The sequence below is a fragment of the Macrobrachium nipponense genome, chromosome 6 (assembly GCF_015104395.2).
Source record: "Macrobrachium nipponense isolate FS-2020 chromosome 6, ASM1510439v2, whole genome shotgun sequence".
Classification (NCBI taxonomy): Eukaryota; Metazoa; Arthropoda; class Malacostraca; order Decapoda; family Palaemonidae; genus Macrobrachium; species Macrobrachium nipponense.
Genome location: NC_061108.1, coordinates 67735137 through 67796813, shown reverse-complemented (window position 1 = coordinate 67796813; position 61677 = coordinate 67735137). Strand labels below are relative to the sequence as shown.

The following is a 61677-nucleotide window of genomic DNA, read 5'->3' as shown; positions in this document are numbered from 1 at the left end:
CATAAGTATGTTAAGAAAGAAATTTATATTTCTTATGCTATTAAATTGTTATGCTGAAGTACAGTAGACCCTTGACTCACGAACAACAATCCGTTCCTAGACTTGTCGTGTTCCAAATTGTTCGTGACTCGGAGCTAATCTTCATAAGGTTTAATGGGAAATAATATTAATTGGTTCTCGACCCTACGAACCAACTATATATTATGTATATTTTGCCTTATTTTACACAGATAATGTAAAAGTCAGTGTAAAAAACCTTAATATATCTAATAATATAATTTAAAATGGTAAACTAACACTATAAAAACGTTTGTAAAGTGAACACTTACTATGACTGGCGAGAACTTCTGGCTTGACGGACAAGAGAGAGGGAGGGTGGTGGGTGGGGAGGAGGTTATTGTGCGGAAGGAGACCCTCCCCCATCCAGGTCGGGGAGATCTCATTCCGGAGATTCAAACTCTTCTAGGTTTTTTTGGTGAACGTTTAATCACAAACTTATCCAAAGTCTGTTGCCTTTCCTTTTCCTTCCTTGCATAAACTTTTCTGACAATGGCTCATTAAATTTTCATTGAGCATATTCACGATCCTGTTCGTAACAATTTTGTCGGATGATACAATTCAAGGAAGCAACTGGACATCATTCACTTTTCCAATGCGGCTTTTATCACATCACTGCTGACATCTGTAACTTCCTCCCCAGCCTCCTCTTCGTCAGTTGATGCTCCCGAGCAAGTTGCTCCTGCTGCTTTAATGGCATCCTTGTTTTTCAAAATTGTCGAAATTGTCGACATTGGCCATCTTGTACTCACTTGCGATATCGGTCACGCGAACACCACGTTCAAACTTTTCTATCATTTCTTTCTTTATTTCAATGGTTATCTTCCTCTGCACCCTCTTCTCACCATCACTCTTCACTTTCTTACTTTCACCACCACTCTTCACTTTCTTAGGGCCCATTATGAAGAAAATCACAAGTTTTAGCGCAAAAAATGCTAAGCGAATTGACGAACGTCTTGTACACAATGAGATGAGGGACAAGAGCGATGCGTGGGTGACGCCGTGCGTGGGCGGCTGGAGGATGGCTGTTCCCATGGCAACTCAAACGCTCTCACGTGTGCTGGGCGATTTCGCGCATTTTTCAAATGTTTGTGTCTAAAAATTAGTTTGTGAAACAAAGTGAATTGTTATTTTCCAGAAAATTTTCAGCATTTTTCAAATGTTCATGTCTCAAAATTAGTTCATGACCCACAACGAATTTTTATTTTCCGCATTTTTTTTTGTTCGTATCTCAAAGTTAGTTCGTAGGTCAAGGGTGAAATTTTACCTATAATTTTGGTCGGGGATCGAGTTGTACGTGGGTCAATGCGTTCGTGAGTCAAGGGTCTCTACTGTACTTGAAGGTGGCAAATGTTAAAATGCTTTGTTTATGAGTTAGTACTTTTGGACATTCACACAGAATGTCAATGATAATTAGTTTTATAATTTCTGTAAAATTCAGGTTAAGTAAATGTAACTCTCCTATAAAATTCTGCTTCGAATATTCGCTTATTTCATCAATGTGATTCTCAGGACAAGATTTTCATTGTTAGAAAAACTGTACAATTTTCATATTGTCTGTTAAAAACAAACCTCACTCTATGCTTCACCTTTCATTACATGCACAGCTGAGGCATAATTCCAGCTTCTGAGTAATGTCTCTTACTATTATAAAATCCTCCCCTTATAGATTATTTTAGAATTAAAGTTTTGTGCATGCATGCATCTTGTTTTTCTTTTTCTTTTTTTTTCCATCTGATATTTTGTTAGGCAGCATGGAGATTTCAGCTATTTCTTTTAGGGAGCCAGGTTGTCATATTGGATCATTGGAGTGATTATTTTATTTTTGCACCCAGATAGTTATACAATAAATGAATTTTTCTCTTTGGAATTGGGTGATTGTTTTATTGATTGTATATTGAAGAACATGATATTTCGTATTGTTTAATGCCAATTTTATTCTAGTCAGAATTGGGGTTGAGTCATCAAGGTCAACCCCTGCAAGGTCTAAGTGCCTTCAACACTGAGAAATACAATATTGTCTTTGTTTTTATTACAGAAGTCAAGGACTAGGAGAATAGTTTCTCACCATCCATGTGGATTTACAATGCTCCAGAAAATTACAAGTTTTGAATTGAAACATTTTTAATAAAAAAAATGACATCTAAAATAAACAAAGCCCATGATAAAAGGGAAGTGGCAGAAAACAACAAAGTAAAAACATGACTTTTAAAATTTTAGTAGAACAATAAAGTAAAATAGGACCTTAAAATTTGAGTATGATTATCAAGAATGATGATAAAATATCTGCATGGTACATAAAATCCAATTGAGTACATGGTATATATAAGTTAAAGTTTTCCCTTTCTTACATGGGAGTGATATCTATAAAAGTTCTCATAATTCTTGTAGAGATGCTTGAGCAATGTTGCACTTGTGGAGGGAAGGGTCACACTGAGATGGTTAAAACTGTGACGACTGCATATATCCAGTAAATGGTAGATAATATTCTCAAGTATAACCTGTAAAATGAAAACTTGGTAAATAACACATATTAGCTATAATATTAATAGCAAAAGTACAGAAACTTCTTTGTCAAAATAATAAAACATTTAGTAAATCGTCAACCTGAAAACCTTTGTGTTGCCAATAATTCTTAGCATTAAAAAAACTAATGATAGTATTCCAGCTATACATATTTGCAGTAACTCCTGGGTATTTATGACACTGAAGTGAACACATTTCTACATAGTTACTCCTCTACACAGAGGGATTAGGTTCCTGAACTCCTTGTATAAGTTCGAAATTTAAGTAAGTCAGAAAAACCCTTCAGAGCCTCTTAAAAAACACCTTAACCCCTTTCACGGTTATAAAAAAAACACACCATAGAGGAAATGCAATAGCAGATACGCACGTATGTTATTATTATTATAAAGGATTAGTTTATCCAGACCTCTGAACCTAACAACGGCTCTTCTCGGGCTGGTTAGATACTATTGTGTAACTTCCATAATTGTTTACATGCATGGTATATAAATAATAAACAATGCTCACTAAATGTATTTTAGCGAGACCTAGATTTTTCTGAATAGTATAGTTAACAGGTAATAATTAGCTTGACTTAACAATTGCATTATCCACACTTATACCACAACAATCAATCCTTCCTTGCATCTCATATGGGTATGTGTTTTCTATACCTATTAGTAACATATAATTGCACATTAAACATCCATGTATAACAAACATTAGGGCAGCAACAATAATGTTAAACAAAAGTGTCCGAAACCTTCAAAGCATGTGCATATTTTTTTGTTTTTTTAGATTCCTAAACCAGCGTTTTCTCTATTATAAAACTAAAAGGCTTTATATACAGAGGGATAACAAAAAGCTTATGCAAATATTTTGGGGGAATGAAATGAAAAAGTAATTTTGTGCAGAAAATGTTCCATAAACATATGGAAATTTAAAGTTTCATTTGTCAGTGAGGGGAATTTTAAAATAACCGTCATTAGTGCTGCTTTCACATGATGGAGGTCGCAGTGGCCAGGGATGTGAGGGAAGGGGGTGCTGTTTAGGAAGAGGATGAAGCGATTAGGCTGACGTGAATAAAGTACCTCCCAACCAAATGTATTATTTATGTTTTAAAAAAAATGCATATGCATCACTTTAATCCTTTTCCCTCCCCATCAGTGCTATTCATTGGATACCGATAAGGAAAAAGAAAATTAAACCTAACTAAATCTTTGCTCCATCAAAGGTAGACTTGCTTATTCATTGCATCTATCCAAGATTTCAAATGTATTTTTAAAAATTTCTCCCTCTAGATCATCTAAAGTATTTATCAGAGCCAGTCATAGACGTAGACCTAGTCATGATTGCTGGTTCTAGAATTCTGAGAAGAGGTGGCAGGACCGACTGCACAATAACTCATCGTTCACAAATGAATGTTGCTCAGCAACGTTTATACTACTTACTTGATATGTAAAGCCATATGTTGCCACTGTTAGCTAATCGTTTATATTAGAATAATTGCAAGAAAAAGAATCATAATTAATGACTATCAATTAATTTTCCTCATTCACTTTAACCCCCTTCCTCCGCACATCCAAGGCTACTGTGGACCTGCCAACTACCGACTCCATCGCATAAAAGCAGCCTTCATGATGACAGTTATTTTAAAATTTCCTTCACCGACAATTGAAGCCTTAAAATACACATGTTTATAGAATGACTTCTGCTCAAAATTACTTTTTCTTTTTTTCCCAAAATATTTGCATAAACTCATGTTACACCCTGCATAATATTACAGTAACGAAACAGTGCAGTATACCTGAAGGTGGGAAAAGGGCCTTACAAAAGTCAATTATTACAGTTCGATCAAATATGGAACAAAATTTAAAAAGAAAGGGATGTTTCTGTGAATGCACTGCACTATGAAATGACTTGTTCTAATTATTTGATTTTTCCAATGAAAATATCTGATTTCACTGTATTGACATGTAAAAATCTATCGCAAACTGATACATAAAAACTACACCCAAAATATAAATCAATGGCTGGCCAAACTATACTGTACACTTTCTCATCTTAAATTACTGGATAGATTCATGTAGTAGCTACTCAACCTGTTAATTTGGAAAAAACTAAAAAATAAAATTTGGATTGTTTACTGTAAAGTTCAGATTCTCAGTACTACACGGTCAGATTAAATGGCATTAAGCATCAGAACTGGTTACATTTTGCACATGAAAGTTTGTTAAAAAATAAAATGTTAAATTAACATACACTGCTAATTATGACATTTAGGGGACATGCATCAAAAACATGGGCTATGATTACCCACATTAACAAAGTGATAGTTAATGTAAGGTTTTAACTTACATATCAAGCTAGGATCTAAGGTATAAACATAGCATATATGTACACACTTTAAAATTGAAGAACAAATAAGAAATAAAGGACTGTAATGATAAACTATAAACAAGAAAGAACACTGCCCGTTTTTCTTCATAAATCTTCCTAGCTTATATATAGTGCCTGTTTTTTAATGTAGTTCTAGTTGTAATAATGGTTTGCGTTTTGGCTCATGTCAACTGGTGTTATTTTTAGCAATTTTAACTTTACTGGTTTATTTCACTATTTTTCAAAACTTTGCTACAGCCTTGCTCAATCTCTGAACTTAAGTCAAGCTTTTATATATGGAGAGGAGTCTACCTTATAGAAAATCCTTAGTGAACAGGAATCTTCCAAGCTAATGAATTTGAGTTGAAATGACAAATTTTTTATTAATTTGTATTTTTCATAGCTAACAAGCCTTAGGTCTTAACATTAGGACGAGTCCTAAAAGAAAACTCATAATCACGAGAGTCAATATAATGGAAAGTAAATCCACAATAGTATAGTATGTCTGCTTGGACTTTATTTAAAATATGAAGCAGAAAAGATTTCGATGACCATGCATGGTCCTCCTTGTCAATCTGACTATAATTACAAATAGTGACACTACAAAAACTTTTTTTGACATTAGAGAATGAGGGGATAACATGAAGAGCCAACTACCCATCTTCAAAATGATATTGTTAAACTACAATAAAGTTTTGTACATACTTACCTGGCAGATATATCTTAGCTATAGTCTCCGACGTTCCCGACAGAATTTCAAATCTCGCGGCACACGCGACAGGTAGGTCAGGTGGTCTACCTTACCCGCCGCTGGGTGGCGGGTGTATGAACCAATCTATCTCTCCAGCCAGATTTTCTCTTCCACCTGTCTCCTGAGGGGAGGCTGGGTGGGCCATTAGACGTATATATCTGCCAGGTAAGTATGTACAAAACTTTATTGTAGTTTAACAATATCATTTTTGTACATGAACTTCCCTGCCAGTATATACTACTTAGCTGACTGGCACCCTTGGTGGAGGGTAAGAGACAGCTAAGTATAAGAGAGATAGGAAACAACTGATGTTGTAAGATATAAAAAATAACCTTGGTTCTTACCTGTTCAGGCAGAAGACTTCATTGATACTGTCTCTGAGTCTGCATTGCCTGGAGAGCTACAGCTAGGACGTGACCTGATGCTGAAAGACTCTTGGATCTACCACTGGGATATCTGATCCCTTTGTGTGGTAGAATCCAAGTCGGATCCTGTTTAAAGGTAACTCGCCGTTAGTTTAACAGGTCCTAACCACTACCATTGCAAGGAGCCACACTCACAGACCACCTAACCAGACAACTAAAAGGTTAGTATTATGACCCTAAAGAGATGCCTTCTGCATCCTCTCTAAGGCAACACCCAAAAACAAACACAAGACATAAGGTAAAAAATATATACTACTAAAAAGGATGAGTTCCAGCTCCCTGCCCAGCACCGAATCCACGATACGTATGGGCCCAAGGCACAGCATTTTTCGTAAGTGATTCTCACATCACCTAGTAGTGGTTCGCGAAAACTGACTGACATCTCCAGAAAGTTGTCTCCATCAGGTTCCGACGGACATATTCTTGTTGAAAGCAAGAGAAGTTGCTATGGCTCTTACTTCGTGGGCTTTCACTTTAAGAAGCCTAAGATGTTCTTCCCTGCAAGATCCGTGTGCTTCTTTGATGAGACTTCTTAAGAAGAAGGACAATGCGTTCTTCGACAAGGGACGAGTAGTTAGGGTCTTTTACTGAACACCACAGGACCTCTCGATTGGCTTTCAGTTGCTCTTTTCTTCTAAGGTAGTATTTTACCATTATCAGTGGGCAAAGAGGTTCTCTCGGGTTCTTCTCCTACCAAAGAAGATAAACCCACGAATCTCGAAGTTCTTGGGCCATGGATTTGATGGGTTTTCATTCTTCGCAAGAAACCCAGGAAGGAAAGAGCAAATGAGAGAGTCCTCCTTAAACCCACATTACCATCAATCGCCTGAAGCTCACTCACCCTTTTGGCGGAAGCTAGAGCCATCAAAACAGAGTCTTCCTAGTAAGGTCTCTGAATGAGGCTGAATTAGAGGGTTCAAATCTAGAGGACCCAAGGAATTGAAGGACCACATCCAAAATTCCAGCTAGGCGTCTTAGAAGACTGTATTTTCACTGTATCAAAAGACCTAATAAGGTCATGCAGGTCCTTATCCTCGCCATAAATTGAGGCCTCTGTGTCTAAAGACATTCGCCAACATGCTGCGATAACCTTTAATCGTTGAAACGACTAGACCACATTCTTGTCTTAGGAATAAAAAGAAGTCTGCAATCTGGTTCACAGAGGTACTGGAAGAGGAAACGTTATTTCTCTTGCACCATCTTCTGAAGACAATCCCACTTCGACTGGTACACTCGTAAGGTGGAAGACCTCCTAGCTCTAGCGATTGCCTTAGCAGCTGATGACGAAAAGCCTTTCGTTCTGACCAGTTTCTGGACAGTCTGAAGCCAGTCAGACTGAGAGCGGGAGGTTTTGTTTTTTGGTACCTGTCGAAGTGGGGCTGTCTGAGTAGATCGCTCCTTAGAGGAAGCGATCTTGGAAGATCCACCAGCCATTCCAGCACCTCTGTGAACCATTCTTGTGCTGGCCAAAAGGGAGCTATCAATGTCATCCTCGTGGAATCTGACTCTGCGAACTTTTTTAAAGTTCAACCCCAGAATCTTGAAGGGGGAAACGCATATAACGTCGAGTCCTTCCAATCGAGTAGGAGAGCGGTCTATCCCTATTGCCCCTGGATCCGAGATGGGTCGAGCAATAAAGATCCAGTCTTTTTGTTCTTTGAAGTTGCAAACAGGTCTAAGTGAGGCCTGCACCACAACTTCAAAGGCTCTGGCAAACATCTTGGTGCAGAGTCCACTCTGTGGGAAGGACCTGATCTTTCCTGCTGAGGAGATCTGCCCTACATTCCTCTCTCCCTGTACGAATCTGGTGTAGAAGTTTGATCCCCCTTTCTTCTGCCCACAGAAGAAGATCTCTTGCTGTTTCGTCATGAGAGAAGGAATGCGTCCCCGTTTCCTGATGTATGCCAGAGCCGTGGTGTTGTCTGAGTTTATCTGCACAATGCTCCTGTCACATCGGACTCTAACTCTTTCAGAGCAAGCACAGCTATTAGTTCCTTCCTGTTGATGTGCCAGGAAAACTGGTCCCTCATCCAGGTTCCTGACACCTCCTTGGTTCCCAGAGTCGCCCCCCAACCTGTTTCCGACGCATCGGAGAACAACACCAGGTTGGGGTTCTGGGATTGAAGAGACAGTCCCTGCGAGAACTTGTTGGGATTCGCCCACCATGTTAAATCCTTCTTGATTTGATGAGAAATGGACATGGAGAACGTCAAATCCTGAGAAGGACGACTCCAATTCCGATGAAGAAAGAATTGGAGCGGTCTCAGGTGCAACCTTCCTAGGGAAACAAATTGCTCCAGTGAGGAGAGCATCCCCAGCAGACTCATCCACTCCTCACTGTGCATACTCTTTCCCTAAGAAGGTTGTAGAAGGTTGTTACTTTCTCGAGTCCCCGGGCTATCCTCTCCTGTGATGGAAAAGCCCGAAAACTCAGAGAGTTCATCTGGATCCCCAGATAAACACACTCTTGAGCGGGAATCAAACTTGACTTCTGTAGATTGACCAGGAGTCCTAAGGAATATGTCAAATCCAGGGTTTTCTTCAAGTCCTTCAGACAACGATCTCTGGAATTGGCCCTTATAAGCCAATCGTCGAGGTAGAGCGATACCCTCACCCTTCTAGATGAAGCCATTGTGCTACATTTCTCATGATGGCCGTAAAAACTTGGGGGCCATCGGAGAGGCCAAAGCACAGGGCCCTGAATTGGAAAATTCTCCCCCCCATCATGAATCTGAGAAACTTCCTCGAGGAAGGATGGATTGGTACGTGGAAGTAAGAGTCCTGTAAGTCCAAGGACACCATCCAGTACCCTGAACGGAGTGCTGCTAACACCGAAGCAGTGGTCTCCATCATGAACTTCTTCTTTTCGACGAAGAAGTTCAGGGCGCTTACGTCCAACACCGTCTCCATCCCCCTGAGGATTTCGGAACTAGGAAATGGCGGTTGTAAAAGCCTGCCGAATGATGATCTGCCACTAGTTCGATCGCCCTCCTTTTCCAGCATCTGATCTACTGCTAGTTGGAGGGGGCCTGATTCATGATGGGGTCCCTGTATCTGGCCGTCAACTCCCTCGGGGTAGTCGTCAAGGGATGGCCTCGAAGAGAACGGGATGAGGTAGCCCTTCCTCAATATTGAAAGGGTCCACAGGCATCTGCGCCTTTCTGGGCCCAGACTTCTGCAAACTGTAAAACGCCTGGCGCCTACAGTTGTCTGAAGGAACTTGAGTCTTACTTGGGAGGTTTGACTGACTTCGCAAAAGTCCTCCCTCTTCTATTTGGTTTACGACCTCTGAACGAAGAGGATCTAGAGGTAGAAAGCCCCTCGAAAGGGTTCCTGAGAGGTCGACTTCGCTTTTCTTCGTCTTAGTCAGGGAAGGAAGGACGAGGCTTCCTTGCAGACTGTGCTAGAAGGGAAGAACGTCTGTAAGGCTCGAGCGCTAACAAAGGAAGGGCGCTTGAGGCGTTCTTGACTTCTAGCAAGAGGAGACCGGTCAGGAGTAGGGAGCCTCGAAGAAAGAGAGCGCCTACTAGGAGAACGAAGCAAACAAGGTTCAAGGCGCCTTTCTCCAGGAGAACAGCTACTAAATGAAGGACGCCTACCAGGCGCAGGGCTCCTACTAGACTCTTGATGTCTTACAGGCGAGGGAGCGAACTCCATGTGAAGAGCAGCCTGCTAGTCACGGGTTCTGAAGTACAATAACAGTAGTCGGAAGGAGAAGCGCGCCTACTCTCAGAAGGGCATTCCCTAGGTTCTCTGAGAAGACGAGGAGAGGAACGACGAGACGGAGACGACGAAATAAAAAGCCTTCCTTGACCTGAGCGACTCTCTCCTCTTGAACAAACTCTAGAGGAAGGAGAAACAGACGGGGCGGAGCGTCTACTGGAGGCAGGGATCCGATCTGGGGAAATTATCTTCGTAATCCATTGAGCGCCTATCCGACGATTGGCGCCTCGACACCTCAGAGAGAGAACCATGGGAGTGGTGCCACTCTCGTGATATCCTACGATGTGTTGAAGCATCCTCAAAAGAAGGAGATCGCCGATTACGAGCGGAGAGCGATCCTTCGACGAAAAGCGCCCCTCGATCTCTTAATAGGGAGAAAAACATCCTTCCTTCTACGGGATCTCGATGCTAAGGAGTCTGCCAAGGCCGAGATCTGAGCTTGCAGGCCCGCCAGCACTCGAGTCGGTGAGTCAACAGGATCTTCTTCCGAAGCAAGCTCAGAGCGAGGAGCGGGCGATCACAGGATCTCCTAGGCTTCTTGCTAGCAAGGAAGCTACTTCAGAAAAGTCTTCTGGGCTGGACGCATAAAGTACTGAAGTGAGCCTCCGAAAGCCCTCTTCAACGGGCGTGAAGCCATCCGTTAGAGTTCCAACCACGTTTCGGCGAAGGAGAAGAAGACGAAAAACACTGGCGAAGTATCTCCTTCTTCTTACGATCCAAGGCAGCCTGGGAGCGAAACTTCAGGATCTGCCGCGAGGGGACCGCTGAACCGGTTGGGGGCTCTCCCTAGCCCTCCTGCGGCTTTCGACCTCTCGACTTTTTTTTTTTTTTCTCCACTGGAACTGGGAGCTGGAAGAGGTCTAGCCTGGAGGCACTAAGGAGCCGGTCAGACGCACCCTCCACATCACTGGGGACACTGCACTTAGTGAATCATCACTGACACTCTTACCTTGATCAGTTCGAAGAGTCTTGTCTTCCTTAGAACGCAAGGAAGCCTTTGAGGCCGCCGCCTCCGAAGACGAATCTACGGCTTCGGCGCGGGGAGCAGGGGCTGAGACCTGGGAGGAAGGTTCTAAAACTACATTAATGTTAGTTTCGTTCTCACTCACTCTCAACCTGCTCGAACTCCTGGAAGAAGCTTACGCACCCTATTCTCTTTCAAGCTTCCTAATATAAGAAGAAAGAGCCTTATATTCATCTTCGTTCAAAACCTCACATTCTTGACACGGGTTACTAAACGAACATTCATTCCCCCTACATTTAACACAGATAGAGTGAGGGTCAACCGCAGCTTTCGGTAACCTCACCTTACATCCATCAGTCAAACATACTCTAAACAAAACCGGAGTTTGGGAACAGAATCAAAATCAGACATTCTAAAAGAAAATCAGCGCAAAGTCAATAACAATCCACAATAAGCGTATGCAAGCCAAAATAGAGCGAATACGTCACCAAAAGAGTCCAAATCAATCTCAAGGCAAGCGAGAATCGAAGAATCTATCGGAAGGAAACGACAACAGTTGTTATCATTTCAAGCGACAGAGAAAATCTGGCTGGAGAGGTAGATTGGTTCATACACCCGCCACCCAGCGGCGGGTAAGGTAGACCACCTGACCTACCTGTCGCGTGTGCCGCGAGATTTGAAATTCTGTCGGGAACGTCGGAGACTATAGCTAAGTATATATCTGGCAGGGAAGTTCATGTACAAAACAACCTATTTGTAAACAAGTAAAGAAAAGTTTCTGTATAGTCACTATTTGCATTTGATTTTAAATAATAAAATCAAACTCATGCTAGTTGTGGATTTTACTTTTCCATTAGGGTAAGGTCTTCTGGCACTAGTTTCTGGATAAACTGGTTAAAAACAATAAAAAATAAAAAAATTGTATATGCAAGGAATCTTTGGCATCTGATACGTATTTAGTCTTTCTTCCAACCTAGGATAACACAGACATAAGAGGGGGGGTAGAGGTGGACAGTCAATGTTAGGACCTCAGTTTGTTAGCTATGAATAATACAAATTAATTTAAAATTCCTCATTTGTTCATACGCAGAACAAACCTTTGGTCTTTAAACATTAGATAGACTCACACTTGGAGAGAGGTGTGAGAATCCTGATCAACTGGAGGTCTGCACACCTGATCATTCTTCTTAGAAATGAGGAGGTTCTAAGGAAGAAGATCTAAGCCTCTGAGATGTTAGATATATGGATATCTAACACCCACTCCACAGGGTTTAAATACAATGTAACATGTCCAGATTAATTTGCATATATGGAAGTCAATGAGAACTATATCGTTCAAGCAACAAAACCATGTTGCAAGCAACAAAAATTGGCTTGCCACCACTCCTCACTCCCCTTGCTGGAGAGAGGTGAAGCTTCTGAGAAGCAGATTTGTATATTGTATGGAATGTAAAAGGTGCTGTAACAATATGACTGCAATGCTTACCTGCATCAACCCAGTTTCAGAGTATGATGTGTATTCTTCAAACTGCTCCATAGGTATTGAAGAAATGAAAAAGCAAAGAAAATAGACCAGTCACCTCATCTCATTCTTTTCTTCCACACTATCATCTTAGGCAAGATATGAGCTGTCCGAGCCAGGGGCACTAGATGAGCTACACAACTGCTGAGCACACCACCGGACCCAAGGAAAAGTATCCAAGGGACTGTGGGCCATACTCTTCAGGTAGAAGGAAGAGAAAGTGGTCTGATGAAGCCAGGAATCAGTATTCACAATCCTATGGACAGACAAGTTCTTATATTGCCAGACAGGAATTTACTACCTCTGATGTCTAAGTCTTCTGCATGCAATGCAGTGTTGGTGACAGAATTTGACGAGGAGTAAGGTTTGCCTAGTCACCTCACAGCTAAACGAAATGGTATTCTTGGACACCTCTTTCTTGGCCTGACTTGTGCTAACAAAAAGTCTACAACACTTAGGTCTTAGGTGACGAGTTCTTTTTAGATAACAACATAGTGCAATGACGGGGCAAAGCAGTAACTCTCGAGGGTCATTATTACAAATTCCTTAAGGGAAGAAATGGATAATGAAATGAGGCAAAACTCTGTCATCGTGAACTGATGGGAATTTTGGGTCTAAGCACGAATTCTGGGACATTTGAAAGCTACTTGACCCCAACCCCTGGTGTGTTTACATCATAAATTCCTACCATAGAGTTCTCCAACTCTTTTTGAGGAAGCCAAGGCCAGAAAGAAAAAGTTTTCAAAGTCAATTCCCTGTCACCAATCAGAGCAGATGACCCATTATCCCTTGTACACAGCTGAAGAAAATCACCTGAGGTAGCTGGACACCCTAGTCGCTGCTCTGTGAGAAATATCTCTCGCTCATAAAAGATACTGACTGGACAGCCTCCAGACAAGAAGAGATAAGGGCCCTACCAATTGGTGGCACCTCTCCCACAAGAGGATGGCAGAGAAGGTTATGCTATGGGGAAAACTCTCTCGGCATGGCTGAGAGAAGAGACAGAAGATCTAGGAACCCACTCAGCTTGAGGCCACAAAAAAGCTACTACAGTCATCCTGAGATTCTTGGAATCCATTACTCTGGTTCACGACATGACGGATCAGGCAGAATGGAGGGGAGGAGTAAACTCCAGGTTGTCCCTAGTATGCTTGAGGGCATCCTCCACTTGTGCAAATGAAGCTGGGACCACCAAACAGTAGACCTCTAGCTGTCTGTTGAAAAGAGGTCTAACATGGGTCTTCCCCAAGTAGACGAGGAGAGGATCAGTTTATTTCATATTTATGATGAAAGGGGAATCAAAGTGAAGGGCATCAGATGATAAAACATCAAAGGATGATGAGATGCCACAGAAGCATACAAGGGCTACATTGGAGAAGCCATCCATCTAAGATTAGTGCCCCTGAGCAAGGCTGACAACTGTTGTGTATAATTCATTAAAATCTTACTGGGTGCCTTCTGCAACTCTGGAAAATTTGCTGTGCACAGATGCAACCTCTTATGGGATTTCTGAAATGGTAATACAGGGAAAGTACAGAAAACAGTCTTCCATATGTCTCCTGATTGTTCTATGTGTAGAGTTGTTGTCTGCAGACCATCTTACAAATACTATTAACGTCACTGTGTTCAATTCCCCAGCCTTTGGAAGCAGTATGTTTGAAAGTCTGTTGAAGGTAAAATAGGGGAGGCATCTGCATTTTGAATGCACTCTCTCTCCAACAATGTAGATCTCTTTTTAACCTTAATAAAAGAATTAACAGTATTTGGAATTCTTCTGTGATGAACAACAGTTATGAAACAGATGCAACTGTGAACACCTTATCTTGCACCTGGAAAAACTTTTTAAACTTTGTTGAAAGGAAAAGTGTGAAAGAAACACAAAGTTACCTTTTCTAAATAGTAAAATACTACAAAAAATAACATACCTTTACATCTGGGTAAACTGAAGTACTCTGAAGACATACAATAATTCTACCCAAAGCCACATGCATAACATTTTTAAAGAATGGCCTTAAAGATGTCAGTGATCCAGCAAACACTTCCAGCAAGGCACTAGACTGAACAAGCATCTGAAATAGGTATACTGTTTAAGAGACTTGGACACATAAATGTTAAAATGGAACAAAAATAACAACTTTCAATTCTATTTTAAAACAGATAAATCTACATATAAATCCAGTCATATATACGCACAAAAATCAGAATTTACTGATATGGATTATCATCAAATATTGCTGAAATATAAGGCAAATCTCATTAGTTTCAATACAATTGAGATTCATGTGGGAGTTTGGTTCCATACACAACCACCAACAAAGAAAAAATTTAGAAATGCATTTTCTGTTATCTGATTTGACCTGTCCAAGGTTTGATTTAAGCCTTTCTTAGTCTTTCAATAAATTCCATGTCCTGAGGAAAACACTAATGGACTATTTACTCAGAAATATTTGAATGATGCAGCCTCATTAATCCTTTCTCCAGCTAATGATATTTCATCTATTTGTGCATACTACACCTTCATTTACAAAAGATTTACAAGGCAAGCTTTGTAAATCTTTTGAATTTTTGAAAGTATAATGGAATCATCTCATATTCTAAGCTTCTCCAATCTGAACTTTCTCTTTCATCTCTGACCACTACTTTCACTGTAAAATCTAAGAAAAAGGCATAAAACAAATGTAAAAATATCATTCCATTATGGCATACCACTATAAATTGCAATTCACTTTACAAGATTTCATTAACATCAACTTTGTTTATAGATAATTCAAGTTAGGTTTGCATAATTAACTGGTAGATGTATGCTATCAAATGCCTTCTTATAATCAATGAAGGCAACTCTGATCATTATGTCAATTTCTCTCTCCAGCCTACTGTGAATAAATACGTACTGGATATTTTCTATACAACTGACATAAAGTGTAATACCTCTAAAGGTACCACAATCCAATTCCTGATCGTCAGGACTGCTAGGTATGGCTGTTCTACATCTAAGTTCTTTATAACTGATTCCATGTCAAAACTGCAAGGTTCATTCATAATCACAGTCAGTCTTTGTAATGTTCTGGTACATATATAAATTATAGTTTCATAGATAATATTCATGACTTCACAAAAACGTTCAGTCACTTGTTGTCTTTCTTCCTTTTCTGGTGTTATTTTTTTATCCTCTCCTACTTTTGACAAATTTTTCCTTTTTCTTTCACCTATGGGTATCTCATTTATAATTCTGTGGGCTACTTAATTTCAGCACCAGTCCTGGCTGCAAGGCTTTGTTCCACATCATCAGCCTGTCTGCGTAAAGTATTCTCTCCCAGCTCTGATTTTCATTTTACTACTATCTACACCAGAGTACTAAGCACATACTTATACTGATTCTCTTATATATTATTGGCTACTGGTTAAAACCTTGGGAAAATATGTAATGCACAATATTTATTCATTTACAGACTTTTAGGCATCACAGATCATTGAGGGACATTAACTTTATCAAAACTGGGAATAAAAAAAGTAATACACAATGCAAGGAGAGAGAATAAATTTACTTATCACAAAAGTGCAATTTACATGTAATATTCAGATTAAGTGAGAACATTTACATTTAATTTCTGTGGTTATTATTATTATAAAGGATTAGTTTACCCAGACCTCTGAGCCTAACAACGGTTTTCAGGAATTATTCCTGAAAAAAAAAACTATTAGGTTTAGGAAACGGGTTTTACTTAGGAATTTGATGGTCCTATTAACACCCTCTTACCCCGAAGCCCTAAAAATCAAAACCTCTCCCGTATGCTGGCGCTGGTTTGGAGTGAGCGCGGAAGCGGAAATTTTATTTTTTTTTTTTTCAAAAAATCACAGCGCACTTAGTTTTCAAGATTAAGAGTTAATTTTTGGCTCCTTTTTTTGTCATTGCCTGAAGTTTAGTATGCAACCATCTCAGAAATGAAAAAAAATATCATCATCATATGTAAATAATGCGATATATGGTAGCGAAAAAAATAAATTCATACATAATTGTATTCAAATCCCACTGTGCGAAAAACGGTTAAAGCTAAAGAGTTACTTTTTTTTTCCGTTGTATTGTACACTAAATTGCGATCATTTTGATACTTTTTTGTTGTTGTATTGTACACTAAATTGCGATCATTTTGATATATAACACATTGTAAAACGATAAAAGCAACACAGAAACAATATTATCACAAAATGATGCATGAATTCGTAACACGCGGACGTAAAAAAATGTTTTTTTCAAAAATTCACCGTAAATCTAAATATTGATCTAGAGACTTCCAATTTGTTTCAAAATAAAGACAAATGATTGAATATTATGATACTGTAAGAGTTTTAGATTAGAATTGCAGATTTTGACCATTTCAGACGAGTTAAAGTTGACCAAATGTCGAAATTTTTATATTTTTTTATGAAAAATATTTCAAAAATAAGAAAAGCTACAACCTTCAAATATTTTTTGTTGTATTCTTCATGAATTTGCGCACATTTTCATATATGAAACTCTATAAAACGCCTAATATGAAAAGGAGCAAATATTAGGATAATGCGACTTATGCATTTCAGGAGATTTTGCGGCTGCGAATCGGTCGCGGAGGGAAGGAAGAAGTTTTTTTTTTTCAAAATTCACCATAAATCAAAAATATTGTTCTAGAGACTTCAAATTTGTTTCAAAATGAAGATAAATGACTAAATATTACTAGACCGTAAGAGTTTTAGCTTACAATTACGTTTTTCGACCATTTCGGTTGAGTCAAAGTTGACCATACGTAGTTTTTTTCCTAATTATCGTGATTTGTATGCAAATATTTCGAAAATGAGAAAAGCTACAACCTTCAATTATTTTTTGTTGTATTGTTCATGAATTTGTGCAAATTTTCATATATTAAACTATATAAAACGCCTAATATGAAATGGAGCAAATATTAGGATAATGCGACGTACGCATTTCGGAGATTTGCGGCCGCGAATCGGCGCGCAAAGGGTAGGAAGGAAGAATTTTGTTTTCAAAAATTCACCATAAATCGAAATATTGTTCTAGAGACTTCAAATTTGTTTCAAAATGAAGATAAATGACTAATATTACTAGACCGTAAGAGATTTAGCTTACAATTACGTTTTTCGACCATTTCGGTTGAGTCAAAGTGACTATAGTACATAGTTTTTTTTTCCTAATTATCGTATTTGTATGCAAATATTTCATAATAAGAAAAGTTACAACCTTTAATTATTTTTTGTTGTATTTTTCATGAATTTGTGCACATTTTCATATATAAAACTCTATAAAAAGCCTAATATGAAAAGGAGCAAATTTTAGGATAATGCGACGTACGCATTTCAGAGATTTGCGGCCGCGAATCGGCGCGCGGAGGGAAGGAAAAAGTTTTTTTCAAAAATTCACCATAAATCAAAATATTGTTCTAGAGACTTCAAATTTGTTTCAAAATGAAGATAAATGACTAAATATTACTAGACCGTAAGAGTTTTAGCTTACAATTACGTTTTCGCCACCATTTCGGTTGAGTCAAAGTTGACCATACGTAGTTTTTTTTTCCTAATTATCGTGATTTGTATGCAAATATTTCAAAAATGAGAAAAGCTACAACCTTCAATTATTTTTTTTTGTATTCTTCATGAATTTGCACACATTTTCATATATAAAACTCTATAAAAAGCCTAATATGAAAAGGAGCAAATATTAGGATAATGCGACATACTGCATTTCGGAGATTTGCGGCCCGCGAATCGGCGCGCAGAGGGAAGGAAAAAAGTTTTTTTCAAAAATTCACCATAATCGAAATATTGTTCTAGAGACTTCAAATTTGTTTCAAAATGAAGATAAATGACTAAATATTACTAGACCGTAAGAGTTTTAGCTTATAATCACGCTTTTCGACCATTTCGGTTGAGTCAAATTGACCGTACGTAGTTTTTTTTCCTAATTATCGTAATTTGTATGCAAATATTTCGAAAATGAGAAAAGCTACAACCTTCAATTATTTTTTTTGTATTGTTCATGAATTTGCGCACATTGTCATATATAAAACTCTATAAAAAGCCTAATATGAAAAGGAGCAAATGCAATGCAATGCATTTCGGAGATTTGCGACCCGAATCGGTGCGAGGAGGGAAGGAAAAAGTTTTTTTTCAAAAATTCACCATAAATCGAGATATTGTTCTAGAAACTTCGAATTTGTTTCAAAATGAAGATAAATGACTGAAGATTACTAGACTGTTATGTACTTTGCTTACCCAAAAACACCAACATAAAAAAAAAATATAATACATATATATATATAATTATATATACTATATAATATATATATATTATTATATATATATATTATATATATATATAATATATATGATATATAATATAATAATATATATATATAGATATATATAATTAATATATTTTATATAATTATTAATATTTATATAATATATATATATATAATATATATATATATATATATATATATATATATGTATGTATATTTATTTATTTATTACATTTTCCGATTCTGGTACGAATACATAAATAAAAGGAATGCAGATGACACTTTTCTTTTTGCATACAATGAAATATCATATTCATGCATAGATACAGAGATACAAAAACTTGAAATAATAAATAAAAAATAATATAAAACAAATGCAGAATACTCACTCGTAATCCTGACTCTTCGTTCTATTCTTGTTTTCTCCCTCCTCCATTGAAGAGTCTTGCATTTTTTTCCTCTCAACATGACGAGGTACAGGTGGAGGAGGGAGACACGTGCCCTTACGGCCAATGGGCTAGGGCGCGGTCCCGTGCGCCCTCCCTGTCCGTTGCTGACGCAACTCCAATAAAAGACCGCACTGTGGTATTTGCGGTCACACTTCCCGAACCTGCATAGAGCTATTCTGCAGGTGCGACAGAAGAACCGGGTGTCTCTCCTTCTGCCATTCATATGGCACACCCAGCACCGTTTCTGCCTGCGCCCTTCTAGGAGCTCCAGTGAAGATCCCCTAGCAGCAGCCGACACACAGGGTCCACTACCCGACGAGAAGGGGTGCGGGCGGGGCCGTCAGCAGGGGCGGCAGCAGCAGGATGAACGAAGTTGGCCCTCCTAAGGTCTGCCCTTTCCTCTACAGGCAGATCTACAGCTCGGGGCAGGGGGGGGCAGACATGGAAGGCCACTGATCGGGATCAAAGTTGATGAGGGCATCCCCAACTGCCTCGAGGAACTGTAAGTGGGTCATCCTCCGGAGATCGGGACCATAGTACCCACAGTAAGAGTATGTAGGCATTTTGGAGGGCCAACTGCAGAATGTATTTGAGGAGCTTCTGGGTCCACCTCCTGGTTCTCCTGGCGAAGGAATAATACTGGATGAGTTGATCAAAGAGATCAACTCCTCCTATGTGCCTATTGTAGTGCCCAATGACGGTAGGGCGCTGTACACGAAACTGCTCATACACAACTCAGCCCTGTCGACATGTCTTCTTCTGCTGTATGATCTCCTCTTGGACAGGTTCATGGCTCGTCGTAATCATGGGGGCGAGTCGGACACCCTTCCAACAGATGACGAAGACAGCTCCCTTCCGCCGCCACTCTGTCTCTCCTCTTGCCAGATTTTGCGGATGGCTAGCGAACCTCTTGAGGACATTCGGGGCCCACGCACCAACCAAAGGGTACCACTGACGTGAACACCTGCTTCATACAGTTCCTGGGCCAGGGATACAGAGTTCTAATAATTATCCATAAACAGGTGGTATCCCTGGTTACGGAAACGATCCACAAGCCTGAAAACAGTTTCACGCATCGTTGAGAAGACCCCGGAATACACTAAGAAGTCCACGACGTATCCAGTGTTGGCCTCGGTAAGAAAAAAAAATTTCACACCATATTTCTTTGGCTTCTTGGGGTTATACACTTTAATGCTAGACGTCCTTTGCAAGGCATCATCCCCTCATCCAAAGAAAGGTTCTTTCCAGGAACCACGAGAGTTTTACAACGTTCACGAATGTAATCCAACACTGGGCGAACTAAAATGAGGCGATCAGAGTTATTCCGGGGGTATGGTCCTTCGGTTGAAGGTGTTGAAATACCTGTCCAACGCCAGGAAAGTATCACGGGGCATAACACAGGCACATTGGGCGTAACCTAAGAAAAAATTACGCCTCCAATATTGCCTGACGTTGGCAGCAGGCATCAATCCAAAAAAATGTGGAGCCCCCCACAAAATGAGCCATGTCAGTGAGGTTGCAGCTCGCCAGCGATACGATAATGTCGTGCGCAGTTCATCACGGCAGTACCTGGCCGTAGTCCGCCGTCTCTGCTACCAGGTACTCCAGCAATTCCCGCGTAAGGAACAGCTGAACGAACCCCAGAGGAGTCAGGGGAACAGGTACGGTGAGCCCAGGATTTTGCCCGTGAATGGGTGCATGTTAGGTGGTGTGGGATCTTCCGTACACCCATCGTCGCTCTTGGACGACCGACCTTCACCTTGGCTGGCGCGACTATCCGACCTTCCTACGTGCCCCAAGCGCGGGCACGATTCGCACACGAACCCCCCACCCCTACTGGCCCATCTCCCTCACTTAAGCCTTCGCTTTCTGTATCGTCATCCGCAACAAAATTAGACCGCATATCCTCATCCTGCCCTCCTCAGATTCCCCCTCATACGCACTAAAAACACTGAATTCTAGCTCGAACGGACATTGGGGGCAAATATTCGTCATCACTATCATCGGGAGTTATGTCCTCATCACTAGATGACAACCGCCATCAAAATGAGGACTTGCGGACATACTCTCGATCGAGCTCCGATAAATATCATCTATGTCCCTTGGTTGGAGCCCTCCCAAATTCCTACAAATGCCCCTAAGGACAGCCCGATGCTTCCTAGGGGTTACTAAAGGCACATGAGACACTCTAAAAGCACTTTCATCCACACCTGCATCTCCCAGCATCCAAGTCCAAAACTCGCCTTACACGATCCCTTCCGACGGGTAAAACGCGCCTTTCACGTTCCATACGACGTTGAGGACATCTCTATTGAACGACCGTGTAGCAACACAAATGTTCAAAAATCTCGCACAAGTTCAGTCAAACATGATTGCGCCAAAAGATCGCTGTCGGATGACGTCGTCGTGATGCTGGCTGAAGCGAGAAGGAAGGATTTCGCGCATGCGCACTTGGGTCACGCTTCTAAACAAAACAACACCTCAATCCGTGAACTCCCAGCATCCCCTGAGCCGCGTGATTCAAAAGTTTTCGGCTGGTAGGCCTATAAGTATTTTTCCGCGAATTTAAAAAAAAAACTTTTTTGAGTCTACGTATAATATGTACGTCCAATCGGCATACGGGAGACATTTTGACTCAACATTTAATACGTCCAAATCGGCGTAAGAGGGTTAAATACGAAATCTTTGCCTTCAGGAAGAATGTCTTAATGTTGAGTTTTGAAAATATAAGTTTCTTCTTTAGCTCTTTCTTTTTGAGATGACGACATCCATGAATTAACTTCACTTCTTTTTTATACTTCTCAGTTTGTTTGTAGTTGGCACTGATGTCCAGTCTGTTTGCCAGTCTTTATATATTACAGGCTCAACTGAGGTTTCCAGTCTGATACTGGGGCATGTGTCATTGTTGATGGAATAGTGCAAGCTAATTTGGCAGCTATATATATAACCTATTGTGTGATTTACTACTTCTAACCCTTCCAGCCAATAAGAGAGAGAGAGAGAGAGAGAGAGAGAGAGAGAGAGAGAGAGAGAGAGAGAGAGAGAGAGAGAGAGAGAGAGAGAGAGAGAGCGCTTACTCGGTTAAACAATTAAAAATGTCAAGAATACAGTATATATTATGTATATCTTTCCATCAACCACTCTCCCTTTCTATCTATCTATCCATCTCTCACATTCTTGAGAAAGGAGGGGAGAAAGAGAAAGAATTGTTATTTTATTATTTAATGCTATTATTTAATTTTATTAAACTTAAAAGTTAATACTAACTGAAAATTAGTATTGCTGTAAATCATTACTTCACCATAAAAGGTACATGTATGTACAGTACAAATGATTTAGTCACAAAAGTAATATGAAAATACAGAATATTGCTCTACGAAAAAATCCTCAAATTTACGGATAGGTTCCACAGAAAAATCTGTGTACACCATCCAATTCAGTGGTTAACAGGCACAAATTAATTTAGTTCTTCAACTGTGTTGTACCTATTATTCCCTGAAAGTGGGCAGGCCTAGTCACCTAAAATAAAACAATAGAAGCGCTACTATGAATTTCAAAATTTAAGCAGCAGCGTGAGTTAAAACATTATCTATGTAATTACTTGATAAATTACTTATGTGAAATATAAAGTTTAGTACAGCAGACTGATTTCTCATACAGTAATAACTAGATCTTATGTGATTCAAGTTGCGCGAATTCACAGACATGCAAACTTTTCATTGGAATCTAACTAACTGGCACACTCAAATTTTTCAGACATGCGATATTTGCGAAATCCTCAAGAAACATTGCAGTAAGTGTTAATGTTTAATTATTTTAGGTAATTTATAGGTTTCATGCTTTTATGTGTAAATCTGTATAAAAAATTACAATGTTTATTTTTGTACATGGATAAATATAATACAAAGGTAATTACAGCATGTACAGTTGGTATACTACTTTAACAAGATGCGGTACCCAATCACAAAGTTACTGCATTTTTTGAAGACAATACCCCTACAGAAAGCTTTTTTTTTTATTTTTGAAGTACATTTATAAGTTTTCATGCTTTTTATTGTAAAATTGGTATGGAAAATTATAATTTATTATATTTTTGTACATAAATGTGATACCCCTGAAGACTGAATAAGATTATAAGCAAGTTTTACAGTATCAGACAACCTTTCACCTACCTTTATTTCTTGCTCATTAAGCTTGTTCTTCCGGTTAGAATGAGAAATTAGGGCTTCAGAAAACTGTCCAACAAATATCAAGATGGATGGTATACATTCCTTTATACAATCTGAACTGCTTACTACAACAGACGTAACTATATCAATTAAAATCCTGAAAATCTGAAAATGAGAAAATACTATCAGTTAACATGAATTACTTCACTTACATAAATAAAGGATTTTTTTCTTCTGTATTTCTCAGAGTTGATTTTCATAAAAACAATATGAACCATGTATTTTCTTCACCTATCAGTTATTTCACTGTTCTTACTCATTTTATTTATAAAATTATTATACTTAGCTCCTTATCTTCTTGAAAACAAGGGTCTTGGTAAAAATGTTTTTCCACAGTTAAAAAGTAACAAAAACTTTCATACCAAACTCATCAACCCTAATTAGCCTTAATTCAGGGTCAAACTCCCTAGACACAGCTTTGAAGTTTTGAAAACAAAGAAAAAACTAGAAAATCAACTAACTGAGTAACAGTATCCCTTGCAAACCTTTGGCTTGTTGGTAAATGGAAACTAACTTTATTTTCTTGCGTTTCAGTAGGTTACAACAGCCAGAATGGGCACTATACTCAGTCAAGTTGGAAATCAATATACGTACTTTATTTCTGTCTATAGTCCAGCCTTTCTTTTTCCTAAATTATTTTTGCTAGTATACTATCGTGCTAGGTGTCATAACCAGGGTTATTCTCTTGAATCTTATTCTACTAATTAATAAATCTTTCTTTTCCCACTAACTAATGTTAGGTAAACAGTAATAATTTTTTACTGAAGTTATTCATCTCTGTTTGTTATGGTTTAGCCCTTCTGTAGTTTGCTTTTTGTTTAATGCTATTATAAATTTTCTTTGTGTTTGGAAGGAATGGAAGTAGCAGGACAAAAATATATTGGTAGACCACAAACCATGGAGAGAGGGGACAGATAAAGAACTAAACTATAAGATTCTTTTGGCAGAATTTACTTGTTTTCATCGATAACATTTATGCCTTACCATTTAGTAACTGTTTTCTACAATTTGATATTCTTTTTTTATTTTCACCAGGATTATCACTTGTGTTTTTGTATGCTAATAAGTACCCTTTTGCTACATCATAAATTATATACTGTTGCTTGTCACTGGCATACAGTGGGGTTTCCTTAAGTCTACATGCAAACATAGTTTTCCTTATTACAGTGATGTATTTGATTGTTATAATTGTGTTAAAATACCAAAAGATTTGTCCGGGACTGTCAAGTAAAGTTTTCTGTGATCTAATGTTCTTGATAGAGAAAGATCCTCACTTGCTCTGTGGCATATGTCATGTCAAGAAGTGTACTCCTGATAAACTTTGTGATGTTTGTTCCTCTGTCTGAGGACTAACGGAACTGCTTTTTGGAGAGGAAGTCTTATTTATTAAGGAAAATAATGTGTTGCTTCATATACGTCTGCTTTTTAAACATAAGGGGTCTTTCACTGCTACTGTTGGCTTACAAAGCATTTTCTTCTGGAGCTGGAGCAAAAGAGCTGATTCTTCTAGCAATGGTCACTGCCTGCTGTTTGGCAATTCACATCAAAGGAACCAACCTGCCCACTACCTGGCCATGCAAAGCTTGAATTTTTGCTGCCATCATGATGCCTGCTTCTACCAATTCAGCTCATTTAATGCTGCACCTCCGGTGCCACTGACACTGGGTCAGGCAACTACATTTTCCTTTCTGAATTTAACAGAGAAGGGTTGGAAAGTGGCAGGAGTCTTTAGAGACTGGTCTTAAAGGTTGAAGTGGAATAAAAACAGAGGTGTTTACTGAGCATTAGGGAAGATACAGAAAGAATAGTAACACAAGAAAGAGGAGGCTCGATTATAAAACAGGCAGAAAAGTTTAAATACTTAGAATCTACTTTAAGCCAAGAGAGAGGGAGGATGTGAGGCTGAAGTTGACAGTAGGATAAAAGCTGCATGGGGGAAGTGGAGAGAGGTAGCTGGAGTAGTATGTGATAAGAAAAGGCCAATCAAGCTAAAAGTCAAGATCTTTAACACAATGATAAGACCAGTGGTAATGTATCGAGCGGAAACAGAGCTCTAAGAAGAAAACGAGGAAGTAAAGCTTGAGAACACCGAGATGATAAATGCTGAGGTGGATTCTTGGGAATATCGCTGCTTGAGAGATTGGAAAATGATAAAATAAGAAGGGCAGGCAGGCTTAGTAAAGATGACAGAGGTCGTAAGAGAGTCATGACTGAGATGGGCATGTGTTGAGGATGGATGACAAGGAGGGAGTGAAGAGGGCTTGGGAGAAACCTGTTAAGAGGAAGAAGATCGAGAGATGGACATAATTAGATAGTGACATAAAGTGAAGGAAGATATGGAGAGAAGAAGTTTGGTGGAGGATGATACCTTTAATAGAAGGCAGTGGAGAAGGCACATCAGGCAACCGACCCCTTAAAGTAGGGATAACGGTGGGAAAGAAGTTTATATTTATTTCAGATACCTTTTTATAATCACACTCATATTCTATTTCACTATTAAAGGCTTTAGCTAAGTATGGCTGTACACAAACACCCAGCCTCTCTTTCTCTCTTATAAGATAATTTCAATTTATATTACGGATAGTCAATGAACTTTCCGTATATCCACAGGTAACATGAAACCAGCACTGTACCAGCTTTACCTAAAAAGCAGTAAATGAACTATACAGGCTTTATCTCAAAGTAGCATATGAAGAGATAATGGGTATTATTCATGAATAACCAAACATGTAATGCTTGTGGCAGGTAATGAAAACTGACCATGTAAACCTGGGGTTCTCTATAGTGAGGACTGCTTACTAACAAAAGGATGATTCAAGGCTTATTCTTCCACCAACTAATCAATGTTTAGCTATTATCACTCATTCCTGGCATGAAGTATTGGTAAATAGGTTTGTGTTTCTCTAGGACTATTAATATAAGGATATGGAGATATAAAATTGTGGTCAGTAAGTAGTGATACCTAAATGATGGATAAATATGATATTGTTATGATACAATAAAGTTTTGTACATACTTACCTGGCAGATATATACTTAGCTTTAGACTCCGTCGTTCCCGACAGAAATTCAAATTTCGCGGCACACGCTACAGTAGGTCAGGTGATCTACGCCCTGCCGCTGGGTGGCAGGACTAGGAACCATTCCGTTTTCTAATCAGATTTTCTCTTCCACCTGTCTCCTGGGAGGCTGGGTGGGCCATTTAATTGTATATATCTGCCAGGTAAGTATATACAAAACTTATTGTATCATAACAATATCATTTTTGTACATGAACTTTCCTGTGCAGATATATACTTAGCTGATTATTGGCACCCTTAGTGGTGGGCAAGAAGACAGCTACTACTGAAATAGACAGGAAAAACAACATACGTTGTAGGTAAAACATAAAAAACTTGGTTCCTACCTGGTAAGGCGGAAGACTTCATGGCTACTGCCTAGGAGTCTACTTCGCCTCAAGAGCCTCAGCGAGGTAGTGACCTTATGCTAAGAGTTCTTGTGGATCTGTCAATGGGTCTTATCCGCTTACTCGACAGAATCCTGAGGATCTTTGTTAATGGGTGCTAATCCACTTATATGACAAAAACACCTTGCCTAATGGCATAATCAAGGAGCACAACACCGATCCCGACCACCTGATCCTAACACCCAGGTTAGCAACAAGATTGATATAAGTTACCCCGAACATTCTTTCAAACAACCCTAAAAAAACCCCACACCAAATTCTAAAAATTAATTAAGGATCGGCATCAGCTCCCTGTCCCAGCACCGAATCCGCAGATACGTATGGACCCAGCGAGAAGCATTTCTCGTAAGTCACTCTTACATCCTTCAGGTAGTGGGATGCAAAGACAGAGTTGCATCTCCAGTACGTGGCAGCTAGAATGTCCTTCATGAGACAAAATCCTATGAAAGATAAAAGAAGTCACAATGGCTCGCACCTCATGCGCTATTACTCTAAGCTGCTTGAAGGAGTCGTCATCACACGCCCCATGTGTTTCAGAGATGACACTTCTCACAAAGAAGGCCAGGGCGTTTAAAGGCATGGGTCTTCTTGGGTCCCTCACCGCACACCAGAGACTCTCTAGGCTACCCTTAATCTGTTTCTTCCTTTGAAGATAGAACTTAGGGCCTGACTGGGCAAAGAGACCTCTCAATCTCCATCCCTACCAAGGGGAGAGTCCCCTCAACCTCAAAGCTTCTAGGCCAGGGTTTGAGGGGTTTTTGATCCTTGCCAGAATCATGGCTAAAAGTACATATTGCCGAGTCTACTGAAAATCCGACACACGATGCAAGGCATGAAGTTCACTTGTCCTCTAAGCAGTTGCGAGGGCCCAAGAGAAAAATACCTCCCTCGTCAGGTCTCTAAAAGAAGCCTGATGGGGGAGGCTCGAACTTGTTGGATGTGAGGAATTTGAGAACCACGTCCAGATTCCAACTAGGTGAAAGTGAGGACTTCTCTTGGAGGTCTCTAAGGACCGGATGAGATCATGAAGATCCTTGTCCTCCGCTATCTTTAGACCTCTGTCTCTGAAGACAGCGGAGAGCAAGCTTCTATATCCTTTATTGTGGATACCGGTAGATGAGATTTCTTCTCTCAGAAGAGAAGACATCAGCAATGTCGGTCACAGAGGTAATGGAAGAGGACAGCTTCTTCGACCTGCACCATCGTCGAAAGACTTCCCACTTCGACTGGTACACCCGTAAATGTTGAGCCGTTTCGCGAAAATCCTATCACTCTGACGAGTCTTTCAAGTTGAAAAGGCAGTCAGGCAGAGAGCGGGGAGGATTTGAGAAAGCTCTCGAAGTGGGGTAGTCTGAGCCGATCTCTCCTTAGTGGAAGGGATCTGGGGAAGTCCATTATCCATTCCAGAACCTCTGAGACCATTCTTGAGCGGGCCAAAAGGGAGCGATAAGGGTTAGAGTCGTCCCTGTAGAGGACAGGAACTTTTTCATCAATTCCCCCACCAGTTAGAGTGGGGGAAAAACCTACGCCTTGATGCCTGACCAGTCCAGTAGAAGAGCGCGAATGCTATTGCTCTCGGGTAATCAAATGCGGAGTAAAAGTTGTCCAGTCTCCTGTTCTGATACACGGCGCACAGGTCTACATGTGGCCTGCCTCACAGGGCCCATAGGCTTAGGCACACATCGAGATTGAGGGTCCACTCCAAAGGAAGGACTTGGTTCCTCTTGCTCAACAGGTCCGCCCTCACATTCTTCTGAATAAATCTGGTAAGGAGCGCGATCCCTCTCTCCTCCGTCCAAAAGAAGGGTTCTTGTTACCTACTAAAGGGAGAAGGAATGTGTCCTCCTTGTTTCTGAAGGATGTCAGACCCGTGGTGTTGTCTGAATTGACTTGGACCACCGTGTGTCTGACTTCATACTGAAACCACTTAAGAGCCAGAAAGATTGCATACAGTTGAAACACGAAGTATCAGTTAACCTGGTCCCCCTTCCAGATGCCTGACACTTCATACGTCCCTAGTGCTGCTTCCCCTCGCTACTCTGACGTGTCAGAGAACAACACTAGGCCTACACCGTGTCGCGTAACTGACTCGGGCGCTCTGACAGCTGCCGACTGACTGCGTACAGTATCGAGGAAAGTTGCTCAAGAAGAGACGAAGATTCTCATATCCGAGCAAGTCACTTGACCATCGTATTTGAAGGGTTAAGAAGCCGAAAGACTATAATCTGTTTGTCACGATGTCGGACGGAGAAGGTGAAATTCTGTTAAGGCATGAGCCCCACAGGAGAAAGTCAAATGCCTTCAAGAGACCAAGGTTCCTGAAGGCAAAACCTTCTCATAATAGTTGAATCTCAGTTAAGGAGAAACAACACTATATGCTGTAGAAGACGAAGGAGGACAGAGAAGCAACTTACTTCACAGTCGAATCGAAAGAAAGATTCTCAAGATTCTGAACCCGTGCTTACCAAGGACTGAAAAAGCTAACCTCTAAATCGATGCTGCCCCATGATAAGTCGTTAGCTATGAAAGCAGATCGTTTTTCAGCAAAGAAAAACTCCGGGAAGTACTGCCTGCAGAACTGTTTTTCACGGGCTGAATATAGAAAGCAGAACTGTCAGTCCGGGGTACAGGCGATGTCTTCCGATACATCTGTTAATTCGGGGTGAACAAAGAACTTGCACACCTAGGAACACGAGAAATTTTCTGCAGACAAACTCCGATGTCTGAAGAAAAAAAAAAAAAAAACAAAAAAACATTCCTCATAACTTAGTGTGAAGCAGCGGTGGACTATTACAGACTTCCGTTACAGGGCGGTAAACAGAAAAGAAAGAGTCCAATAAATATCTCTGTGAAAAAATACTAACAATGTCGAAGGTGATGAAACCGAGCGAAATAGCAGAAGATGGTCATTCATGCATGCAAGAATCCCCGTTAATCAGGGACCTAAGTCCGTGATTATTGGGCAGAGATACGGTTCGGCAGTACATCATTGCAGGAGAGAGAAACGTAACAGACCGCGTATCGCTGAGGGTCAGCTGGTACTGAGCTGCTATGGCAAAGACAACAGTCTCATACAACGTTAGCTCTCGCTGCCTCTTCATCCTAAGTTGCCAACTATTCCATTCCACGAAGGAATGGGTTCTGCTAGAACCATCGAGCAGAAAAAATATGCTCGGGCAATTATATTAAGAGAAACGGATTTCGGTAAATACAAAAGCTGATCCCTGAGAGGTTTGCAGTTCAATTAGGATACTCGTCGTCTCAGTCAGCATGATAGAGCTAACATATATGCGTCTGCACCTCGGACAAATCAACTGCTTAACAGAACATGTCGTGAGGGTAATATACATAGTTATATTAGCAGGTTTTTTTGTACAACGACTTCCATCTTACATTCTTTTCCTACGAAGAGAGAGAATAAGGATTGGAGATCTACCGTCTTCTTCTTCTCTAGTCAAGATAAAGAAGGAGAAGTTTTTCCAGAAGGAAAACACTTCAATGTGAACCGAGACCCGAAGGCGACAGTTCAAGCTTCTTATCTTATTAGGCAGAAGACTTCATGAATACTGTCCATGAGTCGCTTTGCTCAAGAGCCTCAGCGAGGTAGTGACCTATGACTGAGAGTTCTTGTGGATCTGTCAATGGGGACTAACCCACTTACATGACAAAGCCTTTTTTTTTTTTGGATCTTGTCAATGGGGGTCTTACCCACTTACATGACAGAACCTACCATGATCTTGGTCAATGGGGGCCAGCCCACCCCCTTACATGACAGAACATATAAAAAATTTGAGCATTACGAGGTTCCCAAACATTGTTAAAAAACATCAGGAATTCTCGTTTAGCTCACTGAGGACCATGGTTTCGCTTAAGTGTTAAGAGATTGTAAGAAACTCTAACACTGCGAATGCCAGAAATTCCTCAGAATCTAAAGCATTCGGCGAAACCCTACCGAATTTCGTCAGACGATCAGCAGTGGAGGTCATCTAGATTCCCGTAGAACTCGAGGAGGGGCAGGATCCTTCCTCAATGGACTGGGCTTACGCCAGGTTCCGAATAAGGGCGCCTACCAGGAAGTAAGGCAACTACTGAGAAGGGCGCTTGCTAGGCGTACAAGAGCCTGCAAGGAGGAGAGGAGAGCCTGATTGTAGAGGCAGGTTCTCGCTCATGAGGAGAGGGGCTTCTGTCCGAGAAGAGCGGTCGAAAGACGACGATCTTCGGTCTGGCCCTTGCCCTATGGGAGTTTCTTCAAGGCTGTGAGGCGCCTCGCGCCTGTAAGAAGCCTCGCGGATGGAAGGAGCAGTGCTGTTGGCGACTCGTGTCTGATCGGAACATCGAGGAAGGAAAACGCCTGTTTGTTGACTGGAGACTCTCGCCAGGCGTGGTGCTTTTGGCGGTCCTGGCTGGCACTTTTGCGTCTGGCAAGCGGGTATCCGCGCCTGGATGGAGCCTTGAGCCTGGTTGGCGCTTCGCGGCTGGAAAGCGGCTCGCGGCTGGCTGGAGGCTCGCGCCTAGTTGGCGTTTAGCGGCTGGAAAGCGGCTCGCGACTCGCGCCTATAGTGCCGTTCGCGCCTCGCTTGAGCTTCGTGATCGGAAGGAGACGAGGGCTCGGTCGCTAAACTGTTCCCGAGCCTTCCTTGTGTTCCGAAGAGGCGAGCGAGAAGCGGGAGGATCGAAGGAACTCCTCTGAGAACGAGGAGCTGTGGAGAGGAGCTTGGAGCATGGAACGTCCAGGACGAGAGGATCTCTTAACTGGAAGAAAAGTGTCCTTCTGTGAGGAGGATCCTTCATAAGTACTCTACCAGAGACAAGATATGCTCCTGCATGTTACGGAGAAATCTTCGTTGTAGAATCTCCGCTTCCTTGTCAGACGAAGGGGAAGGAGGTCTGGAGGACGAAGGGGACTCCAAGCCGAAAGCTGGCGAAAACAGGGCTCTCAGGCTCTCTTCCTATCCACAGGCAAACCTTCTGGGAAGCGCTCAGGGCTAGAATCCAAGGAGGGCGCTTTCATAGGCCGCGACTGCTCGGCCGAGCTCCAGCCGCGCTTGGGCGAAGCAGAATCGGATGACGAGAAGCAGTCTCTCACTAACCTTCCTGCGGCTGTCGACTTTCCTCCTCCACTGGGTCTGGGAGGTTGGAAGAGGTCGAGGCCTGGGAAGCGCTACGGAGCCAGTCAGACGCCCCCCTCCACAACCAAACCTGGGGACACTGAAATCACCTATTACCACCCTGTTTAACTGCGCTTACTTCAAAAGCTCGCATTTTGAGCTCCATCTTTGAAGGGCATCCTTCAAATCTGCTAATTCCATTTAGACAAATCTGCAGGTTCGTGTCCTGGAAAAGTGCTATAGTCCCACTAACTGGCTCGTTAGAACGAGACCTACTCAAGCTTTTCTAATGAAACTTCAGCAAGAAGGTTCTCTAATGAATTACATCAAAACGAAAGTTTCGTAATAATGACTGACATTCAGTAAATGTATACAGTCATTATTACAGTAAATGTATACCGAAAATGTATACATCCACTGTAATACAGCAAATTTACGCATACAGCAAACGTATACAGTCATTATTACAAAAGTTTCGTAATAATGACTGTCAATCAGTAAATGTAAACAGAATGATAATTGACTGATACAAAAGAGCTGTAGTTTCATGATAAACAAAAATCAAATCTACAGTGTAAGGATCTACCGAACTGCTCGTTCGGTAGTCTAACGATATAACATTCAATCACATAAACTAACTACAGTACTAGCGACTGACGCAAAAAAAGAAAAAAAAAAAAAAAAACATATAAATAGCGTATGCCAAGCCAAAGACCCAATACGTCACCAAAAGACGGCGAAAAGATCCACGGCAAGCGAAAAAACGAAATCCATCAGGAGGAACCAACAACAGGAGTTGTAGGAACCGGCGACAGAGAAAATCTGATTAGAAAAACGGGATGGTTCCTAGTCCTGCCACCAGCGGCAGGGCGGTAGATCACCTGACCTACCACGTAGCGTGTGCCGCGAAATTTGAATTTCTGTCAGGAACGACGGAGTCTAAAGCTAAGTATATATCTGACAGGAAAGTTCATGTACAAAATTTAAAAGTTCACTCATAACTAGAAAAAATGAGGAAGATAATAGTATCACAAGATAAGATAAGAGCACAGAGAAGAACTGCCAAACCAACTCTTCTTCATGAAAGTACAGGCAGCCCTCTGTTAACAGCGGCATCAGTTAACGGCTTTCGGTTTTATGGTGCTTGTCTAGCTACGCTGTTAACTGGATTTTCTGTGCCAATCTCTGCTTAGCAGCAACGTTTCTAGTTAACAGCAGCACTGATCTCTGGTCAATAGCGCTGATATTTGGTTAGCGGTGCTGTTAAGCAAGTTTTTAGTGCTGTTGTCGCCAATTTTTGGTTAGCAGCACTGGCTGGGAACGGAACCCCCGCTGTTAACAAGGGTTCTGCCTGTATAGTTAATAAATGTGAATCTATTTCATATATATATCTTAAATAACTGCTTTGTCATACGGAAAATTTGACAAGTTATGCTGGCCACTAAAAGTGTAAACTCACCTACATATAAGTGTACAAGCAGAAGGATATCTGTAGGCAATAGGGGAAAGAAATGTGAGTTCATGCATGACTGAGGTGAATTACATGCCATCAGTAAAGTTGGGGATAGGGATCACCATACAGATGATATGAAAAAGCGTCTGTATAGGTGTAGAAGTAGGCAATGAGCCTGTAAAGGTTTTTAGTAAAAGGACTGTACTTAGAAGTTTTTTCAGTAAAACCACTGTAGTCTCACTTTTCCTCTGGAGCCACCTCCATATTAATACTAAATACTGTAGCTTACTCATGAATAAAATAAAAACAATATTAATAATTATCACCCCCACAACGTTACCACATACAATTAACCCTCTTACGCCGAAGGGGTATAATAAAAAATTGTCTCCCGTATGGCTGGGGGGGGGGGGGGTCTCGGAGTGAGCGCGGTAGCGGAAATTTTTTTTTTTTTCTTTAAATCACAGCGTGCTTAGTTTTCAAGATTAAGAGTTCATTTTTGGCTCCTTTTTTTGCCATTGCCTGAAGTTTAGTATGCAACCATCAGAAATGAAAAAAAATATAATTATCAATATAAATAATGCGATATATGATAGCGCGAAAACAAAATTTCATATATAATTGTATTCAAATCGCGCTGTGAGCAAAACGGTTAAAGCTAACGAGTTCATTTTTTTCGTTGTATTGTACACTAAATTGTGATAATTTTGGGTATATAACACTTTGTAAAACGATCAAAGCAACACAGAGAAAATATTATCACAAAATGATGCATGAATTCGTAATGCGAGGACGTAAATATTTTTTTTCACAAATTCACCATAAATCTAAATATTGTTCTAGAGACTTCCAATTTGTTTCAAAATGAAGATAACAAATGATTGAATATTACTATATTGTAAGAGTTTTAGCTTAAAATTGCAGTTTTCGACCATTTCGGACGAGTTAAATTTGACCGAATGTCAAATTTTTTTTATATATTTGTTAAACATAGATATTCATCTCGTTTTTATTTGGTAAACGTGGAACCCCGAGCGTCAGGCAAACCGACACACAATCTCTCTCTCTCCTCAAAATCTCTCGTCTCTCTCATCTCTCTCTACTGCTCTCTCTCTCTCTCTCTCTCTCTCTCTCCAAGCGATCCCCCTCTCTCTCCACCTCTTTCTCTCCATTCTAACAGGTAATCAGAATGAGAGTCAAAGTTATATAAAAATAACCATTTATTTAACAATGGAAAGATAATAATCCAAGTCTCACAGACTAACTTAACTCAGTTGTCCCCTTTCGCCAGACACAATTCCCTCGCCAGAACCGTCTGTTTCAAAGACACGAGAAACACACTCGTAAGTACACATAAGTTTAAAGACAAAGCTAAAGATTAAACATTCTTACAATGAGTAATAAGCCATTCCTTTTGGCTAAAGTAATTCAACACTCACCCATTGCCAACCAGGATTCTCACTCACTGATAAAAAAACACTTTGGCACCGCCATCGTGGCTTTGTCTTCCTCCCTTGGATCTCTGTGAAAGTCTTCCCATAGACTTGGCTAAAGACGCCATTATTAAAGGAAGAGGCGCACACGCATATATGAATGCACACTTCGTTAACGCCCCATATTACTGGCTACAAACAGTTTCCCAAAGGCATTTTGAAAAGACCCATGAACTCACATAACTACAGGACGAACGTTGACCCGCCTTACTATGCAGTTTTCATATCACGCCACCCAGAAATCATTTATCAGCTTTTCTCGGGTCATTGCTTTGGCTCTGTTCTCCGCATTCCAACAAGGTCACAACGAACATATTAAATATATTATTAATTACAACCCCTGGGACTCACATATTTTTTTTATATGCAAATATTTCAAAAATGAGAAAAGCTACAACCTTCAATTATTTTTTTTTATTCTACATGAAATTGTGCACATTTTCATATATAAAACTCTATGAAACGCCTAATATGTAATGGAGCAAATATTACGAGAATGCGACGTACGCATTTCAGAGATTTGAGGCAGAGAATCAGCGCGCGGAGGGAAGGAAAGTTTTTTTTAAAAATTCACCATAAATCTAAATATTGTGCTAGAGACTTCAAATTTATTTCAAAATGAAGATAAATGACTGAATATTACTAGACTGTAAGTGTTTTAGCTTACAATTGCGTTTTTCGACTATTTTGGTAGAGTCAAAGTTGACCGAACATGGTTTTTTTTCTATTTATCGTGATTTATATGCAAATATTTCGAAAATGAGAAAAGCTACAACCTTCAATCATTATTTGATGTATTCTACATGAAACTGCGCACATTTTCATATATAAAACTTTATCTACCGGCTAATTTAAAATGGTGCAAACATTACGACAATCACACAAAAAATGTCTGATTTTTTTCGGAAGAGTTACCGCGCGGACGTAAGGAAATTTTTTTTTTATTTCATAAATTCACCATAAATCAAAATACTGTGCTAGAGACTTCCAATTTGTTGCAAAATGAAGGTAAATGATTGAATATTACTAGAATATAAGAGTTTTAGCTTACAATTGTGTTTTTCGACCATTTCAGTAGAGTCAAAGTTGACCGAAGGTTGAAATTTTGGCACTTATTGTTATTTATATGAAAATATTTCAAAACTGATAAAAGCTACAACCATGGGTTGTTTTTAGTTATATTGTGCATGAAATTGCGCACATTTCCATATATAAAACTTTATGTAACGGCTAATTTAAAATGGTGCAAACATTACGACAATCGCACGAAAAAATTTATCGGAAGAGTTACCACGCAGACGTGAGGAAAAAGTTTTTTTCGTAAATTCACCATAAATCGAAATATTGTGCTAGAGACTTCCAATTTGTTGCAAAATGAAGGTAAATGATTGAATATTACTAGAATATAAGAGTTTTACTTACAATTGCGTTTTTCGACCATTTCGGTAGAGTCAACGTTGACCGAAGGTTGAAATTTTGGCACTTATCGTTATTTATATGAAAATATTTCAAAACTGATAAAAGCTACAATCATGAGTATTTTTTGTTGTATTCTACATGAAATTGCACACATTTTCATATGTAATACTCCATGTAACGGCTACTTTAAAATGGTGCAAAAATTGTCAAAGTGATGAAATAATTTCTGAGATGTGTCACTGATACTTTTTAGCGCGATAAGAAAGAAATTCGTGCTTGCACACCTGCGTAACGATTGTAAACAAAACAACGCCTTGATCCGTGAGTTCCCAGCATCCCCCAAGGTGCGTGATTCAAAAGTTTTCGCCTGGTAGGTCTATAAGTATTTTTCAGCGAATTTTTAAAAAAACTTTTCTATGTCAACGTACGATACGTCCAATCCGCACCCGACAGACAATTTATCTCGACGTATAATACGTCCAATCGGCGTAAGAGGGTTAATATGGGTGAAGAGATTATGTACTATAATAAATGTTAACTGAACCCTGGAGAGAATGTAAATAAATAATGGCACTCACCTTGTAAAAATACTCAAGTGGCAACGGTAATAAAGGTAAAGATGTGGAGAGTTTCATAAAAAGCCCTCTACTCTGTTTTGTCATCATGGAATTACTCTTGACTATCACTTGCAGTGTCTCCACTACTGACAGCAATGTGTGAGAAGACACATCTGAACTCTTCAAGGTCACCAAGTTTATGAGCCATAAGGTTAAGTGTCTTTCGGCAATACGTCTCACCACAACCTTCTTTCGGTCTAGTTGTGATGATATTACTATCTGCCAAATTGTGAGTGTATGAGAAATATTTGCCAATGTCTGAATATCTCCGATTAGCTTTTTAAGCACATTTTCAAATTCATCATCTGTAGCTATGAGGATGAAGGAATTCAGACAGGATTGCAGTACCTGCTTTAAGTCACTGTTTTTCGACCAAAGATTCTCATTACACAAAATTACCCAATTAGCTCTGAAGAAATCCTGAGGCAGATAAGAACATAGTGAAGAATGATGCTCCCCCAGCTTTTGATAAAAATTTAAGGCATGCTCTACCAGATATCCATTATTGCCTAATACACACAATTCACAAAGCTTTAAACTATGGTCAAGAAGTTTCATACACTTTGGGGTTTTCTTTTTACTATGCTTAACTTCTGCAGTATTATGAATTTCAGTTTGACCTTCTTTTTCTGAATCTTGTTGAGAAGTGTGGTTTTGTATATCTCCAAAGTTCTTTGCTTCTTCTGATAAAATAATAGTATGCGCAATTAGGAGTGAAGCAGCAGTAGGTGGTTGAATAGTAGCCATGTCTGCTTTCTTCAAGAATTTCAGTATCCAAGATGATAAATGCTCATAGGCAGCTTCGCGGGACTCTTCGCCTTCCTGAAATAAATTTTTGTTTTTTTATTAGTATATGACACTAATATTTTGCAACATCAAATCATACCAATAAACACTAAGGCATTACACATGCATATAAAAATTATATTTTAATGATAAAATAAGGTTTCACATATACTTACCAAACAATTACATTAGCTGTACCCTTTCTATCTGGTAGCCGAAAATTCAAATTCCTGGTGGCGGTAGCAGCGCTGCCATTGTTTGTGTAGGTGATACAGATCCCCCAGCCACTTTCGGGAATACCTGGTACTGCTGAGCTTTTAGACTTCAATTCGTTGAGCCGCAACGTCCATCTGTGGGGAGGAGGAGGGCTCTGATTATGTAATTGTTTGGGAAGTATATGTGAAACCTTATTTTATCATTAAAATATCATTTTTCACATAAGTGACTTAACAAAACAATTACATTAGCTGACTCCACATACCTGAAAGTGGGTATATGGACAGCTTTATGAACAAAAACAACAGTCATGTGCTCACATTATATATAATGTATGCAGGTGGCCTTACCTTGTGAAAGAGCAGCTACAGGTAGATACTGCCTCTGGTCGGCGCTCTCATCACATGTAGGAGACGTGGCAGCAAAGGCCAGGGTCGTCCCTACTAATGGTGGGATTTTTGCAATCATGGAAGTTCACCGATGATTGACAAAAACAACAATAATTTGCCCTTGCCCTGGGCAAAAAGACCAGATAAAAAACCATACAAAACCATACCTACACTAAAAAACCATATGGTCCTTAACAGATAAATAAGAACTGGGTGGGTAATTCGGTACATGTACCCCCAGGCTTACCCACAAACTCAAAAAAACCTCAATTCAAGGCGAGGAGATAGTAGAGGGAAAAAAACTGAGTCCCCCTATGCTTCCTCTCCCAACCCAACATTCCATTCCCGCTACTGACACAGTTCCCAATTTAAAGCAGTTTTCATAAGTAGTTTTTTCTGCCTCCTTCAAATAGTGCGATGCAGACACCCGATTTCAACCTCCAGAACATAGCTTGCATAATGGAGGATAGAGACATATTCTGTCTGAAAGCCATGACGTTGCTACTGCACGAATCTCATGCGTCTTCACTTTCAGCACCCTAAGAGCATGTTCTGAGTTTGGGCATGCGCTTCTCGGATCAAACTCCTCAGGAAAAAGGACATTGCATTCTTTGAAGAGGCCGAGACAGGTCTTTCACCGAGCACCAGAGTCGGCTCGACTCTCCTCTCACAGTTTCTGTCCTAGTCAGGTAGTGTCTGATGGCTCTGACCGGATCCTCATTTTTAGCAAGAAAACATAAGAGCAAACTGCATTGCCCTGGGCAAAACCCACTTCCTTACTCATCGCCTGCAACTCGCTTACTCTTCCCGCTGTGGCTAAGGCGACTAGGAATAGTGTCTTCCTAGTTATGTCCCTCAAGGTTGCAGAATTCAACAGTTCGAATAGGGGGCCATTGAGCCACCTTAAAACTACATCCAAGTTCCATTCCACTTCTTCAGGCTTGAAAATCTTGGAGGAACTAAAGGATCTGATCAGGTCACTGATGTCCTGATTTGACGAAATGTCGAGGCCTCTATGCTTGAAAACCGATGAAAGCATGGCCCTATATCCTTTAATAGTATAGAAGTGGCCAACTTCTTGGTGTCCCTCAGAAATAATAAAAATTCCGCAATTTCTGTTATAGATGTCATGTCTCAGAAGAAGAGATGCTACGTTGTTTGCACCATGACCTAAAGACTCCACTTGGACTAGTAGAGCTTGGCAGAAGAGCTTCTTCTGCAGCTAGCAAATAGCTCTGACGCCCTTCGCGAAAACCCTTTTGCTCTAACCAGGTTTCCTGACAGTCATAATCCTCTCAGGGCCAGAGCGGACAACCCTTGGTGATATTCGGTTGAAATGGGTTGTCTGAGAAGCGATGGATTTTATTGGGGGGGGGAAGGTAGTCTGGGAAAATCCACCAGCAGATTGAGAAGGTCTGGGAACCACTCTTTCCTGGGCCAGAATGGCGTTACTAGGGTCATTGTCACATTCTGGTGTGATTGAAGCTTGTTTAAGACCTCTCTTATCATCCCGAAGGAAGGAAAAGCGTAAACGTCCAGTCCTGTCCAATCTAGCAGCATCGCATCTGTTCTCCATGCTAGTGGTTCTGGAATCGGAGAACAGAAAATGGGAAGGCGATTGTTTCCTCGAGTGGCGAACAGATCTATCGATGGTCCTCCCAAAGCTTCCAGAGGTCCTGACACACTCTCTCGTTCAGAGTCATTCTTGTTGGTAACATCTGATTTACCCGACTCAGTTCGTCTGCAAGTACGTCATTCTCCCTTGCACGAATCTTGGAAAAAGGGTGATCCTCTTCTCGTTCGTCCAGGTGAGGAGATCTTCGGCTAACTTGTTGAGAGAGAACAAGTGGGTCCCTCCCTGCTTCCGTACACATGACAACGCTGTGGTGTTGTATGAGTAGACCACTAAGTTTCTTTCCCCCTTCCGGCGTGACTAAGTGGGCGAACGCTTGCAGCCCTAATAGGATGGCCATTCAATTTCCTTCCCATTGATGTTGCCAAGGTCTTTTCTCGTTCTGTCCACAGACCTGACACTCTCTTGTCTCCTAGGAGGGCTCCCCATCCACTGTCCTGAGGCGTCTGAGAACCTGCAGGTCAGGTTTGACACGAACTAAGGAGATTCTTCTTTGTAATCTTTCCCTCAAATGCCACCAAACGAAGATCCATCTTTATCTCTTCCATCGGGGGAAAACTAGTGGGGAAAACTATGAGTCCGACTGTGTCTTCCGAGACAATTTGCTTTCAGGAAGAACTGAAGTGGCCTCATGTGTATGTGTCCTAACCTGACAAAACTCCACTGAAGCCAGGGTCCCGAGTAGGCTCATACATTTGAGCGCTGAGCAGGACGGGCGAACCAGAAACTGCTGGACTGTCGACAGGCAGGACTCTTATCCTCTTCGGAGAGAGAAATACCCGAAAAGCTAGAGAGTCTAGTATCATCCCTAAATAGAGAATCCTCTGAGTTGGAATCAATTGGGACTTTTCCGTGTTTACTACGATAACCAATTGTTGTGTCAAAGTAAGTGTCTTCTGCAAGTCCTTCACACACACTGACAACTGGATCTGGCTCTCAGGAGCCAGTCGTCTAAGTAAAAAGCTGTGTTGATCCCCATCAAATGCAGCCACTTTCCCAGAGGAGCGAATCCCGAGTAAATACTTGAGGGCGGTTGACAGACCGAAAGCAGAGGGCTCTGAACTGGAAGACACTCTTCTTGAAGACGAATCTCAGGAACTTCCTGGAGTTCTGATGGATGGGGACATGGAAGTATGCATCCTTCATGTTGAGAGATACCATCCAGTCGCCCGATTGGATGGGCTGACAGTACTGATCGACTGGTTTTCCATTCGGATTTCGTCTTCCGGACGAAGAGGTTCAGAGCGCTTACGTCCAACACAGGTCTCCATCCCCCTGATGCCTTGGGGACTACGAAGAGCCTGTTGTAAAACCCTGGGGAGTTCGTGTCTGTTACCTCCTCTATGGCCTCTTTGTTGATGAGCTCTTCTACTTCTTTGGCTAAAGCCAAAGCTCTGTTGATCCTGTCGAGTATGCTGTCAAACAGACAGGTCTGTATTGGACAGTGGTGGATCCTTTGTGTAAAAAGGGATCAACTATCCACCTCTCGAAGCACCTGAATTACCCACTGATGTTTGCGCAGCTGTCAAACACCCTCAGTCAGTCTGGCCAATCCATTCAGGATCTCTCTAACAGAGTTAGAGAGAATGAGGACCGTGTTGCTGGGCTTCTCAGGTTCCTCAGCCAATCTCCCCCACCCCCGTAGCAGGTACTGGCATTCCTGCAGTTACCTCCATACGAATCCCTACCAGCCTTCTCCATGGATAACCCATGGAGAGTGGCCGCTTATGCTCCATTCAAGGACGGCATGATCTCTGTCCCGGAGTGTGGAACTCGAAGAATTGAGGACTTCGAGTTTTATCCGCCTGGATTGACTCAGCCTTTCATTGGGTATGCTAGGCTGACTGTGGCTGCTCTCACTGGAGAGGACAAGATTTGTTTCCCGAGAGAACGTGCTGTATAGTAGGGAGCAACGCACGAGCGGGAATGGGTTCACTGCCTAGAGGATTGGGAGTGTACCAACACTAAGCTCCAGGCTTCAAGAGTCCTTTCACTATTTTCGCGACGGAGGAGGAGGCTTCTCTTCCGTTCGCTACCAAATAGTGGAAGCGACTCTTCAGGCAGTCCTCAAGGATGAGCCCATGCCACAGCTGAGGGAAGCTGAGTCTACTTCTCCGCTCTTCCCAGCCTTTGGAGAATTGTGGGAGAACTTGCCTGCCACGTTCACGATTGGTAAGCTTAAGCCAGACTGCGCAATGGACCAGTTTTGGCGAGAAGCTTCCAAGTCTGTCCTGATACTCTGATTCAGGCTGAGGTCCGATGCTCGAACTAGATTTGGGAGGTCCCTTAACTCCCTAATCATCACAGAAATGGCTGCCCTGTCTTATGGCACAGAACTGCTATTCAAGATTCTGGCCAGTCTCAGCTCCAGACAGTACAGACGGATGCTTTCGACTTCTTCCAAGCTAGGAGGAACTGCTGAAAGCACGTTCTGCAGGAGGCCACTATCAGGCACGAGCCTAATAGACTCCTGGCTTCCAGCATGTGGGGTGCGGACCTCTTCCCAGAGTCCGCTGTGAACGAGGTGCACCACGAGGCTGCTAGGCTCAACCAGAGCCTTAGGGCTAGGTGGGGCATCTCTTCCAAGAGGAAGCAAGAGACCGCCCCTGCTGCTGGTAAGAAACTTAAGAAGTCTGGCAGAAGGTTCCAGCCTTACCAGAAGCAACAGCAGACAACAGCAGTTTGTTCAGGCCGTCCTCCAGTTACCCAACAGGGACAGCCATCGACTTCAAAACAGGCTCAACCCATCCTCCATGCGTCCCCCTCAGTCTCCAAACCGTCAACCTCCTACGCAGTCTCGCCGGCCTTCAATTCTATGTATGAAAGCCAGGCTTACCCAGCCTTTAATAGGTTTTCTAGGGGTAGCAGGGCGAGGGGCCACTTTCGCCAGCGTGGCACAAGGAGAGCTGCAAGAGGAAGACAATTCAGAGGAGGGCGCGGAGGTCAACCCGCCCAACAACAGTGAGGCTCCCCAGGTAGGAGGGAGGCTGTTCCTCTTCCGTCACAGGTGGGGGTTCAGCAAATGGGCACAGAGGATCGTGTCCAAAGGATTGGGTTGGAGTTGGATCAAAGATCCCCTCCAATCAAATCATTTTATCAGGAACCATCAAAGGAATGACAGATTATGCGGAGGAACTCCTTCAGAAAGGAGCTATTGCGAGAGTCAAGCATCTAAAATTTCAAGGTCGCTTATTCAGCGTGCCGAGAAAGGCTCAACAAAAAGAAGGGTAATCTTAGACTTGTCAAAGCTAAACTCTTTCATTCGTTGCGACAAGTTCAAAATGCTTACCATCTCGCAGGTACGGACCTTACTTCCCCGTGGGGCCGTCACATCCTCCATCGATCTTTGCAGACGCATACTATCATATCCCTATGCCAGGCATTCCGTCCTTCCTAGGCTCAACTAGGAAATCAGACGTTCTCATTCAAAGTGATGCCCTTCGGTCTGAATGTAGCCCCCAGGGTATTCACGAAAATAGCAGAAGGGTAGTCAAACAGTTGAGAACTCAAGGGATAATGGTAGCAGCATACCTCAACGATTGGTTGATCTGGGCACCAACGGTCGAGGAATGTCTCAAAGCCACAAAAAAGGTAGTTCAATTTCTGGAACATCTGGGGTTCCAGATAAACAAAACAAAATCCAGACTTACTCCAGAGTCCTCGTTTTCATGGCTAGGAATCCAATGGGATTTGTCTTCCCACAATCTGTCAATTCCGGTGGCCAAAAGGAAAGAAATAGCCAAGTCTGTGAAACAATTTCTCAAATGCAAACAAACATCAAGGAGAAACCAGGAAAGAATCCTAGGTTCCCTTCAGTTTGCTTCAGTAACAGATATCCTCCTGAAAGCAAGGCTGAAAGATATAAATCGAGTTTGGCGATCGAGAGCAAACGCCAAATCTCGAGACAAGTTGTCAATAATTCCACAGATCCTTCGCAATCAGCTACGTCCATGGACAAAAGTGAAGAACCTTGCCAAATAAGTACCCCTTCAATATCCCCTTCCAGTGTTAACCATTCACACGGATGCCTCCCTGTTCGGATGGGGGGGATATTCTCAATTCAAGCAAGTTCAGGGGACTTGGTCAGCTCAGTTCCGCCAGCTTCACATAAACGTCCTGGAAGCAATGGCAGTATTTCTTACCCTGAAGAGACTCCTTCCCCGAAGAAGTCTCATCTAAGACTATGTTTTTGGACAGTGCAGTGTAGTACATTGCATCAACAGAGGAGGGTCCAAATCCAAACACGTAAATCATGTCATGATAGCTATCTTTGCGCTAGCAGGCAAGCACAGATGGCATCTGTCCGCCATCACCTGGCGGGGTAAGAAATGTGATAGCAGACGCTTTGTCCCGGTCAGTCCCTCTGGAATCAGAATGGTCCCTGGACGACGGGTCATTCCAGTGGATATGCCGGAGGGTCCCAGGTCTCCAAGTAGATCTCTTCGCCTCACAAGCGAACCACAAGCTTCCTTGCTATGTGGCCCCCAACCTGGACCCTCTGGCTTATGCCACGGACGCCCTGTCGTTAGATTGGAAATCAATGGAGAAAAATTTATTTTTTCCTGTCCAGTGATCTTCTTTTGAAAGTCTTGAGCAAGCTGAGGAATTTCAAGGGACTAGTAGCTCTGATTGCTCCAGACTGGCCAAAAAGCAACTGGTATCCTCTGCTTCTGGAATTGGGTCTCCGACCTCAATGGATTCCCAATCCCAAGCTGTCGCAATCAGTACAAATGAGGACTGTGTTCGCTTCCTCAGGAATTCTTCAGACCCTAACTTTATGGACTTCATGAAGTTTGCGGCTAACAAAGATGCTAACATTGATCCGCAAAACATCCTCTTCCTAGAATCAGATAAAAGAGAGTCAACTATTAGACAATATGACTCAGCTGTTAAGAAATTAGCATCCTTCCTGAAAGAATCAAACACTACAACCATGACAGTTACTTAGCTATATCCTTTTTCAGGTCCTTGTTTGAAAAAGGCTTAGCAGCTAGCACTATTACTACTCATAAATCGGCTTTGAAGAAAATCTTTCAGTTGGGTTTCCAGATAGACCTAACAGAATCTTACTTTACGTCTATTCCCAAAGCCTGTGCTAGACTTAGACCTTCTCAAAGGCCTACTGCAGTTTCATGGTTCTTAAATGATGTCCTCAAACTAGCCTCAGATACTGACAACTCGTCTTGTAACCATTCATAATGCTTCTTAGAAAGCGTTATTCTTATTAAGCCTGGCTTCAGGAGCCAGAATTTCAGAACTGTCGGCTCTATCCAGAGATGCGGGTCATGTGGAATTCCTCCCCTCAGGAGAAGTTCTACTTGCGCCGGATCGTAGTTTTTTGGCTAAAAATGAGGATCCCCTTGCAAGGTGGGCTCCTTGGAAAGTCATCCCACTTCCGCAAGATCCTTCTCTCTGCCCAGTATCAACTTTAAGAGCCTTTCTATCTCGTACATCCTCAAGATCCTCAGGTTCTCTCTTTATGAGAGAAAAAGGTGGTACTTTATCAGTAAAAGGAATTAGACAACAGATCCTTTACTTCATTAAACAAGCCAATCCTGATTCATTTCCAAAAGCACATGACATCAGAGGAGTAGCCACCTCAATTAATTACTTCCAACATATGAACTTTGAGGATCTTAAAAAGTATACTGGATGGAAATCACCGACAGTCTTTAAACGTCATTACCTAAAGTCCTTGGAATCTTTAAAATTTTCTGCAGTAGCAGCGGGAAACATTGTTTCTCCTGATACTGTATAGTAGTCGTAGTATAGATCCAGGTCTCCTTTCTACCTACCTCGTCCAACATGCCTCACCCTATTGCCATGCTACTCGGATACTCTAGCCTTAGCCGCTAGAATCATATTGGTGGATTGTCCCTTATTTTTTTGCTAGGGACATCCACACTATGTACTTATATTGTACTTCAGTGTTTCTACCCTTATTTTTATGCTAGGGTAGAACACAATTGTGGTTTGTATATTATGTAAATGTCCTTAATTAAATGAATCAAATTTTGTTATTTTGCCATTACATTACTGGGTATTACTATGTTTAATATAAGTTCATTTTAAGTACTTTATATTGATTGCTTTCTTTACCATGTCATTGTTTTAGGATAAGTTAGCTTTAAGTACTTTGTTTGTATACTGTAATGTCCCTGATTCATTATTATATATCTCTTTTTTACAACTGATTTTCATTTGTCCTTTTTCCCATCTTGTCCGTTTCTCTGGTACACTTTCATAGGCCGACACGAGCTGAGCCCAGAAAAGGGATTTTGACGTAGGAAAAATCTATTTCTGGGTGATTGGCTCGTGTCGCCCTATGAAACCCACCCTGTCTTCTTTTACCCACCCCTGCAGGACAAGATGTTCATAGATTAAGGATGACCACTAGGGGCGCTGCTGTCCGTGGCATCAGTAGTAAGTACTAGTAGTAGCGGCCGCATCACCCTTTCGTATCAGCTCTCTCTGGTGGGGATTTTATGTTGGAAGGTCTAAATGGTGAATGACTCGTGGTAGTGATCCCACTCGCCTATATTCTCATACCGACACTTCTTTTATAGAGTGAGCGATCAGTTTTACTGACATTTTCTTAATTTTGTTTTTGCTCTGGAATTTTAGATTAATTTTGCCTAGAAAGAATGATATTAAGGCTAACTTTCATAGGGCGACACGAGCCAATCACCCAGAAATAGAATTTTTCCTACGTCAAAATCCCTTTTCTCACCCTGTTATAGCACCTACAGCTACAGTGCTCAGAAATTATATTGAAATGTTAAGGTCAATACTCAAGACTTATGTGACTTTACCATGGCCAATTTTTTGTTTGGGTTTTTGGAACTTTTCAATTAAAAGTTAGACCATTTCATCACCAGTAAATTTCTTTTGTATGCTCCTTCAAGGATGAACAGCCGCTACTCTATCATAAAACTGTTCTCAAAAAGGAAAAACCAATTTCTTTGGTAGCCTCGATGCAAGTCCGAAAACCCACCTGCTTTCCCTGATGAAAAGGCATGGGAATTTGGGAAAAGTGTTTTTCTTTCACAGACCTATAAATAGGTCTGTGAAAGAAAAACACTATTACCAAATGAGAGTAATTATGCTAACAGTAACCAAGACTAAGAATAATTAACCCTTATGGATGGATACCCTCAGATGAGTAGCAGTATTATGCGCCATCAATCTGAAGGCACCTTTTAGATTAGCCAGATCAAGGAAGCAGGCAGCTCATGAGTTAGTTGTGATCTTGACTTCCAGGGAGCATGTACTGCCTCTCTCTCACATGAAGTCATTTTATAAATTTACTCAGTAATATATTACCCAAAGATTGATGTGTTGGTTTTAGTTCTTATCTTTTATAACAGTATGTCAGTTACAATTGTAATTTTGCAATGAAAATTGTAAAGAAATATTAGTAAAGACATGTATAATCCCAAAAGTTACTGCATCTTCATCTCTGAAATTATGTAAATATTATACAACAAATATACTCCGAATCTGTTAGTGATTTTAGTTTCTTATCTGTTTTGAAATTGTATGAACTGTAATTATAAAATTTTACAAACAAATTATAAATAAAATTTGCAATTTTACCCACAACAAAATAAAAATTATTTCATTACAAAAAAAATGTTGTATACTAACTTGGTAAAATTTATTATTTTCTCATAAAAACGGCCCCACAAGGGGTTGTAAATATAGTGATCTTCAACTTCTTGCAGAAGGTAGGAAAAACTTGTCAGAATTTTCTTCTTACACCTTTGTGCATTTGCATATCTTCCTCTTTCCATGAATATGTTTTTTTCTTAAACTGGCCAACCTCAAAGTTTCCCCTGCCCTGGGGTGCTGCATATTGACTTTTTAGCCAGACTCTTAAGGGTTAATGTAATTATCATCCCAATGTCCAAATAAATGACACTAACTGACAGTACAAAAGCACATGGCAAAAAAAACCCTGCCGATCACAATGCTATAAAGAAAGCTGAGATGGTTCTGAACTCAACAGAAATGAATTTAACAATTAAAAAAACTACAACACTATGTCATAACTCATAAACAATCAGAGAAAAATGGCTACTCCAAACTACTGGTGAAACCATGAACCGAACAGTTGTTCAAAGCGGAAAACACTAGATATAGTACTTGCATGTGAAGATGAAGTAGGGTACTTGACAATCTGTCTATGTACCTTTCCAGGAAAATAACTTTTTTAATTAAGAAAAAGGTAAATTAATCACTGACCATTACAGCAGGGAGACTAGTAACAAGACAACTTTCAATAGTACACAGAATGATGACAACTGGGATGAAAATGAGCGTAAAAATCACAAATCTATAAAAAAAGACTGAATGTGTTTGGAACATCAGAAACACAAAGCATGACCAGTTACACCTAGTATATACCCAATGAGAAAAGTGTAAAATGGGACTCTTCTTGAGTTGTGTTTTACAGATTATGGTGTCACACAATTAGGCTATAATAAATAATTTGTTTGTGTTGAAACAATAAATTACCACTGCTGAATCAAACTATGAAAAAATTTTATGGCCATTTGGCTATAATAGGTAAAATCTGATCTCTGACATGTCCTTTTAGATAAATTATATCTTTCTCACTATTTCTATGAGAAAAATACCAACTGTCATGGTAATGTGTAACTTTTTATGTCTTGACACAGAAATAAAGAAGGTAAACATCATAAAATGAAATTTGAAACATGTATTACTATCCAAACACTATTTTTTCATAAATTACGTACACACATTCATGCATAACAACAGAATACAACAAATGTTAGGTCAACGTACCTCAGCCACTTTAGTCTCAGCTTTTTTCAATTTCTTATACTTCCTAGACCTGGGTAGTATCGTGAATTTTGGTTTAATCTTCTTCTGGCAAACCCACAGCAATAAAACAGCAACATGTAAACGTGTCTCCTTATCACAAGGAAGTTCTTCTGAAGTAGTAATATAATCTGATAAGTTCTGCATTAAATTCTTTGTCCTTCGGGATTCTGAGCTATCTACAATATATCTAATTAAAAGATCAACTTCATGAGATATCAGTGTGTCTAAACTTTGAGGTGTATTTGGTGTTATCTCATCCTTCAACCAAAAAATCCGATACATGCTCAGCTGGTTCTTGAAACAAAGGAATTGTCTTAGATGAATGAACACAAAGCGGCATTGTTTAGTCTTCAGGAATAGCCATTTAAGCAATTGATCAATGTCAATCATATTTAGCACATTAATAGATTTCTGATTCCTTAACAGAGATGTAGTTGTTACCAGGATTTCCAATTTCTCCTGAGTACAGTTGTATTCATCATTCACAACAGTACTCAACAGCAAAAACATAACCACATTTTTATTATGCTGACTAAGGTAAGTAAATGGAAGTCTCCTCAATAATTTCTTTAACAAGACCATATCTTTCACACATCCTAATGATTCCTCGATTTCTTTTTGTTTTTTTCAATTAATTTACTGAATAACTGCCCCACAATCTTTTATGCACATCAGCAGTGGTTTCCTTTAATTTCACTGGAAGTAGCGACAAATCACATAAAGCACCTTTTGTATCAGAAAGTTTAGTAATCAGTTGTAAAGCATGATTTTCCTTGTGTAATACTTCCAAATCTGTTTCTGAAAACTTTCGTTTTCTTGAGTTCCAAGAAGAAACAATGCAGCTGCATATACACGACAGGATGTGGGGATGCAGCCTATAAGCTTCCAGAAAGTGTACACTATTTATATATTCTTTCCAATACTCCTTTTCTTCTTTAAATCCAGTTACGAGGTACCTGTAAAATATAATTACATTTTATCATGAGTGAGGTCTCAAAATAGAGATAGTATTTCAAATCACTAGTAGAGTAAATCTGACTGAACCTAGATCATTGTTAAAGGACAAAATATAAACAACAAACATTTCTTGAAAGATAAGTTCCATCATTTGGTTAATATCAATAATTTGTAAAATTTCTTATGCCTGTACTAATCTCATATAGAGTTGTATATCTGAATTATAAATTTTTATCTATTTAATAAGATATCCTGAAGGTATCCTGAAGACTTACAATATACTTGAGAGCAGAATAGTGGTAGTTTACATATTATATATAAAGATTTTTTTTTTTTAATAATCTGTATAGTATTTTGTTGTATAAAACAAGTTTATATTCACTTAATACTTCTATATTACAGGTACTACAAGCATCTGAGGGCTGCAACTTAATATGTAGACTGTTGTTATTAAAAATTACCTAAATGATATACATATGGTACAAGGAATGTATGCTAAAAAACTACATGCACCTATCATAAGTGTATGTGTCTATTATACAGACTTTATTTTTTTAATATTTTGCGAATATTACTAACAATTTCTGTAAAAAAAACTTACAAGCTGCATATGGTGTTTGTTTTAATATTGATGGTTTTTGCAAATAAAAAAAATCAACTCACTTTAACACACTGTTCAGGTCTACATACTTCAATAATGACTTTTATTTTACTTATATCCCTTAAACGCCGAGCCGGTATTTCCCAAAGTGTCTCCCGTATGCCAGCGGGGTTCGGGAGTTAGCGCCGAAACGGAAAAAAAAGTTATTTCAAAAAATCACAGCACGCTTAGTTTTCAAGATTAAGAGTTGCATTTTTGGCTCCTTTTTTTGTCATTGCCTGAAGTTTAGTATGCAACCATCAGAAATGGAAAAAAAATATCATATCATATATAAATATTGGAATATATGACAGTGCAAAAAAAATTTCATATACAGTAGTACCTTGAGATACAAAATTAATCCGTTCCGAGGCGACTTTCGTATCATGAGGTTTTCGTATCTTGGACCACATTTTACATGTAAAATGCCTAATCCGTTCCAAGCCCTCCAAAAACACCCCAGTAAATTTCATAATAAAGCTAAATTGACCTATAAACAATGAAATACTACAACAATTTGGACCATTCAATACCTAAATTAAGAATAAAAATGCAAAACCTGTAAATAAAGTGTATATTAGTGTACAAGAAGTATTATTACTGTAACGTAAAATGTGGAAGTTTACCTTTTCGAGTGAGGCTACGTACATACGAAACTATCCAATGGAAGATTGCTTCTGCCTACTTTTCACAATGTTCCTGTGTGAGCCTTTTGGGGGGGTGTCTTCTACAAATGATTGCACTTTATGAAAGTGGCTTTAATTTCTGCCGTGTTTTTTCTTTGTACATATGTTCGTACGTACACTTTAAAATATATACGTACACAATGTTCCTGTGTGAGCCTTTTTGGGGGGTGTCTTCTACAAATGATTGCACTTTATGAAAAGCGGCTTTAATTTCTGCCTTTTTTTTTCATTTTTTTTTCTTTTTTTGATTTAACTTTTTTGTTTTACTTTTTTGTTTTTTTTACTTTAACGTAGTTTTTTTTTTTTTTTTTTTTTTTTTTTTTTACAGATTTCAACTTTCTGTTTTTTATCACTTGGTTCTTTTTTTGCACCTCATGACTCTGTTTGGCCCTGGTGTCCCATCAAAACCCTGTTTCAACCAAATGGTCTCTCTGCAAACTGATTGGGGTACTGAATGTTCGGACTGCTGACCTTCAACAAACTGAAGTGCCTTGATTATACGTACTGGTATGCATGTTGTAAATGATTGGTCTACACCCTCTGTTCCAGCAGGGAGTGGATATTCTACCAACCTTTGCAAAGTTTCCAGTTATCCCATGAGAGACCTTGATCACTTATCCCATGTGAGAGATCTTGGTCACTTTTTTTTTTAAATAACGTACACATTGATGATCCCGAAAATGAATACCACGTGCGTACTATATCAATGCTGGTACTGAGTGCCGAAGCACGCCCAACCACGTACATAGTAGATGCATGATGGAGGGACACTGGCCAATAGGAGAGAAGGATTTCATGCGCGACTAGCATCAGGAACCAATGGGTAGAGGCAGGAGGATGGTGGCGAGGTCTACTAGTACTAAGATTGGCGGCACGCGGCGCGATTTTTCAAAATTGTTATCTGGGTGAATCTCGGACTTTCAGAAACCTTTCGTATCTTGAAAACTTTTCGTATGTAGAGCTGTTAAATTTTTTCGTATTGGCTTTCGTATCTCGAGTTTTTCGTAAGTTGAGCCTTTCGTATCTCGAGGTACTACTGTACGTGTTATAATTGTATACAAATCACGCTGTGACCAAAACGGTTAAAGCTAAGTGAAGTGAAATTTTTGTTTGTTGTATAGTACACTAAATTGCGATGATTTTGCACTTATATAACAAATTGTGAATGATCAAAGCAACACAGAGAAAATATTAGCACAAAATGATACATGGAATTTGTAACGAGCGGACATAAGCACAAGTTTCTTTTAAAAATTCACCATAAATCGAAATATTGTGCTAGAGACTTTCCATTTGTTGCAAAATGAAGGTAATTGATTGAATATTACTACTGTAAAAGTTTTAGCTTACAATTGCTTTTTTCAACCATTTCAGTCAAGTTAAAGTTAACAGAATGTCGAATTTTTTCTATTTATCATGATTTATATGCAAAATTTTGAAAACTGATAAAAGCTACAACCATGAGTTATTTTTTGTTGTATTTTACATGACATTGCGCACATTTTCATATATAAAACTTATATAAACGGCGTAAAAAGAAAAAATTACAACAAAGTGGTTTCAAGCATTTCTGAGATTTGTGGCTGAGTTACGGCGCACGGAGGGAAGGAAAAAGTTTTATTCAAAAATTCACCAAAAATCGAAATATTGTGCTAGAGACTTCCCATTTGTTGCAAAATGAAGGTAAATGATTGAATATCACTAGAATGTAACTTTTAGCTTACAATTGCATTTTTTTTACCATTTCCAGTTGAGTAAAAGTTGACCAAATGTAGAATTTTTTCTATTTATCATGATTTACATGCAATTTTTCAAAACGATAAAGCTACAACCATGAGTTATTTTTTTTTATTCTACATGAAATTACGCTATAGACATCCCATTTGTTGCAAAATGAAGGTAAATTGATTGAAATATCACTAGAAATGTAAAGAGTTTTAGCTTATAATTGCATTTTTTACCATTTTGGTCATATTAATTTTAACCGAATGTCGAATTTTTTTTATTTATCGTGGTTTATATTCAAGTTTTTAAAAACTGATAATTAAAAACTGATAAAAGCTACAACCATGAGTTATTTTTTGTTGTATTCTACATGAAATTGCGCACATTTTCATATATAAAACTAGTAAAGGCTAATAAATAAAACGGTGCAAAAATTACGACAAAGTGACTCAAGCATTTCTGAGATTTGCGGCCGAGTAAACCGTTCATGGAAGGAAGGAAAAGTTTTTTTTTTTTTTTTTAAAATCCACCATAAATCAAAATATTGTGCTTGAGATTTCCCGTTTATTGCAAATGAAGGTAAACGATTAATATCACTAGAATGTAATTTTCTGCTTACCAAATAAATACCAATATATGTATATGATCTGTATATATATCGCAAATAAATACAATATATTTATATATATATATGTATATATATATATATATAGTATATATATATATAATATATATATATATATATATATATATATAAATATAGATATATGTATATATATAGATATATATATATATATATATATATATATATATATATATATATATATATATATATCTATATATATATATATATGATATATATATATACAATATATAAGATAATAATATATATATAGTTATATATATATTATATATAGATATATATATATATATATATATATAGCATATATCTCTATTATATATATAATAATATATATATCTATTATATATATATACATCATATATATACTCGGAATATATATATATATTTCTATATGATCATATATATATTATCATATATATATATTATATATATAGATATATAGTATGACTATATATATCTACTATATCTAGGATATCCTCGATATATAGTTAATATAGACTATATATATAGATATATAGTATATATATATATCGCTAATATATATAGTATATTATATATATAATAGATATCATAATATATATATAGATACTATATATATTGTATATATATATATATATATATATATATATAGATAGATATATATATATATAGATCTAGCATATATATATAGATATTATATTATATCGATATCTATATAGATATATTATAGATAATAATATTTAATATATATATATCTATATAGATCATAATATATATCTCAGATAGATATATCGATATATATAATAGTCATATAGGATACACCATATATATATATATACTAAAAAATATATATATATATACTATATATATATATATATATATATATATATATATATATATATATATATATATTTTTAGTATATATATAATAGATTAGACTTATATATATATATATTAATATATATATGATATATATATATATATGATACTAGATATAGCTATATATATATAGATAGAATATATATATATATATATATATATGATAATATAATATATAGTAGATATATATCTATATATACTAAGATATATATATATATATATAGATATATATATATCTATAGATATATAGCCTATCATATATATATATATCATATACGTATATATATATATATATATATATATATAGACATATATGTATATATGTATATATATATATATAGATATATATATATATAATATATATATATCTATATATATATAGATATGAGATATATATAGATCCTAGTATATATATATATACCTATATATATATATATAGGTATATATATATATATATATATATATACATATACATCTATAATATATTAATATTTATATATATATATATATATATATATATATATATATAGATAATAATATATATAGTACAGGCTATATATAATATATATATATAGATATATATATATATATATATATATATAGAGATATGTATATAATAATATATATTATATATATATGAATATATATATATATATATAGATTATATATCTATATATATATATATATAGTATATCTATATATATATATATATCATATATAACTGATATATATATATATAGTATATATGTATATAGATATATAGATAAATATATATATATATATATATATATCATAGTATATATAGATATATATATATATATATATATATATATAATATATATATATATATATATATCTATCTAATATATATATATCTATTATATATATATATATATATATGATAATATACATATATATATATATATCATATATATATATATATATATATATATATTATAACTATATATGTAAGACATAGGGTTTTGATTAATAATATATTGTTCGTGCATTCTCTGTAACCTGTGGAATGTGGAGGACAGTGCAGAGTAACGACCTGAGAGTAGCTGATGAATGAGTTTCTAGGGGATGGCGTGAGATAAAAAGAATGCTTAGTTCGGGAAGTCAATGTACGACAGTTTATGAACTCTTCTCAAAGTGCATTTGTGAAACTAGATGCAGCTAGAACCGCGAGGCGCTAGCGAACTGTGTGTTCGTATGTGCGTGTGCGCCTCTTTCTGTTAAAAGCGTTCATACCCAAACCTATGGGAGGGATTTTTTGACGAGGGCTTTCGTCATAGGGCAAAGATGCCGTGGCATTCGCCGGGGAGTTGTTTTTGTCACATAGTGTTTAGTGTCCGGTTTGGGAATGGTAAGTGTTACCTTTACTTTAGCCAAAGGGGTGGCTTGTTTGATATCTTGTAAGATGTTCCATTTTATTAACTTTGTCTCTAAACAAAACTTGTGTGTGTACTTCTACCGGGATGTGTTCTGTATCTTTGGCAGACGGTTCTGGATTTCGGTGGGACAGAGTTCCAGGGAAAGGTGTGACCTTTTGGGTGACTTGACAATGAGTTGTTTTAAGTTAGTCTGTAATACTGGATTACTTAGTTAATTGATTTAGTTATTGTAAATAAACGTTATGTTATGATGCAATTCTCTCATTTTCATTACCTGTTAGAATGGAGAGAAGAGGTGGAGAGAGAGAGAGAGGAGAGAGGAGAGAGAGAGTATGGGGTGATTGCCGAGAGAGAGAGAGAGAGAGAGAGAGAGAGAGAGAGAGAGAGAGAGAGAGAGAGAGAGAGAGAGAGAGAGAGAGAGGGCTGTGTATGTAAATGGAGTTATGGGGTCTGCCTTCCGTTTCGTGTCCCACGCTTACCTGATTGAATACATGGCGGTTTTCCCCATGTTTATATGGTTGGCAGCGGTTAAAGATGGGATATAAAAGTTTCTTGCTTTTCTATGCCTAGGAACGGCCAACTGTAGAGATGGTTGCCAGTTAGGAAAAAAGGGGTAGAGAAAATGTCCGTCCGTGGGATGGGGGGATGAGGAAAGATTTTCTATTAGGGTCATCAAATTTGCTCGTACCGAGATTCTTCAGGGTGGGAGATCGTGAGACAAGCAACTCATCTAGTTTGTAAGGGATTGTTGCTAGGAGTCATCTCACCGGTCGCGTGTGTATTGTGCCGACGAGATTTACGCGTTTTTACGAAGAATTTCGAGTTCTTTGTTCCCATTATGGAGTGGTGAGTGTTAAACTATTGTTTATCAAAAAGGAGTGGGTTTTTTTTTTGTTTAAATATTTCTGGGTTATGGGATTGGTTCAAGAGGTCAAAACAATTTTTTCTTTCCCCATAGTGAAGTGTTTTCTTTATTTGCACCTTGTTTATAATAGACGTATGCATTCGTCTTTGTTTAAAACATAGGAGTGTATTTTTTCTATGCATGGAAACTGTGCTTAGATAAGCATATTTGGCTTAGAGACACAGAGCGGCCACAATTTTGCGGGCTCAGCATATTTTCTGCTAACCGTCGCAGGGAGGCATTGCATGGCGGGATATTGCAAGGGGAGTATGGCCTGCCTCGGGGGATAGTAGCATGGGATTGGTCACCACTAGCCTCACTCGTGAGATAGTGCAGGGGAGGGTATTGCGAGATGGGGTATACTGCTGGTATGCCTCGGGCTGTTCTGCTGCTCGACTGAGGGGTTGTTCTCAGGGGGGGGGGGGGGGAGAAATTTTTTTTTCTCAGTGTGGGTGAATTCCCCCTTTTCCTTTTTTTTTTTCTTAGTGTTGGAGATGGGTCTGGCCTTGACATTGAATGCTAAGATATCAGCTGATTGATAGTTGATGATGTGAAATGCCCGTAGTCTTTTTTTTTAAAAGATTTTTTTTGATTTTTTTTGATTTTTTTTGCTGCTCTCTTGAGGAAGAGAAAAGGAAATAAAAAAGAGATTTTTTCTTTTCCGAAATGAGGGGAAAAGTAGTTAACATGCACGGGATGTGTTTATATGTTTCTTTGTGCCTTGAAAGACACAAATATAAGGGGGATACACAGATTATTTTTTTTTATTGTGTCGGAGAAATTACTTTGAAATGCCGATGATTGGTGTTGTATCTGTGTTGTGTGGCAATGGTGTTATGTCATGGTGTTGCATGCTGGAGAAATTGTATGTCATAGGATTCAGCAATACTGTTGTATGCTATTTGAATTTCACCCTTACTTGAGATTTGTTTTTTGCAAGAGAATTATTGCTGTGGATTAAGTTATTATTATTGTTATTATTAATAATTGTTATACTTGAGATGTGTCAACGGGAGGTTTGCTTAAGTATAATTATCATTACGGGAGAATTGTTTTGCGAGAGATTTGAGAGTTTCATGGAGATATTTCATGGAGTTAATAATTATTACAGATAATTATTCAAGGAGAATTATTACGATGAATTAATGGAAGAAGTCTTGTGTTAATTATTTGTTCAGTTTTTGTAACTTTGGAGAATATTTCAGTGATTCACGGGGAATGAAGTTTTGCTGAATCTTGATGAGTCCTGGCTGAAATCTTGTGAGTTGTGAATGGAATTTTGCTGAATTTTGCTGAGTTTTTTGCTGAATTTTTGGAGAATGGACCAAGCATTAACTTTGGTGTTAATTTTTTTGTACTGATACTGATGATTTTGATGATAGCAATTTTTTTTGGTGATTTTGTGATAATGATATTTCTGATACTGATTTTTTTTATACTAATACGTGGGTGTTTTAATGCTATCAAGGGAGGTGAAATCTTTTGTGATTATGGGAAGAACTAACAACACTGTTTTTAGTTTTTTTTTCTTTTTTTTTATGAGTTCAGCAGATAATTGCTTGACATCTGGTGAGTTACGGGAGATAGTTAATGGTGCCGTTGATTTTTCTTTTCTCCTTTTTTGAAAGTTAGCCATAGCTGACACAAGTTTTTTTTTACCATGGGTGAATTTGAATTTGTTTTTTCTCTCCAGTTAGTGTGAATATTATCTCAGTTCGTGACTTAGAGTCATTGTTCGGGAACGTGTTCGTGTTTTAGCTATTTGATGCTATAGAGTAATATAGGGGAGAATTTCTTGCATTTTTTGAATGCATACGTAATGGCACTACATTTTTTTTTTTTTTTTTCTCTGGATATTTGTGTTCCAGAAATTGTGAGTTTTCTTGCACAATATCTTTGTTGTATTTGTGACGACTTTGTGAGAGATAGGAAACTTGGTTAAGTTTTCTAATGACTTATGTCATAGTGCATATGGGGAAGTCTTTGCTTAGACACTGTGAGTTGGGAATTCCGTTACAATGACTTGTGGCACATTGGTGATTTTCTCTAGAATTTTCTAGACAGTTTTATTTGCCGAGTTTTTGCCTTTTTTTTAGCAGTTATGCTAAATGGAGTGAGTTTTTATAGTTTTTACTATAACATTGAGTTATTTCTCTGTAGAATTGGAGTTATAATTGAAGTTAGAATTGAGATATAATTGAGATATATTAGGAGTTTATTTTGAGATATAGTATATAAGTATGGAGATATATCTTTTTGGCCATTTTTGATATTTGCCAATACAGGCAGTCCCCGGGTTACGACGGGGGTTCCGTTCTGAGAGGCGTCGTAAGCCGAAAACAAAATCGTCGTAAGCCGGAACGACGCTTGGGAAATATGTCTTAAACTAATAAAAAGTTTATAAAAACCTTACTTGTAATCCTTTGGTTACACTACACTGTCGTTTCCTGTAGTTTCTGTACAACCTGGAGTTATTTTCTAAAAGAGGAATGCTGGTTCTTGAAGGTAAAACTATTGTAATCCTCTGGTGACACTACATTCTTGAAGTTTTATGTACAACCCTGGAGTGATTTTGCAAAATCTTGAGGGCTACAAGAACAGCTGATTACTATTTACGTATCATATAGACTAATTAAAGTAAATGTATCTTTAAATAGGCTTATATATTAGTGATCAACAAAACATTTCCTGCCATGAGTCAGAGGCCGTTTAATGAAACGAACACTTCTCTGTCCTATCTGTTTCAGAAAATAAACGTTACGTCAATCCCCGAGACCATTGTTGCCAAAGCGTCTCTCTCTACTCTCTCTCTCTCTCTCTCTCGTCCTCTCTCTCATCGTCTCTCTCTCTCTCTCTCTTTCTCATCTCTCTCTCTCTCTTCTCTCTCCTCTCTGATCAAATTACATTGGAAACTTGACATACGATTGCCCTAATATACGAATGGTTTTTGAGATATAACAGAAAATTTTGCGAAATACAAGCAAGACCTTTGATATACAACGAAATATTTGAGATACGATTTTGCGATGAGTGTTTAGGTTGTATAGGCGACCCGATAAATGGCGTTCAGTCTGTTTGTTTGTTGGTGCTGCATGTTACACGTTGTTTAGTTCGTTGTATTTGCGCCTATTTTTTTCGTGTTATTTTGTCTATTTTATTATTAACCATGGGTCTCAAAGCTAAAGACAAAGCAGGTGATAAGAAAAAACCCCAAGAAAATTATTTTCGATGGAAGCAAAACATGAAATTATAGCAAAGCATGAAACGTGGCGTTCGTTATCGTCGATTTGGCAAACGAGTATGGTCGAAATCCTTCTACAATATCCACGATCATCAAGCAGAAGGAAGCTATAAAAACCCCCGAGACCATTGTTGCCAAAGCGTCTCTCTCTCTCTTCTCTCTCTCTCTCTCTCTCTCTACTCTCTCTCTCTCCGCTCTCTTCTCTCTCTCTCTCTCTCTCTCTCTCTCTCTGATCAAATTACGTACTGGATAATGTCTCTCTTTGGATACTTCGATTTTGCCAAATATTGAGGGCTACAAGAACAGTTGATTACTATTTACGTATCATATAGACTAATTAAAGTAAACGTATCTTTAAATAGGCTTATATTATTAGTATCAACAAAACATTTACTGGCATGAGTCAGAGGCCGTTTTAACGAAACGAACACTTCTCTGTCCTTAACTCGGAGCGTCGGAAGATGCCTCTCTCTCTCTCTCTCTCTCTCACTCCTCTCTCTCCTCTCTCTCTCTCTCTCTCTCTCTCTCTGATCAAATTACTGGATAATGTCTCTCTTTGGATACTTGGAATTTGCGTTGTAATCTAACCAGAAACTTCGTTTTGTTATTATTACTGGAAACAAGCATGATTTTTTCATTATTTGCGCTTTTGGACTGTTATATGTAAACTAGTATGTATTCATTCGCTCGGAAACTAGTTCCGCATATGAGGCGTCACTAAAAAACATAGAAAAATACAACATAAAAAGTGTCGAAAATCATCATAATCTCAAAATTTTTGTTGTAATCTAACCAAAAACGTATTTTTATTATATACTGTGCTAAACTATAAAGGATTTTTATCATAGTATGCGTTTTTTTTAAAAGCGTCGTTAACTCGGAGCGTCGGAAGACGCCTCTCTCTCTCTCTCTTCTCTCTCTCTCCTCTCTGATCAAATTACTGGATAATGTCTCTCTTTGGATACTTGGAATTTGCGTTGTAATCTAACCAGAAACTTCGTTTTGTTATTATTACTGGAACAAGCAATGATTTTTTCATTATTTGCGCTTTTGGACTGTTATATGTAAACTAGTATGTATTCATTCGCTCGGAAACTAGTTCCGCATATGAGGCGTCACTAAAAAACATAGAAAAAGACAACATAAAAAGTGTCGAAAATCATCATAATCTCAAAATTTTTTGTTGTAATCTAACCAGAAACTTATTTTTATTAATATACTGTGCTAAACTATAAAGGATTTTTATCATGTATGCGTTTTTTAAAAGCGTCGTTAACTCGGAGCGTCGGAAGCGTCAGCGTCGTAACCTCGGAACAAGCGTCGTAACCCAGGACGGTATTTTTCCATTGAATATTTAAGAAAAAGCGTCGTAACCTCGGAACGTCGTAAGCCGGAACCGTCGTAACCCGGGGACCGCCTGTAGTGGTATGAGCTATGTTTAGTTCAATTATTTTGCAGCCATCTTTGTTGCAAATGGAGACACATATTTGGAGATTATGGGGCAATATTTGTGAGTATGTGAGTTAGTTGCCTTGAGTGCACATTTTTTGGAGATATATATTATTTGGAGCCTTGTTTTGTTCTACACGGAGTTATTGGGGAATAGAGGTAAATATTTTGTATTTGCCGAAATAGAGGTGATTATTCTCTATTCCTGGAGTGGTGTTTTTTGTTTTTACTGACATGTGGCTATTGGAGAAATAAGAGAATAATATAAGGGGGTTGGGGGTTATTAACCAAATGGAGGAAATATTTTTATAACCGGAGTGGTGTTATTATTGATATGATGTCTCATAATGGAGTTGGAATTATTCTTGGGCGGGTGACCCTTTTTTTTGTGGTTATGGGAGTTTTTTTTTGAGTCAAGAGAAGATTCTGAGGTTCTCTTTTTTTTGATTTC

The 61677-nt window shown here is 38.9% G+C and overlaps 1 protein-coding gene across 1 annotated transcript; it reads right to left on the bottom strand.

Moving 5' to 3' along the window:
• Positions 1–2303: 2303 nt before the first annotated feature.
• Positions 2304–49329, bottom strand: LOC135216817 (uncharacterized). The gene is made up of 5 exons (XM_064252315.1): positions 48688–49329; positions 36814–37674; positions 23241–23402; positions 14252–14395; positions 2304–2558 (listed from the first exon to the last, which is right to left on the bottom strand). Exons 1-5 carry the CDS (start codon positions 49306–49308, stop codon positions 2388–2390), a joined length of 1959 nt encoding a protein of 652 aa, XP_064108385.1. The 5' UTR covers positions 49309–49329; the 3' UTR covers positions 2304–2387.
• Positions 49330–61677: the final 12348 nt, after the last annotated feature.

What these genes read in the sequence shown, in the direction of transcription:
- LOC135216817 (XM_064252315.1), bottom strand. Translation starts at nt 49,308, where the DNA reads ATGGTCTTGTTAAAGAAATTATTGAGGAGACTTCCATTTACTTACCTT. An exon ending in CACTTGAGTATTTTTACAAG is followed by an intron (nt 23,403 to 36,813) that starts GTGAGTGCCATT and finishes TCTCATTTTCAG; the next exon opens with ATTTTCAGGATTTTAATTGA. An exon ending in CAGTTTACCCAGATGTAAAG is followed by an intron (nt 2,559 to 14,251) that starts GTATGTTATTTT and finishes TTCATTTTACAG; the next exon opens with GTTATACTTGAGAATATTAT.